Source organism: Taudactylus pleione, unplaced genomic scaffold (genome assembly GCF_031769625.1).
Source record: "Taudactylus pleione unplaced genomic scaffold, aTauple2 ptg000105l, whole genome shotgun sequence".
Lineage (NCBI taxonomy): Eukaryota > Metazoa > Chordata > Amphibia > Anura > Myobatrachidae > Taudactylus > Taudactylus pleione.
Genome location: NW_028284507.1, coordinates 12,864,454 through 12,936,542, shown reverse-complemented (window position 1 = coordinate 12,936,542; position 72,089 = coordinate 12,864,454). Strand labels below are relative to the sequence as shown.

The following is a 72,089-nucleotide window of genomic DNA, read 5'->3' as shown; positions in this document are numbered from 1 at the left end:
TGTTTATCCTTTTCCTGCAGGGTGCAATGGTTCACTTGGTGGTTGATAATATGGATATGATAAGGTACCATATTAATTAAGACATCAGTGATAAACCTGTATAAAGCATGTGCACTATATATACAGTACTAACGTTCTCCTATTTACCCAGTTGGTTGTGTTGTCCTTTACCTGTATATCTCTACTACCTACAGAGAGTTAATAGAATAATTGTTTGCTGAAGGGAACTTTTGTTCTCTTTTTGTGCTGCTTTGGTGTCTGGATCCTGGCCACCACAGAATGATATTAGGCTAGCATTTATTCTGATTACATTGCAAATTGTATTGCCCAGCTACCCGTCAAGTCATATCAGAACTAAGTGGGGACTGACAATTCAATTTCCTGTACCCTTTGCCCCCGCAGCTTGCTCAGAGAGCCAAGTGTACAAGTTATCAATCTTCACAGCCCAGTTCCTTGACATTCATCGGCCCCCAAGACACAGACATCATTGCTAAACCAGAGCATGTGGTTCAGAGGTTGCGTGCAGGTACATCGTGCATAAGAAAGGTTACAGAAGGCACCGACCAACTAGACTGTCTGGCAGTGACCTCTACAAATTTATCCTGTGTACACAGCATTTTGGAACACAGCTGACTAATTCATTCATATTGAAGAAAATGTTTTTAGGGTTAAATCTTCCTGAAAGTGGGTTGATTTGCTTTATGGTTTTAGCAGCATTAATCATATTGTAGTCATTTCATTTTAGTGGAACAAAGATGAAGAAAAAGAAGCTTTGTGAGCTGACCGTGGTCCTGATTGTTATTCACTACAAAACACATGGGAACACACAGATTGATTTTTGCTTCTGGTCTAAATCCAGAAGGACTGTATACAACGTACATCAACAAAGCACAACCAGGTTAGGAGAGATAAATAATACTCAGAGTACAGCACTATATAACTGGAAGCGAGTTGCTGTTTGTCTTTGGCACAATCAGCTTACAATTACATTATGTGATTGAAGAGAATGGTGCACACTACATTTTAAGAAAAGTGATACGCTATTTAAATGGGTCTAATCGCTGTAAATTAATTATCTAAGTTAGATAAATGTAGCACTAAAGCCTGCTTCATCTGTAAGTACGACTCAATTTTATTTTTCAGTAACATAATCTGGGGGTCATGTGCAAAAAATATCATCTCTGGTAGTGGTTGGCAGCACATATTCACATTTATGAGGCACACTTATGACCACCTGTAATGTATCCTTCTGATTAAATCACCATACCTTAATAGTGATGTTTTACAGGTCTTCTACTGTACTATCACTTCATATTTAATGTTTATGGGGAGTAGAATAAAGTTGAATGTGTTTCATTTATTTTTAAACCTTTCATTTTACTTATAAATATTGCATAGAGTAGCAAGCAAGTTGCAATACATTTGACTACCTGATGTGCCTGGTTTCACCCGAGTAGACTTTAGATATTTACTGTTTCCATTTCCTTCTCACCACTCCAGTAACACATTACTCCTCCACCTCTATAGTAATGCATTCTCTCCCTCACTGCTATAGTAAGACATAACCATCCCTCACCTGTGTACTAACACATGCCACTCCTTCACCTCTGTAGTAACACATTATCACGCACCCCTGTAGTAACTTATTCCTCTCCCTTACCTCTGGTAACACATTCCCCTCCCTTACCTCTGTAATAACACCTTCCCTGACCTCTGCAGTAACACATTACCATTGTTCACCCCTGTAGTAACACATTCCCCTCTCTTGCTCCGTAGTAACAAATTTAACATTCCCCTCCCTCATTTGTGTAGTAACACATTCCACTCCCTCACTGCTATAGTAACAAATTCCCCTTTTGTTGCTGTTGTACTGTAACATATTTTCCTCTCTCACCTGTGTAGTAACACATTGCCCTCTATCAGCTCTGTTGTAATATATTCTCTTCCCTCACTGCTTTTGTAACACATTTTCCTCCCTCACCTGTGTAGTAACACATTTTCCTTTCTCACTTCTATAGTAACACATTCCTTTCCTCACACCTAACACATTAGGTCAAAGAGCTATTGCAGTGCTGTCTGCCTCATAAGACACATCAGGAAGGATCATACGGCTAGTGGCAGCTCCACAGGTAGGGCTGCTGCACAATCCAATATTCAAATAGGGGAGCCACACCAACTGCCAGCTGTGTTTGGCAGCAGTTGGGGTGATAGTTGGTGTGACTCCTCTATTTGAATATTGAACTGTTACTGTGCTGCGGCCACGATGAGTCAGTCAGTCAGGACATTGCACAGGGGAAGGAAACATTTTAGCACTTTCACCCCTCTAGAAGTCAAATTTCAAAAAATCCCTGCTTAGTGGGTGCCTATGTCATGGAAGGAATATACTCCTTGAATTTCATGTTTCTATGTATAGGGGTTTGGGCTGGGCATTGATGAGTCAGTCAGTCAGTCAGGACATTTGTTTTTATATATACAGGTATATAGATTGAGATTGTAAAGCAGTCCCACTACTATTCCAGCTTTGGAGATGTAGGCCTTCAGCCTATTTGTGCCTTGGAAGAGAGCTCTTTCACAGGAAGGGAGAGCCTCCAAGATTGCCACATCAAATATCATTGTCCTACATTTACTATATTGCTTCTACAGTTTTGTACCAGACACCTTTGTCTTAAATACTAGGATAATAGTCTATGAGGCTCTATGGAGCCCGGAATAGAAAGGTCCTCTAGCTGCCCAGTTTATTGAAGCAACTGACCATTGCAAACTTGTACAATTACAAAAAGCCACTTGGTGTGGTTCTTCCAGCTGTCACTCAGCAGTCACCAGATCCCACTTTCTTCATTTATTTCAGTCTCTGGGTACTCTTCTTCTTCCCCCACTCAGGAAGCTATTTCCTCTGCTATCTGGGAAAGCAGAAGTACTGTAGTTTGATGAGTTGTAAACCAGGCACTTAGATATGAGACTGAAATGAATGAGGGAGCTGATGATTTCTGGGTGAAAGAACAGTGGCGAACATTAAGTGGCTCTTTGCTACAAGCAGATGGGGTCAGCTGTTTAAAGAAATTATATATAAGTGTATGGGGTGGATCAAGCAGGTGTGCGAAGTGGGTACAAGCTTGTGTGTGATGCAGCTCAGGCTAGTTTGTGATGAAGAATAGGCTGGTATGTGTACTAAAAGTACAGTCTGATAGGTGACAGGGGTTAATTCTGTAATGGGGTTGTATATAATCTAACCATATAGTTATGGGGTACAAGCTGGTACAATCATCTGTGGGGCAGAGGATGTTTAAATGTTTGGCACAGGCTGGGGTACTGTAATACCTGTCCCACATAATTTACATCGCCACATACCTGTCCCACATCATAAACACTTCCACATACCTGTCCCACATCATTTACACTTCCACATACCTGTCCCATATCCTTTATATCTCCACATACCTGTCCTACATCATTTACACCTCCACATACCTGTCCCATATCATTTACACTTCCACATGCCTGTCCCACATTATTTACACCTCCACATACCTGTACCACATCATTTACACCTCCACATACCTGTCCTACATCATTTACATCTCCACATACCTTTCCCAGATCATTTACACCTCCACATACATGTCCCACATCATTTACACCTCCACATACCTGCCCCACATCACTTACACCTCCACATACCTGTCCCACATCACTTACACCTCCACATACCTGTCCCACATCATTTAAATCTCCACATACCTGTACCAGATCATTTACACCTCCACATACCTGTCCCACATCATTTACATCTCCACATACCTGTCCCACATCATTTACATCTCCACATACCTGTCCCACATCATTTACACCTCCACATACCTGTCCTACATCATTTAAACCTCCACATACCTGTCCCACAACATTTACACCTCCACATACCTGTCACATACCTGTACCACATCATTTATACATGCACATACCTGTCCCATATCATTTACACCTCCACATACCTGTCTCCCATCATATACACCTCCACATACCTGTCCCACATCACTTACACCTTCACATACCTGTCCCACATCATTTACACCTCCACATACCTGTCCCACATTTACACCTCCACATACCTGTCCCACATCATTCACACCTCAACATACATGTCCCGCATAATTTACACCTCCACATACCTGTCCCACATCATTTACACCTCCACATACCTGACCCACATAATGTGCACCTCCACATACCTGTACCACATAATTTAAACCTCCACATACCTGTCCCACATCATTTACACCTCAACATACCTGTCACATATAATTTACATCCCCATGTACCTGTCCCACATCATTTACTTCTGTACATACCTGTCCCACATTAATGAGACCTCCATATACCTGTCCCCCATTATTTACACCTCCACAAACCTGTCCCACATCATTTACACCTCCACATACCTGTCCCACATCATTTACACCACCACATGCCTGTCCCACATCATTTACATTTCCACATACCTGTCCCACATCATTTACACTTCCACATACCTGTCCCACATCATTTACTTCTCTACGTACCTGTACTACAACATTTACACTTCCACATACCTGTCCCACATCATTTACTTCTCTACGTACCTGTACTACAACATTTAAACCATTATTGAGCTTTTTAGAGAAGTTCACCTGAAAACTGGCATGTCTTCATTGGCCAAATTATGCTTTAAAGTGTGTGATTTTTTTTTTTAGTGGAAGGGGTGTACCGGAGATTCTGCACAGTGTCCTGACATTTTACCTTATACTACAGTTTGCTGGGAAAATGCAATGCGAGCTTGAAATTGAATTGTAAATGCAATTTGCAGTGCGTATTCACTGTGAAAATGGCTCGTAGGACCCATCTCGCACATGAATTGAATTCCCCCTTTTTTCTTGCTTAATTGTAATTATAAAATTTCTGTCTCCTAACGTCTGACACTAGTTCCTAACTTTAGATACATTTATCCAGCCTGATATAAGAGGTACTCATTTACCTTATGTGGATGGGAGGAGGGTGTAGTGTCATTTATATGGGGAACAGTAATGAATTTGATATTTGTAGAGGAAAATATTTTAAAAAATATTTTTATATATTTTATGGAAGAAGAACTATTGGGAAGATTATATTTTAGTCTAAGCATCAATTTTTCAGTAGCTATGAAGAGATTCAGGATGAGGACACATGGGACCTAACTTACAGTGCAAAGCTTGCTTGATATGCACACCAAAAGGCGCAAAGAGTTGGTTGGCCAAGCACATTTTAAGGTTCCCTTGGGAAATGTCCCCGCAAACTAGAAGTGCATATAGGTGTGCAGGGAGATGGACAGATCTCATGAGGCGCACTGTGAAAAACGTGTACCATTTCAGATTAAAGTCATTTAGGAGCAAAACTGAAAAGTTTATCCTAATGAAAAAATTCTAAATATATTATGAACAATTTATTTTATTAGGATAAGCTTTACAGCTTTGCTCCTAAATTACACATTTAGCCTCATTGAGTGGCCTATTCATCAGCACTTAATTTTTATAAAAGCAGGTAAAAATGCACATTTTCACCAACAATTGTAAAATTAAATTATCGGGCCATTCATCAAGAAGGTACTACTTAGCTTCCTTTTGTGGAATGGCCCACTGTCCCCATACACTAGTATGGGGACAGGAATTCATCAAGCTCCGAAAATATTATATTTTTGGTGCTTGACTGTGGGAGCATTTGCCATCTTCAGATGGCGAATGCTCCTGCTCAGGGCTCGCAACCCGTTCCTTCCCTATGGGAAAGAGGTCCGGATTGCGAAGAGGGATTCTTTTGGATCCCCCCGCCCCGTCCAGCTCCTTCCGCCAGACATCGGGGCTCTAGTGCGCATGCGTACACCCGTCAGTGCTCCAAAAGGTCACTTCTCTCCAAGCTATGCTATTTTGATCAATAAACTCTAGCTGAATGCAGTTTTGCTTATTGCACCTCCAAAGTGTTGAAATGTGGAGTGCACTACTGCACTCCATGAATGCACCTTAGATGAAGCATTCTCATTTACGAAGATGGCCACTGCTTGGTCTTCTGCGCATGTACAGCGCCATTTTGTCACTCTGTATGAGTGCTACAGTGGGACACGGACATGTTTCACTTAGCTCCAGAGACCCTGCTAGATTATGCTGTGAATATCCTGCTTTATCATGTAAATACCGCTAGATTGCTGCCAATAGTACACACATATCAACACAAATATGGTGCACCTCAGTCACTTTGCATTTCACAAATAAGGTCCAAGGCATTTTATTAAATTGTGAACAAAAAATACTGTATTCTAAGAAGGCATTCCACTGCCAAATAGAATATGAACAGATTGGGGGTGAGTCAGAATCAGGTCCAAAAAGTCTGCGTTTCTGCATTTTATTCTGTATTTTGCCCGTGCGGCTCCCTACCTCTGGAACTCTCTCCCTCTCCCCATCAGACTCTCCAACCAAGGGGCGTATTTATAATGGGTGCAGGGTGTGCGGTACACATGGGCCCCTGGAGGAGCCCGCACCGCACACCCATAAAACTTACCTCTCTGGAGTCCCACGTCAGTTCCGGTGTCTGTGCCTGTATAAAATGGCTGTAAAATGGCCACCGCGGCCATTTTCCCATCATTTGCGCATGCGCAGTATAGGGAAGATGGCCGCCATGGCCATTTTCCAGGTGACCTGTGCAAGCGCTATAGACTCTGGGCACACTTTAGTGCCCAGAGTTTACGCATGCGCTATAGACTCTGGGCACACTCTAGTGCCCAAAGTCTATAAGTGCGGCGCTGGCCACGCACCGCTCAGTGCGCAGCCGGCCGCCGGACGGAGAGGAGGGGGCCTGTGTTTGAGACTGCACATGGGCCCCCTCCTATCTAGAAACGCCCCTGTCTCCACCTCTTTACAAATCTTCAAAGGGGCTCTCGAGACCCACTACTTCATCAAAGCCTTCCAGGTCTCATCCCAACCCGCTGCTACATGCTCCTTCCTCCCTGTCTTCCCCATCTATGCCATACCTGTTTGTCTGCCCCATTCCTTTAGAATGTAAGCTCTCACGAGCAGGGCCCTCTACCCTCTTGTGCATCTCCTTACTTATACTTTAATCTACTCCTCATTCGGGCATCTAACACCTGATTGCTTACGCCCTGTTGGTTATTTGAGTGTTATGATCGCTAATGCAACAATGTGTATATAAACCTTGTCCTTGCCCTGCGCTGTATTGTACTGTAGGTCACAGGTTTCTTGTTCACTTATTTGTCTATGTACTATGTAAGGAGCTGCGGAACACTTGTGGCACCATGTAAAGGATAATAATCTCATTGTAACTGAATTCTCTTGTGTTTGGAACATGTAGTATTTCAATGACTGTCATTTTAAGCAAGGTTTTTTTTATATTAAACTACTATATGGACAAAATTTAGGGCAGGTAAGAAGCATTTTTGTACACTTTGATATACCTCAGATACCAGAGATAACATATAACAGATTCTGTGTAATTCATATTAGCCGATGACATAATGGACGTCTCGGTGATATTATTCTTATACCCTCATTTACTCTAAAAAAAATGTAAGAAAATGTTAATGCATATAAGTACCTTGCACTATTACTAAGAAATATGGTGGAATGATAAGTGCTTTCTATTGCTTTAAGTGCTTTAAGTGATTGTTGCTTTACATTTACCAACAGAAATCTTGACCACCTGCAGCAAAGAGCAATGTAGGAAAAAAGAATTTTGATGTGTTCTATACTAATATAAGTCCAATTTTCTCCAAAACATAAGAATTATTACATTGAAGTCCAATGGAGTGCTGGTATGAGAAAAGCTGAGGTCGGTAAAACTTACTGAAAATTGAAATGATAGCCATTATGTTCTAAATATACATTGTCATACTGGCGAAAAATGTTTAAATAATTGTCAGGATACAGGATAATTTCCAAGCAGATTGATTTTGTGTACTATAGCTCCCACCATGACATGTATTCAGAATTTGGCTATAATGAAAAGTTCTGCATTTTAAACACTGGTCCATTAATAGATATTACCTGACAAAGCCCAGAATATAACTACATAATATAACTAGAGAGAGTGACAAGTGTATTAAGTGTACTGTATAACAGTCATTTTGCTGTGAAGTTGAACAGTGCTGAAAAATAGGAACATTTCTTAGTGCCAACATTATATATAACATATATATACTATATTATTTAGAAATATATGCAGTTAATTGACTGATTTAAAAAAACAAACAAATTTTTTCACATTGCCATTTATATTATATCAAATTAGATTATACCAAATTGAGTTAAATCTCTTTCATAACTATATTACTGGCATTTAGCAGTTTCTCAAAGTTAAGCCGCCCATACATGGCGCGATATGCACCTTGCGTCGCGACGGGGGATCCAACGGCCGACATATCGGGCAGTCCCCACACATGGTGCGATCGGGTGGCCGACACCCGATATGCCAGCACCCCCTCCCCCACCGCATAGCGCTGCATGGGATAGTACATCGCATCCCCAGATCAAATTAACCTGCAGTAAGATCTGGAGGTGTGATGTATGACCTCACGGGAGTGCGCTCTGTCCGATATCATGCCCATACACGGTATGATATAGCAGCGATATTGCACCAATCCGTCGGTTCGGCTGCTATATTGCACCGTGTATGGGCACCTTTAGTTTATGACTTCACTCTAAAATAATTTCCATGGACAAATTGTTGCCAAGCAGGTGTATCTATGTACAGAAGGCCTGATTCAGACCCGCTCGCAAGCGGGTCGATGGTGGGGCTCTGCGCACGCGCGGTGTGCACAATGCGCATGCGCAAGCCCTGGAACGAGTGAGAAATTCACTCGCTCCGGGGCTTGCTACAAACGAAGCGGCTGACGATGTTGATCGACAGCTCGCCCCGTTTTGTAGGCAGGGCGGGGGGGCGACTGGCCAAACGGAGGTGTTCCCCAAGGTTAGGGTTAGGGGATGCATACAGAGGTTTTTATGTGGACATTGCCATTTACCGGATCCTGAAGTGGTCCAACGCTATCACATCTCCACTCCCTATTTGCTCATCCACATTATATTACCATCTTTTTGTAGAGACTTGAATTTTATGTATTTACTGTTTTAACTTTTGCAATAAATTGTGTTGCATTAATCAGTGTGGTCACTTGATAAACTAGCGCTCCACTTCATTTTTTTCTATTATCCTGACGATCAATTACATTATTTTGTCATACATGACCTGTCGTAATTACAGTAGATATACTTTTAAATTGTAAAGTATAATTGTAGCATAGTTTTTAAATGTTAGGAAAATATGAAAGAACAGTTATTTAAAAAAAAAAGATTTGGTATATAACATAATACTGTCAATAATGCTAAGATGTATAACTTTATATGTTGACAATATTTTTTTTTCAGTTGTGTGTGTGCCTGCAGCTCTCTTTATAAGTGATCTCCGATAAATAATCTAAAATATAAATACACTATATATTTATATACTGGTTCAATAATAAAGTTACATTTATTAATAAAATCTAACACATGAATTAAATATAGAAAAATTACTTCTTGGCTGTTATAAAAGTTTGACACAATACTGATTCATATCCCAGTACAAATATGTCTTGCTAAATATAGTGTAACATCTAAAATTCACCTTTTATTAAAGGAATTATATATCTCAATGGTGCTTCTATCGGTGCTGCCCTCTATTTTATACAGATGGTGCCACTAGACCGTAATTAGAAGTCAAATAAATTGTGTAAAAATTAGGCACTTGCACCTATCAATACATGTAAAGGAATAGTTGTATGTGATTCAAACCAAAAACAAATATCTAAAAGTCACAATCATAAAATAGAATTGAAAATAAATCAAATTCAATTTAAATGACAATCAATACTTCAAAATTTACATTGATTTGTTTTCTAATCTATTGGATGATTGTGTCCTTCCGGAAATGTATATTTTGTTTCACATCACATACCACTGTTGCTATACATGTATTTTAAGATCGGTTGTTGGGAGTGCATAGTTTTCAAACTATTTAATTATCTAAATTCACAGTTATCTTGTTTTCCAATAATAATGTTAGTTATTCAGTTATGGAGTAATATTTGTCCCAAAACATGAAACCTTTATAGTAATGTTCAAAACATTCTGAGGCACTGAATCTTCAATTAGGAACTCATATGTGTCACTTTGGATATAATGAGGATCCCAGCGTCAACTAGTACTGGAAGGATGCTTGGTTGTTTCTAAGATGAAATGTAATGAGGATCCAGTGGGTTATTGCTGGTAGTACCACGTACTGTAATTTGCGAAAATATCAATAATGTTCAAAATCTTATTAGCCAGCAACAGAAACATATAACAGTGACATGTTTTATAAATGGGATAATAAAGCTGCCAATGTAACACTAATATCAAAATGTCCTAAAATAAATAACCACAGCCAGATTATTGGGAAAAATGTCCAAAGAAACAAAGCCTTACGCGTTTCTCTGAGGCGGTTTCTTCAGAGTTCATATATGATTCTTTTTTACTGGCAATACTTTTGAAGTGTCCAAATGTATTGGCTCATGCAGATGATAAGCATCTGGACATATATGGTGGTTAAGGAATGGAGGGTTTAGTTGTGTGTCACATTTATTAATATAGATTGTAAAAGTGTAGGTATGGTTCTCTTACATTTTGGTTAATAGCCAGGTTTTTTTTTTTTTTTTTTTTAACCACTTTGTCTGTTTCCAAAAGTAAAGTTTTACAGAATATTCTTACACAATATAAGAGAATAAAGGCATCTGGTGGAAATTTATACAGGCATCCTTAATGCATTCTGTTTAAGCCTAACAAAAATTGGCAGCATAACCCCATTCTGTATCTACTCTCCATCAACTAAATCCTGAACTATAACTTTTTTAAGGTTTTGACTTCAGAATCAGTAACATACACAAAGAGCTTCAGGAAAGCTATGAACTAATGTCTATGCTGGAAATTATGGGTTCAAAAATAAACCTTGAAGCTGTCTTAAAAATGCCTTTTCTGCACAAAAATTATTCAGGTAAATATGTTTGTTGTTCAAGCTGAAGATGAAGAAGTGTATTCACTAGTACTTGATGTAATCTTTTCCATTGGGTATCCAAGAGAGTGTACAATTCCTGAACCATCTTGAATTCCAAACTGATCTGACAGAATTTGCACTGAACTGGAAACTAACATTAGAAAAAATGTAACAGCCTGTGATACATTAACATCTGCCCCTATATCGGTTAATAAACTGAGACAAAATCCGACAAACCAAGACAACATCCATTTCCATGTCTATGGGCCTGATTTAGAGGTGGGCGCTAATGCGATCGCATCTACAAAAATATGCTAATCATTCTAAAGCTTGCCCGAGCATAAAGACGCCCACCATTTCACCTTCTCATATGCGTACAACAGCGCTTACCTGTGTAAATATTCGTAACATCGACACACATCAAGCAGCCATCTTGCTCCTGCTGCAGGTCTGACCAGCCGCAAACACTGCAGCTCTCCTGACTTGCAGAGGGCTCTCATGCTGCATATGTAATTGCAATGGCTAATTTATGCACGCCCATGTAATGGTGTTTAAACGGTAAAACGCACATGTGTTATTCTGACCACCCTATGTTACCTCCCCCAAACGCTGAGTCACTCACTTTGCGAATGGTTTCTCTGTGTCTTGTTTTTTTATGTGGAAGCAGGGGATAATATAATAGTTTCTTTTGGTAACCTATTATTTTAATAGACAAAATAAAAAAAATAGTTTCCCATAATCCTTATTCTGGTCACTTTTACATATTTCAGCAATCTTAGAGAATCACCCTAAAATGTTAATATTAAATTTTACTGCGTATAGTGGGCCTGATTCAGAGCCACTCGTAAGCAGCCTCTCGTTCGCTCTGAGCGATGTTCGAACAACTGCGCATGTGTATGGGTCGTAATGCGCATGCGCAAACCAGTCATTGCGGTCGGAAATCGTGCGCTCGCAAAACAGCGAGGGGCTGCTAATTTGATTGACAGAATGTACCGTTTGTGGGTGGTAACAGGGGAAGGTGCTTGAAAATGGGGGAGTGGAGATCCGAACGCAGGAGTGCCAAACGGTCAAAAGGGCGTTTAATTAGTAAAGGAGTGTCATCAACCACGTCACTTGGTTGTCTTTTAGCCTGAACTGCTCGCAGTGATTGCGGTAGGAAAAACTTACCACAACCACTCCGAGCAGTTCAGATGCCTTTCGATGTACCCGATTAATCTAATAAATACCGGAGATGACGTGTGATGCGAACGGCAAAGGGGCGTCTTCACAAAATAGCGAGTGCATTTGTCGTTCGCTCGCTCAGACATAGAGGCGTCAACAAACCGCAAAGAGCGAGCGCTCAATTTAAATAGCCGGCCCCTTTTTAAGAACAAGCATCCGCAAATAGCGTCCGGCTCTTAATCAGGCCCAGTGTTCCAGAATATGTATATTTTTCTCAAAATCTTAAAAGGTCATACGGGTTAGTGCTTCTGTGTTGTATAAATGCTGTCTTGTACAAATATCATCACATCTAAAAGCTGTTTGAAGAGATCACAGAGAAACAAAATAAACAAAATGTCTCTTGGTCCAACCTGCTGGCTGTCACTGACGGCTGAGGTCCCGTTATGAGGGTCATGCACGGGCATAATTCCCCCATATCTAAAGTGACATTTATAAAGATTATATCACATTATAAGATTATATTGAATTATGGGTTTATGAAAATATAGAAAACAAGAGATATGTAATAAAAAAACAGGAAACATTTTGTTATTACTTTCCTATCTACTCTACAACTTCTCACTGTCCTTTTATATTTGATAGGAAATTATTAGAAGGGTGTAATGGGCATTATACAGTTCTTTTTTGTATATGGAAGCCTTTAACTAGGTATCTACTGTAATTTGCAGAATCGATTTAAATGGCCTTTTCATATCTTTGCAAAAACATGACACAGAAACTGGAAAATGTACAAGGGTGGTTCAGTAAGTAAGGTAACAAGACCTCTCACATGTGTAATGTTCTCTATTTCATTCTAATTTCCCTCCAGGCCACAGCAGGTACAGTAGACCACTGCTTCCCCTCATGGCCATTAGACTGCACCTCAAATCAGTCATACTGTCCCAACTTCAGTTGTAAGATGGCGGCAGGGCCAGATTTCCCGCTATGAATCCTAGGTGCTCGTGGACGGGCCCCTTTGCCCGAAGAAATTACTTGATTACAGCACTCCCAGAGGAGCACTGCGCGAGTACCACGTGACGTCATGACGTCACGTGGTCCCGCCTCCACTCCAAGAGAGCCTCCGGGCAGACTGTATCACTGTGATACAGCTGCCTGCGCAGGCGCGCCGCAGCACTCAGGAGGGTTCCCGGCGCTGACGTCACTGCGAGATCTGTCCTCCGCCGCCAGTCTTCTGCTGCTGCTGTTGGAGCCACCAGGACCAGGTAAGTCTAAGTGGGGGGCTGTGATGGAGGGGGCTATGAGGAGGGGCTGTGATGGAGGGGGCTATGAGGAGAGGCTATGATGGAGGGGGCTATGAGGAGAGGCTGTGATGGAGGGGGCTATGAGGATCGGCTGTGATGGAGGAGGCTGTGATGGAGGGGGCTGCGATGAGGGGGCAGTGATGAGGGGGCTGTGATGATGGGGACTGAGATGTGATGGAGGGGCTGTGATGAGAGGGATATGGGGGCTGTGATAAGGGGAGTGAGGGGGGCTGTGATGACTGGGGCTGTGGTGAGGTGTGCTGTGATGAGGGGCTCCATGGGGGGGGGATTGAGATAGCTAAGATGAAGGTCCGCTGTGAAGAGGGGATATGAGGAGCTGTGATGGAGGTGACTGTAATGAGGGGGATTGAGAAGGGCTGTGATGGAGAGGATATGAGGGTAGTTTGAGGGAGTGGAGCCCCAAACTGGTATCCTGCCTAGGGCCCCATGAGGTCTAAATCCGGCTCTGGATGGTGGTGCCCTTGATAACAGCAGCTCAATATGAGCAGCGATCCGGCTGACCAAGCACGTCCACTACAAATGACAATTTGTGCCACATTAAAGGTCTGATTCAGGAGGACAGATTCATTTGAGTTAGTGATATTGCCGATAAACTGAACATCTCAGTGGGTACTGTGAATAACATCATGAGCAACTGGGATACAGGAAAAAGTGTTCATGGTGGGTACCAAAGCAACCCAAAAGAAGTTCACAAAATCAATAGAAGACAAATGTCTCTCATGCACTTGACACAGTACCATGAGTAGGGAGTGCAGTTTCTGCAAAGTATTGTTACAAGTGATGAAACGTGGCTGCACCATGTGACACCGGATACAAAGAAAGCGTCCATGACATGGAAACACGCATCGTCCCCACTTTCGAGGAAATTCAAAACAATTCCATCAGCAGGGATATAGTAAAGTGTCAGCGCTCAGAGGGCTACCTGTCAATTCTTAGCGACCATCCGAGAATATAATTATTGATGCTGGTTGCTATTTCTTTGGGTGGGTTTTATAAAGTAGTCTCGAAGTTATGTACCCAATATATACTATGGGGTAAAGTTAATGTTACACTAACAATGTTCAATGGGAAAAGTCAATCATCTAGTGGTGGGTCACGGGTCGGCAACATCTTGTGGCAGAGAAATTCATCTGTATGACACGTGTCGGTGGTAATGTTAGTCTAAAGTAGGGGTGTGCACCGGCCACTTTTCGTGTTTTGTGTTTTGGTTTTGGATCTGGATCTTTCTTCGTGTTTTGGATCTGGATTGGTTTTGCCAAAACCACCCTTCCGTGTTTTGGGTTCTGGGTTTTGTGTTTTGGATCTGTATTTTTTTTAAAAAAAGCATAAAAACAGCTAAAATCACAGAATTTGTTGGTTTCTCTGCTCCTATGCTATTATTAACCTCAATAACCTTAATTTCCACTCATTTCCAGTCTATTCTGAACACCTCACAATAGTGTTTTTATGTCCAAAAGGTTGCACCGAGGTAGCTGGATGACTATGCTAAGCGACACGAGTGGGCGGCACAAACACGTGACCCATCTAGGAGTGACACTGCAGTGGCAGACAGGATGGCAGTTAGAAAAACTAGGCCCCAAACTGTACATAATGCAAAGAAAAAAAAGAAGTGCAAGATGGAATTGTCCTTGGGCCCTCCCACCCACCCTTATGTTGTATAAACAGGACATGCACACTTTAACAAATCAATCATTTCAGCGCCAGGGTCTGCCACACAACTGTGGCTGAAATGATTGGTTCGTTTGGGCCCCCACAAAACAAGCTGGCAATTAATGTGTCCCTGCACAAACTGGCTCTACGGAGGCAAGATGTCATCCTCATCCTCCTCATCCACCGATTCCTCACCCTCTTCAGTGTGTACATCCTCATCCTCACAAAGTATTAACTCGTCCCCACTTGAATCCACCACCACAGGTCCCTCTGTACCTTCTGGAGGCTGGTCTCCCTGGAAGAGCTGATAATTCATTTTGATGAACATCATCTTCTCCACATTCTGTGGAAGCAACCTCCTACGCCTTTCGCTGACAAGGTTCCCGGCTGCACTAAACACTCTTTCGGAGTACACACTGGAGGGGGGGCAACTCAGGTAAAATAGAGCCAGCTTGTACAGGGGCCTCCAAATTGCCTCTTTTTCCTGCCAGTACAGGTATGGACTGTCTGACATGCCTACTTGGATGCTGTCACCGATGTAATCCTCCACCATTCTGTCAATGGTGACAGTATCATATGCAGTGACAGTAGACATGTCAGAAATTGTTGCCAGGTCCTTCAGTCCGGACCAGATGTCCAAACTTGGTCCTGCCTGCCCTGCATCACCGCCAGCGGGTTGCTTAGGATACCTAAGTTTTTTCCAGGCAGCCCCAGTTGCGGGAGAAAATGAAGAAGGAGCCGTTGACGTGTCACGTTCCGCTTCAGCTGACAGTGTGTTCACCAGCAGGTCTTTGCACCTCTGCAGGCTTGTGTCGGCCGGAAAGAGAGACACCACATAGGCTTTAAACCTAGGATCAAGCACGGTGGCCAAAATGTAGTGGTCTGATTTCAACAGATTGACCACCCTGGAATCCTGGCAAAGCGAATGAAGGGCTTCATCCACAAGTCCCACATGCCGAGCGGAATCGCTTCGTCTTAGCTCCTCCTTCACTTTCTCCAGCTGCTTCTGCAAAAGCCTGATGAGGGGAATGACCTGACTCAAGCTGGCTGTGTCTGAACTGACTTCACGTGTGGCAAGTTCGAAGGGCTGGAGAACCTTGCACAACACAGAAATCATTCTCCACTGCGCTTGAGTCAGGTGCATACCCCCTCCTTTGCCTATGTCATAGGTGGATGTACACAGCGTAGCCTGCCTTGTAACGAGCTGGCGTTTCTGAGATGCTGCTACTGGTGACGCTGCTGCTGTTGCTGCGTAAGGTGATACATCTACCCAGTGGGCTGTCACAGTCATATAGTCCTTAGTCTGCCCTGTTCCACTTGTCCACATGTCCGTGGTTAAGTGGACATTGTGTACAACGGCATTTTTCAGGACACTGAGGACACTTTTTCTGACGTTTCTGTACAGTCTCGGTATCGCCTGCCTAGTGAAGTGGAATCTAGACGGGATTTGGAACCGGGGACACACTACCTCCATCAATTGTCTAAATCCCACTGCACTAATGGCGGATACCGGACGCACGTCTAACACCAACATAGCAGTCAAGGCCTCAGTTATACGTTTTGCTTCAGGATGACTGCTGTCGTACTTCATCCTCCTCGCTAAGGACTGTTGGAGGGTCAATTGTTTAGTAAAAGTAGTGGTGTTCCTACTTCCTCTCTGGGATGATGAACGACTCCCAGCAGCAACAGCAGCAGCGGCAGCAGTAGGCGTAGCAATGCAGGATCCTCCAGAGGAATCTCGGATAGGAGAGTCAGTCATGCCAGTGACATGGCCTGCAGGACTACTTCCGATCCTGACTAAGGAGGAAATTGACGAGGAGGGAGTTGACGGTGTGGTTTGCAGGCGCATGGATACAACAGGACAACGGGATTTAGGTGTCCCTGGACTGCTTACGGTCTTAGCCAAAGTTTCTGAACTTGACAGTAACTTTTTATGAACGCGCTGCAGGTGCCGTATAAGGGAGGATGTTCCTAGGTGGATGACGTCCCTACCCCTACTTATTTCACCTTTACATATGGTACATATGGCAAGACAGTTGTTGTCCGGATTTGGATAGAAATATTGCCAGACCAAAGAGGTGGAATGTTTGGTCTTCTGCCCAGGCATGACCGTGATGGGCTTTTTCATCCCACGGACAACAACTGTCTCCCCCGGAGCCTGATTTAAACAAACCACATCACCATCAGAATCCTCCTCGCCAACTTCCTCCTCAGCGCCAGCTACACCAGTATCCTCATCCTGTTGTACTTCAACAGTGACATCTTCAATTTGCATATCAGCAAGTGGACTGTGGGTGCTCCTTTCAGCACTTGCAGGGGGCGTGCAAATGGTGGAAAGAGCCACCTCTTCCCGTCCAGTGCTGGGAAGGTCAGGCATCGCAACCACCACCACACTTGGACTCTCCTTGGGGATTTGTGATATCTTCTTAGAAAGCAGTTCTTCGCTGTGCTTTTGCCAGCTTAACTCTTTTGATTTTTTTAGTGGGAGGAGGGCTTCCATCGTCATGTGAAGCTGAACCACTAGTCATGAACATACTAGGGATCGACCTTAGCCGTTCCTTGCCACTCCGTGTCGTAAATGGCATATTGGCAAGTTTACGTTTCTCTTCAGCTGATTTAAATGTCTTTTTCAAGGTCATTTTCCTGAACTTTGCCATTTGGGATTGTATGTGCCCTCTACTATGACATTGGGCATCGGCCTTGGCAGACGACGTTGATGGCATGTTATCGTCTATGTCATGACTAGTGGCAGCAGCTTCAGCACTAGGAGGAAGTGGTTCTTGATCTTTCTCTATTTTATTTTTATCGGAGAAAGTTTGGTCCTCCATTTATGTTATATCGATTTGATATATACGTGCGGCTAAACACAGAAAATAATTTTTTTTTTGGTTTGGACTGGAGTGTACTTTGTGGGTTACAGCACCCTTTAACGGTCAAGCCAGCCGGCCCTTTACTTATGACACAGGCGCACGCTTGGCACTACTTTGTTGATGCACGTGCGGCTACTGCGCACACAATTCACAAACACAGAAAATAATTTTTTTTTTGGTTTGGACTGGAGTGTACTTTCGGGGGTTACAGCACCCTTAACGGTCAAGCCAGCCGGCCCTTTACTTATGACACAGGCGCACGCTTGGCACTACTTTGTTGATGCACGTGCGGCTACTGCGCACACAATTCACAAACACAGAAAATAATTTTTTTTTTGGTTTGGACTGGAGTGTACTTTCGGGGGTTACAGCACCCTTAACGGTCAAGCCAGCCGGCCCTTTACTTATGACACAGGCGCACGCTTGGCACTACTTTGTTGATGCACGTGCGGCTACTGCGCACACAATTCACAAACACAGAAAATAATTTTTTTTTGGTTTGGACTGGAGTGTACTTTCGGGGGTTACAGCACCCTTTAACGGTCAAGCCAGCCGGCCCTTTACTTATGACACAGGCGCACACTTGGCACTACTTTGTTGATGCACGTGCGGCTACTGCGCACACAATTCACAAACACAGAAAATAATTTTTTTTTTGGTTTGGACTGGAGTGTACTTTGGGGGTTACAGCACCCTTTAACGGTCAAGCCAGCCGGCCCTTTACTTATGACACAGGCGCACGCTTGGCACTACTTTGTTGATGCACGTGCGGCTACTGCGCACACAATTCACAAACACAGAAAATAATTTTTTTTTTGGTTTGGACTGGAGTGTACTTTCGGGGGTTACAGCACCCTTTAACGGTCAAGCCAGCCGGCCCTTTACTTATGACACAGGCGCACGCTTGGCACTACTTTGTTGATGCACGTGCGGCTACTGCGCACACAATTCACAAACACAGAAAATAATTTTTTTTTTGGTTTGGACTGGAGTGTACTTTGGGGGTTACAGCACCCTTTAACGGTCAAGCCAGCCGGCCCTTTACTTATGACACAGGCGCACGCTTGGCACTACTTTGTTGATGCACATGCGGCTACTGCGCACACAATTCACAAACACAGAAAATAATTTTTTTTTTGGTTTGGACTGGAGTGTACTTTGGGGGCTACAGCACCCTTTAACGGTCAAGCCAGCCGGCCCTTTACTTATGACACAGGCGCACGCTTGGCACTACTTTGTTGATGCACGTGCGGCTACTGCGCACACAATTCACAAACACAGAAAATATATTATTTTTTTAGCACTTGGGGGGAGCACCCCTGATGGACAGAGTACCCCCTGGACAACACTACAGCACCCCTTTAGGACTGGGACACTGCACAGGACACAGCCCCTATGGAGAACTGACTGCACAACACAGTCCAGCCAGCCCCTATGGACTTTGAAGTAGTGGACACAGCCCCTATTAACAACAGCAGCACAGCACAACACAGCCAGCCCCTATGGACTTTGAAGTAGTGGACAACAGCAGCACTACACTACACTACACTACACAGCCCTAACTCCCACCCTCCCTCTTCACTGTCCACAGCCGAGTGAGAAAATGGCGCCGACGCGGGTACCTTATATAGGATCCAAAACCCGCGAGACTCGGAAGGCGGGATGATGACGTTTTGCCTCGATTTCAGATCCGAGTCAGGCGGGAAAAGTCGAGCCTGACTCGGATCTGCCTCGGATCGGGGGGGCTCGGGGGGGTTCGGATTTCAGAAATCCGAACCCGCTCACCCCTAGTCTAAAGTGGTTGCAGATATATTCCTCCCCTCTCCAGCTGGTCACTGCGCCAGAAAATGCTGCCACTCCGCCTCGGAATTTACACCAAAAAACAGAATAACATACAAACCAGGGTGTCAGGTATGATGGACACTATTGTGCAGAAACGGTGGGTAAGATATGCAGACTTATCTAAATAATAATGACTGCTCTGGATTACACTCACTTTTATTCCTATTTGCGTTCCACCATTGGAACGCGGAAGTAACATAATTTATTGAGTTAGCAGGTGCATGTTAATTATAGATCAGAACTTCCGGTTATCGTTCCAGCAAGTGGAACGCGGAAGTAAAGATATTGAAAGAGGCCTCCCATGTAGGTCCCGTGTGTCTGTAAAGGAGGTTGCCGTTGGTGGGAGTATATGCTTCGTGCTTACTATGACTTCCGGTTAGCGCTCCAGTAAGTGGAACGCGGAAGTGAGGATATGGAGAGAGGCCCGTTACGTAGGCTCTGTGCGTCCGTAAAGGAGGTGTATACGCCCTTAACCAAGGAGCACTATGCGATTGGTGGAAAAGAAGATATCCGGGTAGTTAGAACCCGGCGGCGGAAGTGGATGCGTTCCAAAGGGTGGAACACATTCTGTCGTTAGTGTAAAATAAGGTTTTAGGAGCTGTTTTAGTTGGTATACATCAATCGAGGTGGATTGATGTAGATTGCGCCAAAGGGATAAGGTTGGTTAAATGGCCTTATTGGGGATATAACACGAGATTTATCATTAGGAGTGGAGACCCCGCCTCATTAGGTGAAGGAGGGGAGGGTATTTAAGGGGATCTGAGGTGGTTGTTTATGATGCCTTGATAAAGACCTGTGGGTAGAAATGCGTTGGCATATTCTACAATTCATGGAATTTTATTTATTTTAATTTTGGATGTGATGCTGAATCAGCCTTTTTTTAACAATAAATTTATATTAAATTACTTCCATCTCGGATCCTTTTTCTATGGAAAAGAAACCTCTATATGAAAGAACATCCTGCAACTAATGTGAGTATGGTACGCCTGACCATTTACTTCACGTTTGAATTTTTGTTGGGAAAGATGGTACTATAGAAGACTAAAAAGATACCCTTTAGAGATTGCCTACCCACTTACCTATGTGAGTTAGGGTACGCATTGATGCTGTCCATTGAATTACCATATATCGATAATTTAGACAAAAAAGGACTAATTAAGTATCCCTCCTTTCTTCCTTTCTCCCCCTTTTTTTCTGCATGTGCTCCTGAGACACCAAGAAGAAAGAGCATAAGGAAAAGGAAGGGGACTGGGTCCGTTTACAGATACTATTGACATTCATGGACGTATGACCATTGATTTGGGCGCCGATATCTGAGGACTCAATTTTTTAATTTCGTTGTATGTATTTGGTGTTGGGTGAACACTAGGAGTCTTCGTTTCTGAATTTGGCAGCCAATAAGTTGCGCTTAGGAACAGGCCATTCTTTTGTTTTGTAAAGATATGCAGACTTACCCAGGGTCTGACGTGTTCTTGCTGGTCCACCTGACGTCCTCCTCTGGCTTGAGTGATGCGTGTTAGAGGTGTGGGCGGGGTGGGGAGGGAGATGGGAGATGAACGGAGGACTCTCTAGTCCAGGTCTTAAAGATAGCACTAAGTATTGGATAAATGAAAGTTCCGTTTATTATCTGTCCACATGCCAGACTTGGCCTCTGTGGTAGCAGATGATGTAAAAATGCTGGTATACAGCTAAATTCAAGTGCCACAAATGGTGGCATAAACATAAAGACAATGGTACAGATCAATGGGTGGTGTTGTCAATTTGTTCCAACACGTTTCATCCCATTTATGGGACTTTTTCAAGGGTAGGTGAATGGTGGACTGCAGTGTGGGAGCTTAAATACCTGATGTCCTGTACTTCATTGTGCCCCTCCCGTTACTTCCGGTTTTCGCGCTTCGTTTGTGCACTCTGCTGTAGCCGCTAGAGCTAGCTCCGATGTCCAGTGTATTTGAGCGACTGCGCATGCTCTGTGGGCTTCACGCGGACCTTGTTTATTATTATATTCTGCCCCTATTTTCTTCAATAGTGATGGCTTAAACTTGGTCTCCGGGTGAGGGGAGTGTGAGGGATTAGTCTCTCTTATGCGGGCGGCCATTTTTGGGTAGTTATTTGCAATGGAATCTCTACTGTTTAGCCTCCCTGCGTGTTAGAGAACGCTGTCAATCAGAAACCCTGCTGAACGTTATTCAGTGCTTAATGGTGATTGCTTGCTCTTAGACACAATACTTCTATAAGTCATGCATCTATGAATGGCAATTTATTTAAAAAGTGAACATATTGGTGTATTCGTTGGTGGTCCTGTTTTCTGAGATGGCTATGGGTCATTGCTAATATGATCATATATTTTACTTGTATCACCATGTGCAGAGGAGTGCTAGGCTCCCTCTGTCGTGTGCTATGTTTTAGTACATCTCCAATGCATAATGTTCCCATCCCTATAACATACTAGCACCTTCTGTTTCTGTTCCCATGTTGTGTTGTGATGTTACTTGATGATATCTTATATCGATGGAATATACGTAGATTTTATGTAATGTTCCCCAATTTGTTAAGGGTCTATATTCAGACCCTCAGGTTGGAGGGTCTTCATTTAAAAAATCCATCGACTCTCCACTCTATCGATTCGTTTGGAGTGATCACCCCCTTTCCAATTTGGTTCCACTTTTTCTAATCCAGTGAATTTTAGTCCATCTGGTTGGCAGTTGTGCTGTGTTCTGAAGTGGTCTGAAACACTATGGCCTATAAACCCCTTCTTGATATTGTTTATATGTTCATTTATCCTCACTCTCAGTTGTCTCGTTGTTCTACCTATATACTGAAGTTGGCATGGATATTCCAACACGTATATGATGTTATGGCTATCGCATGTGATTGTGTCCCTTATTCGAAATAATTTTCCAGTTCTCAAGGCAATTATTTCCCGAGTGGGTGTTGTACTATTATATTTGAGTATCCTGCACGCCTTGCACCTCCCACAGTGATAGAACCCTGATTTAACTGTTTGACCATCTAGAGTAGATTGTGTCTGGTGTTTCTTATTGTCCCTAATGTGGTTGGTAACTAGTTTCTTCCTCAAATCTGGCGCTTTTTTAAAAACCAGGTCTGGTACGGTTGGTAATACCGTCTGTAATTGTTCATCTATATGAAGTATGGACCAGTGTCTCTTCATGATTTTTTTGAGTCTATTTGCCGATTTTGTGTATTTGGTAACAAAATATATCTTATTTGTCTCCTCCTGTATCTTTTTTTCTTTGTACTTTAAAAGGGGGCCTCGTGGGTTTGTTAGTATTTTGTCAAATGCTTTCTCAACCCTTTCCATATTGTAATTCTTTTCTTTAAAAAGTTGTTTTAGGTGGGTGCCCTGTTCTACAAAATCATCTATGTTTGAGCAGTTTCTTCTGACTCATGTAAACTGACCTAATGGTACGCTGTTAATCCAAATGGGGATGTATAGGTTGTGTTTCAATTTTGTCTATATCTTTCATCACAGCCTTTTCAAAGGTGTGTATGTAGTGTCCCTTCATAAAAGTGGGATTGAACTTCGACTGAGGTTTCAATGTCGTGTGTTTGTAATCGTCTTTTGCTTGAATATGTGAATTCCCTAATGGTTTGTCCATAAAATACTTTTTGAGACTCAGTTTCCTCGTGAAATTTTTGAGATCTAGGTAGGTTGAAAATTTGTCTAACTTGTTATCAGGTGCAAACTTCAAACCTCTGCTCAATAGAGAGTTTTGAGGTTCTGTTAACAACTTTGTACTCAAATTGAATACTCCTATTGAGTGTTGTTCTTCAGAGTGGTTAGTTCCTCTGTCTTGTTTTTTTTGAGGTTTGTTTTGTCCTCCTCTACATCCTCTTCTACCGTGTTTAATTTTCTTTTTTGTGTTTTTTGTGATGTCTGTGTTCTGTTCTTTAGGACGGGTATTAGTGTTCCTAATTCTAAAAAAGTGTCCCCCCATTTTTTGGCGGAAGAAATGTCCTCTTTTATAGCACTGATTAGTGCTTCTGATGTATCGATATTCGATAGAGGGGTAGTTGTCTGGTTAGGGGCTTCTAAAGAAGGTCATGGCGACCGTGTTTTGGGACCACAAGGGCGTGCTTTTTGTTGATTTCCTCTCCAAGGGAGTTACTGTGAATACTGGGCCTGATTCACTACCGATCCCGATCCCAACTGCGATTACGCATGCTATCGGCCGATCGTTGCATTCTGCAGATGCGTCGCAATATGCGTGCGCAAGGCGGCCATTGCTATCGGGACTGCGATTGCAGTGACTACGCAGACCCATCACAGAGTGATTGACAGAAAGTGCAGTTTGTGGGTGGTGACAGGGGGGTGGTCAGCGAAACGCAGGCTTTCCACTGCATTTAAATGCCGTTGCAGGGGGGTGCATAAATTAGCCACTGCGATGCCATTCGTAGACTGAGGACTCATAGCGTGCGATAAAGTTAGCAATTTCTGAGTAAAGTCAGAGCTTGCGCAAGTGTGCGTGGGGCTGCGATGGAACTCGATTGTACCGTTGGTTTTGCAGTCTTGCTAAACATTAGAGATGTGTGTAGGGTAAAGTGGGCATCCTTATGTTATGCTGCAGCAGCATAGTGATCGCAATGGATTACCATACTATCGCAGTGGAACTGCATGCGTAATTGCTATTGCATTCACAGTTGCGATCAGTAGTGAATCAGGCCCACTGTCCGCTATTGTGACACTTTAAGCCGGAGGGCAATTAATTGAAAACAACCTGGCCGCTGCAGCCCCACCTCTGGAGCCACCACTGATGGGGACTATGTGGAAAAATAATCTGTACCAAGGCCATACTATTGTATATGTACGAGTTGAATAAACTTATGGAATGTAAGGTCTTGTACCTTATCCTTTGGAACACCCTCATAATATGAAATGATAGATCTCCAGTTTAAGTAGCTAATCCTATCAAATAACCTTAATAGATTTAGTTACCGTAACCCAAACTGAGTAGTTGCAGATGTGCAATCAAATATACCACCTACATAGAGGTCACATTATGTGTAACTTGTTTTACATCCTCAATATTAGGCACATGTTACAAAAACCAGGCTGACCTGCACATGTACATATTTCATTTACTTTATTAATGCAGCCTATTCAGTACAGGCAAATCCATTACAGAATTCAAAGAAAGAATGTCTAATCAAAAAGTTTTCCTTACTTCAACTGAAATGTCTTAGGAGAGCACAAAAAGTTAAAAATAGGTTTCCAGGCAGCTTGTTTCCCATAAAATGGGCAAACCAACAGTCAATGACATCATTTTCTCCCGCTGATCACTTGTGGTTGGCTGGCGGCAGAGGGGAGTTTCGGGTTCTCGATGCTTTAATCATTTTGCGGCGGACAATGCTGGGGAGCAGATGCAGTGCTCTATTTTTTAATCAGGATTTTTCTTTATTGCTGATCTTCAATGTATCAAGGATGGAAAAGAGGAAATTATAATTCAATTTCCCATTGGACTATGAGGAAATGAAGAACAAACATTTTAGTATAAGTTTCATAAAGTGGTGAACAAAATGTTTGGTGTGCATTCTATTCAATTAAAATGTATTTAAAAATTGAACATGTATATTATCAACTGTTTTTTTCTCTTTTAGTAAATTGGGCAGTGGGCCTGATTCAGACCCGCTCGCAAGCAGGTCGATGGTAGGGCACTGCGCATGCACGGCGTGCGCAATGCACGTGCGCAAGCCCCGGAGCGAGTGAGAAATTCACTCGCTATGGGGCTCGCTACAAACGGGACGGCTGTCAATGTTGATCGACAGCTCGCCCCGTTTTGTAGGCGGGGAGGGGGGCTGGCTGATCAAACGGAGGCGTTCCTGAAGAAACGCCTGCCGTTTGAGGGCGGCCCTACTAACATCACTCGTGATGTCAGTAGTAAGCTTCCTGCTCTATTAGAGCAAGAAGCTCACTGGGGCTTGCGGGAACAAGACCCTACCACAAGGGTCTTGTTGCAAGCCCGATGGTCGCGACCTTTATCTGGCCGCTCACAAAAGCTGTGGGTGGTCACCCACAACTTAGAGAGCAGCCAGGAGACGGGTAAAAAAAAGAAAGCGGCCACCCTGATTCAGAGCGAGCGCTCACTTTTTGCGAGTGCCTCTGAATCAGGCCCAGTGTTCCTTGTTAGCTGTGAAGTTGCCATCCCAGTGGCATACTGTATATTACCCCAACCCTCACACCACAATGGGGCAAGAGCATCATTCATTCTGCTGAATCAACCATCATAGAAATATTCTGTATAGATGCAGCAACCCTGCCTTTTTTTTCTCTTAGTAAAAAATATATTTTATCATTTTTCTGTTTGAACCATCATAACAAAATATTATTATAAGAAAAAGAAAAATATATATAAAAAATACAAAACAAATAACAACAACTTAAATTAGCTATTGAAAAAAATACAACAATAAATAATAAAAAAAACAAGAAAGAAAGAAAAACAGGCAAAGTAAATTAAAGGCAAAAAGTGGCGCTTTTTAATAGAAAATTCCTTCTCATTTAGCTTCAGGAGCAAATCTAGAGAAATAAATAAACATGTTTGTGACACAAAGGGTGAAATGCAATTTCATATTTTTACAAGCTACAAAAAATACTGCTTACTGTACTTTTGTATGTAGCATGCAAACACTGAGCAGTTGTATTCTTACACCATGATTTACAGTTTTACTAAGATGTTTTTTCCTCCCAACTCAAAATCTGCCAATACAGTACATTTTAAATTTTCCCCTTCAAATGAAGAAATGAATTTGTCTAGCAGTAAGAAAAAAATATAATGAGCAAGTCATTAAACAGGTTTTCTTACATGAAGCCAATGCTTTTTAATGGGCAGAGGCTTTGCTTGCAAAAAGCTTACGGTTTTAACAAGTCAGGCAATCAAATAGGGGGGAAAAGGAAAGTGTTTTGTTTCATACAAAACTGTTGTGCTGCCTGAACAATAGAGCAGTCCAAACTGTATAAAAAATATGGGGTTAAACGGTTTTATGCGGCGCTCTACCAGGGTAGAGGTTACAATCTAGGGGAGTGTTCTGGATGGAAGCGTAATATGCACACTCTTTTCCAATGTCCACAGTCTCTATAGATGTTCCAAATATCTGGCCTTCAAAGGAGATAGAATATGTGCAGCAAAGTTCAGTCCCAGATCAGATAATGGTGTGTTTGGCAAAATGTTTGTTAATTCCACGAAGTTAAGCAAATGTATCATGAAATACAGGACCTGATTCAGAGTCGCTCGTAAGCGGCCGCTCATTCGCTCCGAGCGATGTTCGCACATCTGCGCATGCGTATGGGTCATAATGCGCATGCGCCAACCAGTCATTGCGGTCAGAAATTGTGCACTCACAAAATAGCGAGTGCCTGCTAATTTGAGTGACAGGATGAGGTGTTTGTGGGTGGTAACAGGGGAAGGTGCTTGAAAACGGGGAGTGGAGATCCGAACGCAGGCGTGCCAAACGGTCAAAACGGGCGTTTTAAGGGTGTGCATAATTAACAAATCAGCGTCATCGGCCACGTCACTTGGTTGTCTCTTAGCCTGAACTGTTCGCATGATTGCGGTAGGAAAATCCAACCACAAGCACTGCGAGCAGTTCAGACGCCTTTCGATGTACTCGATTAATCTAATAAATAGCGGAAATGACATATGATGCGAACGGCCAGGGGGCGTCTTTACAAAATAGCGAGCGCATGTTTCGTTCGCTCGCTCAGACATAGAGGCGTCAACAGACCGCAAAGAGCGAGCGCTCAATTTAAATAGCTGGCCCCTTTTTCTGAACGACCGTTCGCAAATAGCGTCCGGCTCTGAATCAGGCCCACAGACTCTTGATTAATGTCTTTCGTCTCAAAATATTCCACTGTAATTGCTGCTGTAACATTTAGCACATTTGCTCCATTTTCAACACTCCTCCTCTGCATGTTGACATGCCTCACACTTCAAGCACAGCATCTTAAGAAAGAATGGAAACAGTATCAAAGTCTCCTGGGCAGGGCCGGGGTGCAGGTTGTATGGCCAATTTCTGGAGCATTTCCACGCCCCCCCAATCAGTTGGTTGAGGCATTAGAGGCAAATAAAGCAGTTATTACAGTTTCAAGAATGTATACCCTGTGATGTAAGTGCTAGCTACTGCATTACATACAAAAAGTAGAACATTTTGAACATTTCAAATAAAGTTTTACAATTGTCAAAAAGTAGGTCACAAAGCAAGTGAGTGCAAACAAAAGAATGTGAATCCTATGCAAAGCAAGTAATGCAATGACAGGGATGCGTTAGCTCTCAGTATTACAGATAACCACAGAAAAGAATGCTGGTACATTCAGGAGCAACAGAGCATTTCAGCTCCAATGAGGAATCGTTCACCAAGCTAACCAAATGTTACCCTATTACTATCAAAGGAATTGGCAATCAAGTCCTTACAGCTACTAAAGTAGAGACAATTAACATTTGCTTAAAAATTGGAACAAGAACAAAAGTTCATCAGAAATTGAAGACTTTCTTTATGTGCCAGAAATGGGAACAAATTGTATTGCCATTAGTGTCCTAAAACAGAGAGGCCACGGGGTTCAGTTCGCTAAGGCAAAGTCCATTGTGAGAAACAGAAGTAGGACCATCATAGCTACAGGCACAAGATATCAGCAATTGTGCATTCATGACACATAATAATGTTGCGCAATGATAACAACTGTGTCACAGTCACTGGAAGTCAGGCAAAGAAGATTTGATTTCCATGGACATGACAGTGTTCAGAAGCTACAGAAAGGGATGTCAGTGAGGTTTAGTGTTTGTAACATGGAGAAGCTTGAAGCAAGGGAGGGTAATGAAAGTGGAGTGCACTACTCCATTTATAGGCCCTTCAGGGAGACTTTATACCCTGTACAAAGATGGCCACTGAGGTAAATACTGCACATGCACTGTGCCATCTTGTTCACTGTGTTGAGTGTCACAGTGGGAGTTGGTTGTCTCCTATTTAGCTCTACAGAGAGACCCACATTTACCTGCATATAGTAACGATGTTTCAGCAAGCCTACACCACTACCCGCTAGTAGCATACACTCACCGACTTCTGAGCTGTATGAAACACCGCTCCACTCCATTCACCAGTTTGTACAACAGTGTGTATGACTGTACCTGTTCTATCTTCAATAAACCATCAGCACGGGTTAAGTAACTGGGCTGTTCTTAGTTTGAGTCTTCCACTGGTGTGTACCTACATAACTCTACATCAACACCTGTACACACATCATTTCCAACAATGGGCGTGTTATGGGAATGTTGCTGCGTGTCGCTAAAGTGTTTGTGTCATAGAGGCCATATTCAGATGGAAAGCCTGCACTGCCATAGGGCTGGTGCAAGTTTTGATAGTGTGACCGATGATGGCATCTACAGATGCTCAAAGTGTGCTTCTCAGTCCTTCCACATTCATTACGCATGATTGTACACCACGGAAGGGCATGGTAGCGGCATTTGCATGAAGTTGTAGATGGGTGACCCTACAAAGAGGCAGCCGTGGCTGCTTCATGCATCCACCTCTGATTCAGGTCCTCACTGTGCTGTTCAAAAAATGTAAATAATCCTCAAAAAAGAGGACTAGTGAAATATGCAAAATGAAAACTCTTCTTTTTGTCTGTGCTTTTTATTGTCAGCAAAATTCTGTATGTATCTAGCACAACGGAAATAAGAGGTATTTTGGTTCATCTTTTAATCAAAACCTTTACATTCGCAACCCAGTGTCAAGGGTCCAAATACTTTGTGTTGACCTGCATTCACATCTATGCATTAAACATAACTGAAATTTAATTAAAATTGTGTACCGTCACCTCAGTATGTAGTAAAAGGCTACAAAATGACAAGAGTCTTGTTCTTTAAAGTACAAGTAAATAATCCTTTATAGGCAGGCAGGACAGTAGCAAAGACCTTATTAGGTATTACTTGGAAACATTTAGTATGTGGAACCTCAATCTTTAAAAATTTTTGCAACATTTTGTTTTGTTCTGTCAACTTTTTGGAATTTGCTGGACTTTTGCATACAATATAAGGTAAGCTCCTATTCCAATAAATACAAATATTCTTCTTATTATTATTTATCGTTTTATATTATATCATTTTGTTAGCTCTTTATAAGAAATTATACTTGCCCACTGTCCTTAGTCATCTGCAAAAGGACTTTTGGAACAACACCATTTAGTAAACATGTACCATAGCCTCCGATATGAGAAGGCACTGAATTGTAAGTAATCCACCTAATGAATAAAGCAAGGCATTAGCATATGTCGTCTATTACAAGCCGTGCCAGCAGGCATATAAGAGTTAAGCTGTGTCCTAATGACTAGAAGGGAAAAGTCTGTGTCATTTTCGCATCTGACATTTCATCAATATGAAAATGGACACTGGGCCTCAGGAGAATCACAAATCCTGCTAGACACAGCTCATCCTCCAGGCTTAATTTGTTTCATTTTATGTTCCTCAAAGCAGCCTCACCTTTTACCTTCATCCCTCTCATTTCTGTTTTCCTAATTGGCCCTTATCTTGCTGGCATAGTGCTGACCACAGGAACCTATGCAGGGATGTGCAAGGTGGCAAGATGAATTGAATGACATAGCAGAGAACATGGTGTTCACTTTGTAGTAGTAGCTCAAATATTTAACCTCTATTAATTGATAATATTGTAGTATGTAAAATGTGGAGTTCATTCAAAAGTTGCAAATGTCTACTCATGATCATCCTTGACCTGTTTTTACTACACTACCAACTCCAATGAAAAAGTCACATTGAACTTTGACTTACTAGATCTAGTAATTGGGGAGGTGGAGGTGCGTTATTGCTACTCAATTAGACATGGACGCTACATTGGGATAACCTGTGTACTGTATGTGGTCACTGGGATGCTCTGTGTACTGTATGGCAATCACTGAATACAGTACATGGTGTAAAGCATGGTGTAAATGAAGGCTGTGGGGGAGGGGTGTGCGAGTATTTCCATCTACCAGGGTGCACCGTCGCTGCCCCTTGGCCTCTGTACCTGGCTACCAGGGTGCCTGGAATGCCACCTTACGGCCAGTAGTGCTGCTGCAGTGCTGCTCGGAACACCCAAAGGACATTCCTGTCAGGCACCCTGTAGTGGGCAGAACCTCCTGGACAGCATTCTATTTTTACCTGCTGATAGCCCCTCCTCCTCACATAACATCATGTATTGGAGGCATAGGGCGGCAATGAGCCCTGATCCTGTGCCTGTGATCAATGAATGATTGATTACAGATTGAGCTCTACAACTGATTGCGTAGAAAACACTAGAATTGCGGTTATAGTAGACAATTTAATTAAATAAATTAGCGGCCATCTATTCACAATACTTACTAGTCATTTCTGTACGGCTTCAATAGGGGTTGCTGCAGGAAAGATGATTTCCATTTGATCTGTAAAAGGATAAACAACCGATGAGTTGGAGTTGTACAGCATTTGTTTTTAATATAAATGTGAGGCACTGTTATTGATAAGGCATTATTCTTATTCTCTTTAGTGCAGTTGATCACATTACACTATTTGTACACAACATAATAATATGAGATATGGTAAGAACTTACCCTTGTTATCTCTATTTCTACGAAGTCCATAGGGTTCCACAGGATACCTTGGGGTATAGGTGTGACGTCAGTCGCTGGGCACCATAGAGTTAAGCTTTTCAGCCTCCCAGGATGCACTAGGGTCCCCCTCCTATACCCCGCCCCCGAGCCAAGGCACCTCAGTTAGTTATCAAGCCATAGGCCGGAGGAGGAGAAGGAAGAGAGAGAAAAAAGATCTGGACACATACAAGAATCACATTCTCACCAGAGGGAGACGGAAAACCGGTGACCAGAGCAAAGCCCATCTGCAGCACAGGTGCGACAGGGCGGGAGTCCTGTGGAACCCTATGGACTTCGTAGAAATAGAGATAACAAGGGTAAGTTCTTACCATATCTCATATTTTCTACTTCAGGGTCCATAGGGTATCCCCAGGATACCTTGGGGATGTCCCAAAGCAGTATCCTTTAAGGGTGGGGACGCTCCTGTGCAGAAAGGAGAATCCGCCGCCCGAAGGAAGCATCCTGAGAGGCGAAGGTGTCAAACCTGTAATACCTCACGAAGGTATGGACAGAGGACCACGTAGCAGCCTTGCAGATCTGAACTGCCGAGGCACCACGTCGAGCTGCCCACGAAGGACCCACAGACCTAGTGGAATGAGCCTTCAGAGAAGGAGGGACCGGTAGGCCTTCATGAAGATAAGCTTCAGAAATAGCCATACGGATCCAGGCTGCCAAAGTTTGCTTTGAAGCAGGCCAACCCTTTTTACGGAAGACATAGAGGACAAACAAAGCGTCCGACTTCCTAAACGAAGAAGTGCGGTCAACATAAGTCCTTAAGGCCCGCACAACATCCAAAGAGGCCTCACCCACGGAAAGACCCGGTGAGTTAAAGGCCGGAACAACTATTTCCTCGTTAACATGAAACTGGGAAACAACTTTGGGAAGAAACTCGGGCCGAGTGCGGAGCACTGCCCTGTTCCCATGAAAAACCAAGAAAGGGGGTCTACAAGAAAGAGCCCCTAACTCAGAAACACGTCTGGCCGAAGCAATGGCCAGAAGGAAAACAGTCTTAGCTGTTAGCCATTTAAGATCCACTGAGCCCAGTGGTTCAAACGGCAGTCCTTGGAGAGCCCTCAGGACCACAGCCAAATCCCAAGGCGCCACAGGTGGAACAAAGGGCGGCTGAATGCGGAGAACACCCTGCATAAAGGTGCGCACATCCGGGATTGTAGCAATCCTACGGTGAAACCAGACAGATAGGGCCGAAACCTGTACCTTTAAAGAAGCAAGGCGAAGCCCATGATCTAGTCCCGCTTGCAGGAAGGCGAGAATCCGAGACAGACGAAACTCCCGCGGTGCATAACCTCTCGGTCGACACCACTGGAAGAACGTATGCCACACGCGATGGTATATCCTCGCGGAAGACGGTTTCCGAGCTCGTAACATGGTACGCACCACAGAGCTGGAAAACCCCCGGGACCTCAGCATGGCCGTCTCAACAGCCACGCCGTCAAAGACAGCCGAGTCAGGTCCGGGTGAAGGCAAGGACCCTGAGACAGAAGGTCCGGTCGTAGCGGCAACCGCAGAGGACTGTCCACGGACAGACCCTGAAGGTCTGAGAACCAGTGCCGTCTGGGCCACGCGGGAGCTATCAACAGGAGCGACCCTCCTTCCTGTTTGAATTTCCGGATTACCCGTGGAAGAAGGGAGACCGGAGGGAACAGGTATGCGAACCGGAACGTCCACCGGACGGACAGAGCATCCACCAGAGACGCCCCTTTGTCTCTTGTGCGAGACCCGTACACCGGCAACTTGTTGTTGTGCCGGGACGCCATGAGGTCGATTTCTGGAAGACCCCACCTGTCCACCAGTAGTTGAAAAACGTCCGGGTGCAGGGACCATTCCCCCGGATGAACGTCCTGGCGACTTAGAAAGTCCGCCTCCCAATTTAGCACTCCCGGGATGAAGACCGCTGATATGGCCGGAAGATTGCGCTCCGCCCAAACCAGGATCCGAGAGACCTCTACGAGAGCCGCCCGACTGCGAGTTCCTCCTTGCCTGTTTATGTAGGCCACGGTGGTAGCGTTGTCCGACTGGACCTGCACCGGGCGACCCTGGAGAAACCGCTGTGCCTGCTGGAGAGCATTGAAGACCGCACGGAGTTCCAAGATATTTATTGGAAGCTCCGCTTCTGTCGGCGTCCACCTGCCCTGGAACAAGTGTGGACCCGAAACTGCTCCCCAGCCCCGAAGACTGGCGTCCGTTGTCAACAGTACCCAATTTGGAACCCAGAACGGACGTCCCTTGTTGAGGTGGGTCGTCTGTAACCACCACGCAAGGGACAGGCGAACCTCCGGGGTGAGCACAATCGTCCGGGACTTCAGAGACTGAGGCAGCCCGTTCCACTTGGACAGGATCAGGTGCTGCAGAGGTCTGGAGTGAAACTGGGCGTATTCCACCATGTCGAACACCGACACCATGGAGCCCAGTAACCTCATCGCCGAGTGTAAGGACACCCGGCGGCTGTGCAGACAACTGCGCACCCTTGACTGTAAAGCAGAGATCTTGTCCTCCGTCACGAAGATCCTTTGCTGTCCCGAGTCCAATAAGGCTCCAAGATGCAGAATCCTCCGAGACGGGATTAGAGTGGACTTCTGCCAGTTGATTAGCCAGCCGTGCCGTTGCAGCAGTGCAATGGTCAGGTCCAAGTGGCGTAACAGGAGCTCTGGAGATCCTGCCACCAATAACAGGTCGTCCAAATACGGCAACATGCGGACTCCCTGCAGCCGCAGAGAAGCCGCCATGACCGCCATCACCTTGGTGAAAACACGTGGTGCTGTTGCCAGGCCAAAAGGTAACGCCCGAAACTGGAAGTGGTCGCTGCGGATTGCAAACCTGAGGAACTGTTGATGGCGCAAAAGAATAGGGACATGCAGGTAAGCGTCCTGTATGTCCAATGACACCATGTAGTCCCCAGGTTCCAGCGCTAGAATGATGGACCGTAGGGTCTCCATCCGAAACTTCGGGACCCGCAAAGACTTGTTGAGTGCTTTGAGGTTGAGAATCGGACGATATGACCCATTGGGTTTCTGTACCAAAAATAGATTTGAATAGAAACCCTGGCCCCTCTGGGAGAATGGAACAGGCACTATAACTCCAGCCTGGAGCATAGTGTGCAATACCCTCCGCAGCTCCGTAGCCTTGTTCCGGTCTGATGGTAGACCCGTGGTGAAAAATCGAGCCGGGGGTCTGTGCCGGAAGGAGAGGGCGTATCCGTGGGAAACCACCTCCAGAACCCAAGTGTCTGTCGTAGTGGTCGACCAACACTGGGCGAACTGTAGCAGGCGGCCTCCCACCCTGGGATCCCCCAAAGGGAGGCCCGGACCGTCAGGCCGCAGGCTTGTCATCTGGCCTGGGGGCCGGACGTCTGGTACTCCATGCCTGCTTCCGGGGCTTGACCGATTTCTTAGGGCCAGCCTGTCAAGGAAACGACTGTGGTTTGGGCCTGCCCTGGGCCCTAGATGACCGAAAGGACGATGGTCCAGAACCAGAAGGAGCAGCGGCCGACGGGAGACAAGCAGATTTGGCTGCCGCCAGCGTGGCCACAATCTTATCCAGATCCGGACCGAAGAGAACTTCTCCGGTAAACGGCAACGCTTCCAGACCTTTCTTGGAATCTGCGTCCGCCTTCCAGGATCGCAGCCACAAGGTGCGACGAGCAGCTACCGCTGCTGAAGAAATTCTAGACACCAGAGTACTAATGTCTAGAGCCGCCTCGTTGATGTAGGTGGCCGAATCACGGAGATTGCCAATCAACTCCGCCTGTTCGGCCGGACAGTCGGATTCAAAAGAAGCCTCTAATGAATCCGCCCAGCGCTCCATCGCTCTGGCAACCCAGCAAATGGCCATAGCCGGCCGTGCTGCCCCCCCTGCAAGGGAATAAGCGGACTTCAGGCAGATTTCTACCTTGCGGTCCGTAGCATCCTTAAGGGAGGACATGGATGGCATCGGCAATGTGGCACTACGGACAAGACGGGTCACGTGAGAATCCACCTGTGGAGGGGATTCCCACTTAGCAAAATAATTATCCGTGAACGGATAAGCCATCGCCAGGCGTCTCTGCGGCTGGTATCTTTTGGCAAGTTGTTTCCACGCCTCCTCTAAATGGTCCACCAACTGACCCGAAAGAGGAAAGACTGTGGCATCGCCCTTCACATCTTTGAAAAAGGCATACTTAGATTTAGCCGCTGGGGGAACTTCGTCCTCAATCACCAAGGCTGTGCGGACCGCCCGAATAAGTCCAGGAATATATACTTTGGACTTAGCATCAGCGTCCTTAGTATGGAGAGGTTCCTGATCGTAAGGATCCAGAATCTCCCCATCATCAGACGTCCCTTCGTCATCCTCATAAGGAGCGGACAGAGACGCCACCGGCCTTTTATGAGGCCGCATCACAGACTCCCCTTGCAACACATCCGACAAGTGCTGTACAGAACTCGTCAGGGAGTTAACCCACGCTGGCTCCTGAGAACCCGGGAGCGGGGAAATAGGGAGACTGTGGGGTACCACCAATTGTCGTGGGAACCCCTGCATGGGTGACGACACCACAGACTGCTGGGACAAACCCATCGGAGTAAACGCGGGCTGCGGAGCTAATTGGCCCACTAAAGCTGTTAACGCCTGAGCGAAACAAGGCCAGGGCGGCTCCTGTACCGGTGCTGTAACCGTAATAGGCCGCGCCATGGACAAACACTGCCGGCAAAGGCCCTCCGCGCTACCCTCCCCCTCCGCTAACGGTACTTTGCACGTGGTACACTGTAGCCGGAGGGGAAAATCACTTTCAGACATGATGGCACCACGTATGTGACCTCTCTCACCAATTAAGTATTAAATAGGCGAGAGACCACCCTGCAGCACCGCACCGCAAGGGCTTTAGCAGAAAGAACAGGGACAGTAATAAAGCTGACAGTTTAGAGAAGAAAAGTTACAGGCAGCGCTAGCACAGTCACATACAATGCAGAGAAATAACAATTCCTGCACTAACAGCGCTGATCACTCAACTACACAGACACAGGGCCTGGTAGGACACAGCGCTGCATACACAGACCTGAGCCACAACGGAGGAGAGGTATGCGGGGGGACCCAGACCACGATGCTTCCGTCCAGCGCTTCCAGCAGCGTTCACCATGCGTTCTGGAGAAGATGGCCGCCGAGGAGCAGAGAGGAGGCTGGCCTGGGGGAGGAGCGCTGCCACAGGACCAGTCGGCAGCATGCAGAGAGGGCTGTGTGCAGCGGGGGAGGCGCCGGCTGTGAGACAGGGAAGGCGCGCTCCCCTGGCATGCATTTAACCCCTGGGACGCCGCAGCGCTACCGCTCTGCTGCGGTCCGCTGTCCCAGGGGGTAGTGGAAAGCGCAGGTTGGTCGCCTGGCTCCACGCTGCAGCCAGTCCCCAGGGAGCCCCCTGCCTGGGGACTTAGGACCATGTGACCAGCGGGGACCCACAGCGGGACCCCGCTGCTTACCTTTGTCCCCCTTGGATCCGGCCATGGTCCGGAACATCTGGGGTCACCGCTAGCTGTGACCCCAGATGCTCACCAGCATCCCCGGATCGGTACCGGCGTTCTGGTACCGGCGGGGGTGTAGGGAAGACAGCATGGACGTCAGGACTGACTGTCCATGCTGTACATCCAGATGTGCAGCCACAGCTGCACTGAAGAAAGCTTCAGGGGCTCTTCTAGCCCCCACTCCGACAGGTGCACCCGACGCCGGCCGGGCACCAAACTAAACTGAGGTGCCTTGGCTCGGGGGCGGAGTATAGGAGGGGGACCCTAGTGCATCCTGGGAGGCTGAAAAGCTTAACTCTATGGTGCCTGAAGTAGAAAATGTATTTGACATATTGAACATGTGTAATTCCACTTCTGCATTGAATGCTAACACATGCACTTAACACGTGTGTATTCTACACTTCCATCGGACGTATGTAAACACACTAGCATGCACAGTGTAAGTACAGTACTTATATTATTAAGTTGCTTAGATTGCAAGATGCATGCTACCCTACATACTGACGCAAGTACACTTACTCTTTCTAACAGAATAAAACTATGGCAAATTTTCTTCCACGGCCTAGTTTGCTATTCTAGGCCCACAGTTAAAAAGTCTTTTGCTTCTTTAAAACAGTGTTCTAATTGTGAAGCCATCACTAAAAGTTGCAGTGGTTCTTCATCATTCCTTAAAGTACTGTAGGTGAAAAGATAATTTTTAGCCTACCTTTGAATGGATGAATTATCAGTCTGATTCATTCTTATGGTAATGCAGGAGATATCACAGATATTTTCTGCTTACCTTGCAGTCGCGATGTGGCCTGCCATCTCCATAAACTAGTATGGGTAAATACATTCATCAAACTCCAATGCTGCTAGTTCCCAACAGTGGCGTAACTAGGGTCTTTGAAGCCCAGGGCAAGATGAAAAATGGAGCACCCCCTCCCCCAACTGTTTGTGCACGCCTTCGGCAAATGCTCCCAAAAGTGGGTGTGACCAGATGCCACAAGGGGTGTGACCATTAAAAATGGGGGCGTGTCAACATGATATGTTCCCAGAGTGACTCATCACTCTAGGAACATTCCTTTCCATTCCATATACACCTTAATGCCCCCAGTAGTAGTGCTCCTTATGCAATGCCCCCAGTAGCAGTGCCCCTTATGCAGTGCCCCCTTATGCAATGCCCCCAGTAGCAGTGCCCCCTTATGCAATGCCCCCAGTAGCAGTATCCCTTATGCAATGCCCCCTGTAGCAGTCCCCCTTATGCAATGCCCATAGTAGTAGTGCCCCTTATGCAGTGCCCCCATTAGTGCCCCTTATGTGGTGCCTCCATTACTGCCCCTTATACAGTGCCTGATTGGTACTTTATCTCTCTCCACTTTATCTCTCTCCAAGGTTTGATACATCTCCTTAGTCAAAAGCATGTGAGTGTGGGTCTTTTTTATGTATATGGCTGGGAAGATGGTATTGGGGGGAAAAGGGGTAGTAGGGTGAAATTTTGCCTAGGATACCTAGAAATCTTGCACCGGTCCTGCTCTGAGCTCATCTCCTTATTCTCTCCCTCTCAACCTGCTGATCTACTTGTGACCTGCACCTCACCTCCTTAGCAAGCTCATTCCTGCCTCCAAGATTATATTATTAATTATTAATTTATTATTAATTTATATTGCTCCAGCATATTCTGTTGCACTAACAATTAAAAAAAAAACAGTAATTAAAAAAGACTGGGGAATAGTAGACAGATGTAATACCCGCTTACTTGAACACAGAATTATAGCAACTATATCAAGTATCTGCAAACTAATCTCTTGTTCTGGTTCTAGAGAGGTAAGGATTAAGCAATAATATCATATCACTGTACTTCCACAGACTGCAGTTTTATTTCAACAACTTTCATCTTTAACACAAAAAATTATATTTCGGCTTGGCAAAATTTCAATTTGCTTAGACCGTTTACACATATATAATAGAAATAATATTTACATTTTTACTTTACAGGAACACTGGATCTTGGAGGATTCCACCCGCCTGCTATAAGGTAAAAGGTAAGTTAAACAAGCATGCAATATCAACTTTATATATCAATTTTCACTTCACTTAGCAATTGGCAATTTTTCTGTTTAACTATAACCAAAACCTACTGGTCAGTTAACTATTAACTATTTACTATTAAACAAGTTCAGTGAGTCTATTCAGAGTGATCACTTGGATGGTGCACAATGTTGTTCCTGTCTGGTTTAGAGAGGGAAATGTTAAGGCATTCTCGAAATATTTGATGGGGTTGAACTTGTTACAATGGCAGCATCTGTTGATATTTTAACACTGGGATTATGTTGCAATTTTGTAGAAGTTCTAGTTAAAGCATCTATCTTTCCCTTTAGGCCTATTTCACACCTGCCGGTATTGGCTGGCCGGAAAAAAAATAGGCAGAAGTTGGCCGTTTTTCCAGGCACTCAGTGCCTTTCACATGCAGAGGCTTTGAGCCGTTATTAATGTTTTTTTTAAATTATTTTTTATTTATCCACTGGGCATGCGCAGCAACAGCAGCTCCAATACAAGCCGGCCGTTGTGTGTGTATGGAAACATTGTTTCCTATACTCCACTGCATTGCAGGGACGGCACGGCATGGCTGCCGTCCTTCTCAGTGGATATTCCTGGCTATAACACGGCGACTGTGCCGTGCCCATGCCGCGTGAAAGGACCCACCCGCTTCCATCCACCACTGAATTTCGCACCCGGCAAAAAAACGCCCGGATTTTTGCCGGCCGGTGAAAACCGCCAGGTGTGAAATAGCCCATTGTGTCTCTCCTTAGGCAAGAAACACACACTGTTGCCAATAGATGTTTAGTAATAGTCTGGTGAACTTATTCTTTAACTCTTTCTCACCTATATGAGCTGATTTTCTAAGAACTTACTATAGCTGATGAGGGATACTGAGTAGGTGAAGCGCTCTAATGCAGTTTAAGACCTTCTAGCTGATTCCCTGCAGCTTGATCTCCCTTAGTGTAGTGGTTTCAGTTCATTGCGCGGTAGGAGAGGTGGGATAACTGAATTTACATTACACTCCTCTTCCTTTCAATCTTAGTTTTAATGAAGAGGGGAGTGGTCCGGAGACTTAATTGTCAAATAACTTGTAGTGGTACTTTAGCTGTCTTTGTACTGTGTCTATCTGCGGATTGCTGAGCTGGGTCTTCAAATAGGGACTTAGGCCCTGATTCAGAGCCAGACGCTCTGACAGAGCGCTCGCTCTGAATCAGGGCCGTCCCTTTGTTTTTTTTTGAGCGGCCTCCAGGCCGCTCGCATAGCTGTGGGTGACCAACCACAGCTATAGCAAGCGGCCAAAAAGATGGTCGCGATGGTCAAGAACATCGCGACCATCGGGCTACCTTGTGGTAGGGTCTCGTTGCCGCAAACCCTGGAGTGCTTTCGGCTCTATCAGAGCCGAAAGCACTCCCACTGACATCACATGTGATGTCAGTGGGGCCGGCCCCAGATGGTAGGCGTTCCCATGGGAACGCCTCCGTCTGGGCAGCCACGCCCCTGGCACGCCCACCAAAGGGGGCGTGCTGTCACTCACCATCAACAGCACACCCCCTTTGTAGCAAGACCCATAGCGACGGCTTGCCCGTCGCTATCCAGGTCTCGCGCATGCGCACTGGGCGAACATCAACCCGCTTGCGAGCACTCAGCACTCGCAAGCAGGTCTGAATTAGGCCCTTAGTGTTTCTACTTCTACCCACAGGCTCCGTCCGTCTCCGTAGTTCCCTGTTCAGCTCCGCAGACAAGACTGCACCGGGATACAGGTAGCGCATCTCCTCTCCTGACCGATCACTGCCGAAAAAACGTTTAACTGTCCACAGGTCAGTGCCCTTTATACCCTCACTCCCTCAGCGCATGCCAGCATAACGGACTCAATTGTCCCGCACGCTGGGGCTCTTAAACCCCCGGTAATGACAAGTTCTCCCCCACCTTGAGGTCCTTTTGTACAATCCAGTGCTTGTACCTATATGTTTCTCATAGGCACGGCAAGTTGGGGCAAACCATTACTCTTCTGCGGGTGTTGCCCATAGAAGTCCATAATAATATAGCATAGCATGAAAATATATAAACAAAATATACCTTATATTTTATTATAAGTTTCTATATATCTACATATACATGTAATAATGGTTATAAACCTTCCCCAGAAACGAAGCTAACTAGTTCTGGGGTATCACATAGAGAAAGAGCTAGGAGCGCCCTGCTTGCAAGCTTTCAATCAAAAGATTTCCAAGATTTCTTCCGCACTGCTACTGACCTATGGAACTCGCTGCCATGCCTGATCCAACACTCTTCCATCTCTTTAACATAGCGTTCCATGCTACCACCTGACAGCACCCACACTGAGCGCTGTCTGCTCCTGTACTTAATGCCCCTTACATTGATCGCTACTTGCTGTTGCACCAGCACACACTCTAGTTGTCCCTCTTCCAGCTTTGCCCCCTCTTTACTAGACAGAAAACTCATGAGCAGGGACTACCCTATCTTCTGTGCTATTCATCTGCTTTCTATGTCTTTATTATTGAAATTACCTGTTAGTGATCAGATTACAATAGGTACCAGCAAAATGTGAAATGGAGGTTAGTCCACACAGTGGGTCCTTAACGAGGTTTGCAGGTTTGCGGGCTGGGATCAGTAACACCATGGATCAGAGGCCTGAATAGATTCTCTCCTCTGAGCCCTCTCCCTCCCCTCTGCCCTTTGTTCTTCTCCTCCCTGTCTCCACCCCCTCCCGTCCCTCGTAATTCCCCTTCAGGAGCCGACATTTGTGAGGTATGAGGAGCGGCTGCGCCTGCACTGAAGGAGCCCTCTCTGTACTGCATATGGCAAGCTGGCTACTATGGAGGGGCTGATGGTGGTCTGCCTCATCTCCCTGGGCTGCTTTCTGCTGAGATTAATCAATCTGGTTGTGAAACTTTCCAATGTAAGTCTGCAGCTGTGTGTCCGCTTAGTAATCAGGGGTGAGCAATAAGCGGCCCTCCAGCTGTTGTTGAACTACAAATCCCAGCATGCATTGCAACATTTTTAGCATGGCCAAATAGCAAGACTGTTGCAGGACATGTTGGGATGTGTAGTTTTACAACATCTGGGGGGGTGGCTTATTGCCCACCCCTGTAGTTCCTTCAGGGTGCCGGCAGCAAAAGGGTCCAACAGCCAGAGCCAGGACGGAGGTTGTGGGATGTTTATGTTTGTAACTAATTACAATGCTCTTCTCATTCATTGTTTTTGCCATAGGATACCCTTGGATACAAGACCACAACCCATTGCCAATGCTTTTTCTTGCACAGGGCACCAAAATGTCTAATGATGGCTCTGACAAGCAGCACTGTGACACTCAACACAGTAATGTGCAGAGGGTCGCGCATTCAAATTTGCTCTGTTTTTGACACTGGCACTACAGATTATTGTGACACCCTAAAATATATGTATAGCAATAATAATACTAAAAATGTATGAATTTATTTGCTTTATTAACACACATATTGGACCTCATTCAGAGGCGGTCGCTCAGGAGCGATCGGTAGCACCCAAAGTGATCGAGAATATGCAAAACGAGCGCTCAGTCGCAACGCACATCGTAAGCGCGGAAATACCCACAACAATGAAAGCATACCTCCTATCTCTACGGCCTAATTCAGAGTCGGTAGCAGGCGGCAACCTACATCAGCACGATTAACACCTGTTACAGTGTTAATTGCCTACAAGCATCAGTTGAGGCAGAAACCAACACCTGCACTCGCAATGCTAAAGGTAAACCCTGGGCTACCTTTAGCACTACGAGCAGTAGCATCGTTATTGCAACAAGATGACGTGTGTGATGACTCGCTCAGTAATATATGCATGCCCTTAAAACGCCCTTTTTAAGGTCAACCACGCCTGCGTCCGCACCACCACACCCCCGATCACAAGCACCTTCCCCTGTAACCACCCACAAAAGGCACAAAATGTCAATCTCAGCTACGACCTCGTAGTGACTAACGAGCAAGAGGATTGTGGTCGAAAAGACAGGCTTGCGCACGCGCACTGCCATGTATACGCATGCGCAGTTGAAAAAACCATCACTCGCTACGACCAATCGCTCCGTGCGACCGCCTCTGAATGAGGTCCATAGTGCTGTGCAAAAGTTTTAGGCAGGTGTGGAAAAATGCTGCAAAGTGAGAATGCTTTCAAAAATAGAAAAAATAGTTTATTTTTTATCAAAATGCAAAGTGAATGAACAGAAGAGAAATCTAATTCAAATCAATATTTGGTGTAACCACCCTTTGCCTTCAAAACAGCATCAATTCTTCAATTATCCTAGATACACTTGCACACAGTTTTTGAAGGAACTCGGCAGAGAGATTGTTCCAAACATCTTGGAGAACTAACCACAGATCTTCAGTGGATGTAGGCTTGCGCAAGTCCTTCTGTCTCTTCATGTAATCCCAGACAGATTTGATGATGTTGAGATCAGGGCTCTGTGGGGGCCATATCGTCACTTCCAGGACTCCTTGTTCTTCTTTACACTGAAGATAGTTTTTAATGACATTGGCTGTATGTTTGGGGTCATTGTCCTGCTACAGAATAAATTTGGAGTTACTCAGATGTCTCCCTGATAGTATTGCATGATGGATAAGTACCTGCCTGTATTTCTCGGCATTGAGGACACCATTTATCCCAAAATCCCCAACTCCATTTGCTGAAATACAGCCCCAAACTTGCAAGGAACCTCCACCATGCTTCACTGTTGCCTGCAGACACTCATTATTGTACCGCTCTCCAGTCCTTCAGTGAACATACTGCCTTCTGTTACAGCCGAATATTTAAAATTTTGACTCATCAGTACAGAGCACCATAAGATATGGCTTTTTGTCTTTCCATGAAGACCACTTCTGGCCAGACTTCTATGAACAGTAGATGGGTGTAGCTGGGTCCCACTGGTTTCAGCCAGTTCTGAGCTGATGGCACTACTGGACATCTTCCGTTTCCGAAGGGAAGTAAGCATGTGTCTTTCATTTGATTCACTAGGTTTCCTTGGCCGACCACTGCGTCTACGGTCCTTAACCTTGCCCTTTTCTTTGTGCTTCCTCAAAAGAGCTTGAACAGCACACCCTGAAACCCCAGTCTGCTTTGAAATCTTTGCCTGGGCGAGAACTTGCTGATGCAGTATAACTACCTTGTGTCTTGTTGATGTGCTCAGTCTTGCCATGGTGTATGACCAGTGGCGAAAGTAGGGTATTTGGAGCCCAGGGCAAGTTGAAGAATGGTTCCTGTATGCCTTCGGCACAAACCAAAATGGGCGTGGTCACATATTGAAGGGGCATGGCTACTGAAAATTGGGCGTGCCAACATGACACGCCACCCATTTCCCATTACTCTGAGAACATTCCTTTCCATTCCATATGAACCTTACCTGTACGGTGGTTTCTCACAATGTGGAACCTCTGAAGAAATGTATCTTCCCTGGGAAGATGGCGTCTTCAGTCGGTATTCACTATTAATGTAGGTCACATCATCCGGAAGATGCCTGTTTGTGTAGAAATATTAAGAAGGTCAACAACATCGGTTCAATCAGACTTCTTCTCCTGTGTAACTTCCTTCCCCTTGCATCTCTTAGCCACACAATCTTCCCCAGTGTTGTCTCTCAGCACATCATTACCTCCCCCCTGCATCATCTCTCAACCACACCATGGCCTCCCTCCTCTCGTCATCTCTCAGCACATCATTGCCTCCTCCCTGCGTCATTGCTCAGCACACCATCGCCTCCCCCCTCTGTTGTCTCTCAGCCACACCATCCTGTTCCCCCTGCATTATCTGTAAGAAAACCATCAACATCCCCCCTGCGTCGTCTCTCAGCCACACCATCGCCTCCCTCCACGTCGTCTCTCAGCCACACCAACGCCTCACCCTGTGTCATCTCTCAGCCACACCATGGCCTCCCCCCTGTGTCGTCTCTCAGCCACACCATCACAAATACACACACACTGACACAGATACACACACTGACTCAGATACACACACTGCCACAAATACACACACTGCCACAGACACACACTGATATAGATACACACACACTGACATACATGTACTCACACAGACACAAACACTGACACACACACTTCTTTCACACAACATGAGGACTGAGCTAGCACACCTGGGATACCATAAAGAATACAGGGGGTAGGCCCGTAATAGTCCTGTATTGCTGTCAGAGCTGTGCATATATACAGCATATATATATATATATATATATATATATATATATATATGTATATATATGTACACACTATATATATATATATATATATATATATATATATATATATGTGTATATATATGTACACACTATATATATATATATATATATATACACACACACATACACACTATATATATATATATATATATATATATATATGTGTATATATATGTACACACTATATATATATATATATATATATATACATACATACACACACATACACACTATATATATATCTATATATCTATATATATATATATATATATATACACATATATAGTCAGGTGCATAAATATTGGGACATTGACAGAATTTTCATATTTTGGCCTTTATTCACCACCACAATGGCTTTGAAATAAAACAAACAAGATGTGCTTTAACTGCAGACTTTCAGATTTAAATTGAGGGTAATTACATCCAAATCAGGTGAACGGTGTAGGAATTACAACGGTTTCTATATGTGCCTCCCACTATTTTGGGGGGCCAAAAGTAATGGGACTATCAACTAAAAAGCTATTTCATGGACATTTGTGGGCTATTCCCTCGTTATTTCATTATCAATTAAGCAGGTAGCAGGTCTGGAGTTGATTCTAGGTGTGACATTTGCATTTGGAATCAGTTGCTGTCGACTCAATATGAGATCCAAAGAGCTGTCACTATCAGTGAAGCAAGCCATCATTAGGCTGAAAAATCAAAACAAACCCATCAAAGAGATAGCAAAAACATTAGGTGTGGCCAAATCAACTGTTTGGAACAAAAGAATGCACTGGAGAGCTCAGAAACATCAAAAGACCCGGAAGACCATGGAAAACAACTGTGGTGGATGACAGAAGAATTATTTCCCTGGTGAAGAAAAACCCCTTCACAACAGTTGGCCAAATCAAGAACACTCTCCAGGAGGTATCTGTATATGTGTCAAAGTCAACAATCAAGAGAAGACTTCACAAGAGTGACTATAGAGGGTTCACCACAAGATGTAACCCATTGGTGAGCCTCAAAAACAGGAAGACCAGATTAGAGTTTGCCAAACAGCATTTAAAAAGGCCATTACAGTTCTGGAACAACATCCTATGGACAGATGAGACAAAGATCAACTTGTACCAGAGTGATGGGAAGAGAAGAGTATGGAGAAGGAAAGAAGCTGCTCATGATCCAAAACATACCACCTCATCAGTGAAGCATGGTGATGGTAGTGTCATGGTGTGGGCATGTATGGCTGCCAATGGAACTGGTTCCCTTGTATTTATTGATGATGTGACTGCTGACAAAAGCAGCAGAATGAATTCTGAAGTTTTTCGGGCAATATTATATGCTCATATTCAGTCAAATGCTTCAGAACTCATTGGACGGTGCTTCACAGTGCAGCTGGACAATGACCCGAGCATACTGCAAAAGCAACCAAAGAGTTTTTTAAGGCTAAAAAGTGGAATGTTATGCAATGGCCAAGTCAATCCCCTGACCTGAATCCGATTGAGCATGCATTTCACTTGATGAAGACAAAACTGAAGGGAAAATGCCCCGAGAACAAGCAGGAACTGAAGACATTTGCAGTAGAGGCCTGGCAGAGCATCACCAGGGATGAAACCCAGCATCTGGTGATGTCTATGCGTTCCAGACTTCAGGCTGTAATTGCCTGCAAAGGATTTGCAACAAAGTATTAAAAAGTGAAAGTTTGATTTAGGATTGTTTAATTATTCCCATTACTTTTGGCCCCTTAAAAAGTGGGAGGCACATATAGAAACCATCGTAATTCCTACACTGTTCACCTGATTTGGATGTAATTTCCCTCAAATTAAATCTGAAAGTCTGCAGTTAAAGCACATCTTGTTTGTTTCATTTCAAAGCCATTGTGGTGGTGAATAGAGGCCAAAATATGAAAATTATGTCAATGTCCCAATATTTATGCACCTGACTGTATGTATATATATATATATATTTATATCTGACAGGCACTCTGCTACATACATACACTTCCCTCTCTGTACACAGTCAACATGGCCCTCAGGGTTGCTGATACTTGGCCACAGCTCTTGCTCACATGCAGCCTAACCTAGCGCCTGCCAAAATAGCTCTGCTAATTGGACAGGAGTCTTGCAGTGAGAGCTGCCATTGGTCAATACACGCCATCACTCAAAATTAAGCTCCCACCCCTTACTTCCCCGCAAAGCTGCTATGAGCTGACACATAATCTCCGGCTCTATTCAGAATGAGGGGCGAGGGCAGACCTGAGAACCCCAGCCTAACACCCGTCCCCTAGTCATAACACATTGGGCCAGGCCCACGGATAGGAGCTGCCGGAGTGAGGAGAGGGGGAGTTATGTAAAGCAACAGCTATATATGTATATACTTGCCCCCTGTGCCTCCCCTACCTTATCCTAATTTGGCTCTGCCTGACCTCTTTTATTGCATTGCTGCAGCTACTGTGTCAGAGTTGAGACAGCCACATTCCACTATCAGCTCTGCGCTATCCTTCCTGATCACGTGAAAGAGCAGTCCCGCTCTAGGTGATAACCTACTAACTGTGGCAGTCAGAAAGCGACTCTCCCCAGGAGACTTCAGTGGAGGGAGGACATTGTCTGGGTGCAATGGTGGCAGGGGGGAAGGGTGGTGCGGGTAAGATGCCCTGGCCAGTGGTGCCCCCCCTCTGCTGGCCTTGCCACGGCACCCAGGGCACATGCCCCACTCAACTCCCCCTAGTTACGCCACTGTGTATGACCTGTGACATGAAACAGTCTTCCACAACCTCACATTTGTAGCAGCGTTTGACTGTTCCTCACTCAGTTTAAAGCCTCCTGCACAGCTGTTTCTGTTTCAGTTAATGACTGTGTTTCAACCTACATATGAAAATTATGATCATTATTACCTGTTTGGTATGAGTGGTTAATCATACACCTGACTATAATCCTACAAAATCCCTGACTTTGTGCAAGTGTATAGAAGAATTGATGCTGTTTTGAAGGCAAAGGGTGGTCACACCAAATATTGATTTGATTTACACTTTTCTTCTGTTCATTCACTTTGCATTTCATTAATTGATAAAAAAAATAAACTATTAACACTTCTATTTCTGAAAGCATTCTTACTTTGAAGCATTTTTTCCACACCTGCTAAAATTTTTTGCATAGTATTGTACATTGAAAGCTAGTATCACTGATCCCTGCAATAAAAGGGTTAAAACTTTGTATTCTACGTCCTACAGTACATACTCTTCTCCCCAGAAAGTTGTATTAATGTTTGTTTGCCTTTGACAGTTAACAAAGTCGTTGCTAAGGTGGTTGTACTTGTATTAGGCGATCATGGATTACACCTCTATTTCAGTGACTGTAGAGTAAACAGCTGTTCTTTGATAGATATGAAAAAGGGACTAACTTGGTCCCAGAGGGACATGTACAACAACCTGTAAAATGGTGCTTAGCTCTTGTTGGTTTTATCAAATGAATTGAACTACATGTTCCTAGAAAAATAAATCATCTTAAGGCCCATGCTTTCTAAATGCTTTGTAATACTTTATAAGCATAAAGGTTATCAGTACCTGACCTCTGTGCCCCTATAACATTTGTTAGAACTGAAAAGGGCCTGATTGGTTTAACTCTTTCTTGCCTGTTGAAGTTAACAACACATTAACAGCTGTAATAGAATGTCCGCACACAATCCCAGGATCCTCTAGCCTAGCACCATAGTCAGTGCAATCTCTGACATGCTGCTAGTGTATGGAATTAAGAAATCCCATCTGGTATATTGAGCCTCCAGTCATATATCAGAGGTTACTACAGCCAGACGTGCACACATTAATTGTCTACATTTCCATCCCCAGATTGTCTTGCTAAGATATCACCACACAGTCATCCGCAAGGATGGGTCAATGACATATCGGCTCTGGAAACAATCCCTTCATGCATCCATCTTTTCTGCCTCTCCCACCCACATGTCCCAAAGATTTTTCAATGAATAAAGTGGAAATGAAGATGGCTGTAATCAGCATCTTGTTATCCGTAGAGGCTGTTCCAGTTTGTTCCTGTCCAGTGTAATTTTGCTTTACTGCCTGCGCTGGAGAATTTTGGCCGGGAAATCACTTTGTATAATTGTAGAGCGAGAAATCCCATTAGCTGCTCATGGCACCGGGCTTGGTATTTATAATGGTATTTATAAACCATGATATTCATTACTGTCATTATGCTTCTTAAAGAATTGCTTTAATATATTTTCCACAGGTCATTTATTCCTTCATCTTACTGTCAGTCTGTGTGGTTGGTATCTCCTTACTGTGTATCAGAAACAGTCTGACTGCTTTTGTGCAACAGTTACCATTCATACTGTATTTGTCCATTTTTTCATGGAAGCTACATTTGAATAGATTTGATTAACTGACATATAATGTAATTGTCCAATCGATATGATAATGTCATTGGGCCTGATTCATTACTGATCGCAACTGCGATTACGCACGCAGACGGCCGATTGTTGCATCCTGCGCATGCGGATGGATCACAGTGCGCGAAGATCTCACTGTGATTGGACTGCGATTGCAGTGACTACGCAGACCCATTGCTGAGTGATTGACAGGAAGTGACCATTTGGGGGTGGCGATGGGGGGTGGTCGGCGAAACGCAGGCGCGCCAGTGCGTTTGAATGCCATTGCCATTTTCAGTTTGGGCTTTCACTGCGTGCGATGAGGTTACCAATTTCTGAGTAAGGTCTGACCTTGTGCAAGTGTGCATGAGGCTCCGATGGTACTCGATGTTGCTTGAGGATTTTGCAGACTTGCAAAGTATTACGGCTGTTGAGTATAGGGAAGTGGGCGTCCTTATGTTAGGCTGCAATGGCATTGCATTTGCAAACATTAGCATATTTTCACAGTGTGACTGCATGCGTAATCATAGCTGCAATCGCAATAGCGATCCGTAGTGAATCAGGCCCATTGTGATAGGTAGAGATGTGATAAAGTACAGTGTTTCATAAAGAGTAATTTGCAAAACCAGTAGTGAATATATCAATTCTTTTATGCACCTTGCACCTACTGTTTGGAACTGTACATGGTTTAGCAAGAAAAATAAGAAATACTAAGTATAGCACAGGACTAGGAAGTTCATGAGTGTATAAACAGGCATGATGATGCTCCTCAGGGCCGTAACTAGGGTAGTGCGACCAGTGCCATGGCACAGGGCACCACAGGGCAGGGGGCGCTGTTTGGGCCTGTCAATTTTCCTAATTATTAGCATTCTCTCTTGAAGCTTCCTCTTCTTTTGTCCCCAGCATCTCCTGGTCTCTACTATCTCTTCCCTGGACCTTCCCCATGAAGCCATGGTCCTTTATCAGATGCACTATCTTATGTCCCTATTAAAAAAATGGGGGGGGGCACCAATGTTCTCTCTGGTACAGGGCACCAAAAAGTCTAGTTACAGCTCTGATGCTCCTTACACAATGCGAGGGCCACACATTGCAAAAAGATGCACTATTCAGGAAATTTGAGTAATTTAATATGTGAAAGTCCTGTGCTCATTAATGATTCTGAGTGTTGTTTTCACCAGTGCTGAGCAACAATTAGGCTGTGTAGGCTGCGTCTAGGACGCAGAACTTGGGCAGCAGGGGGGTGACATGCAGTTGCCAGCCAGGGTATAAATCCGCGACGCTGATCACTGATGTCGGGCCTCAGTAGCCAGTCTACGCTCTATGCAGCAGCGCTGACTGTGCTGCTGCATTCACAACACAGAGCCAGAAGGTAAGTAATCAGGGAGGGTTGGAGTAGGCTCCGTGTGGTGGGGGAGGGAGGGTAGGCTCCATGTGGCTTGGTGGGGGCCCCCACAACTTAGTTGCCCCAGGGCCCCCACAAGCCTTAATCCGGCCCTGCAGATGGTGGTGGTGATGTGACCATGAAACATTGCTAAAACCTTTCTGTACATACAGCGGAAGCCTGAAGAGCTGAATGCAGTTACCTTTAGACTCACCATTACAGACCCCAGAAGCCAAAGTCTCCTTTACATCCACAAACATAATTAGATCACTAGGTGCCAAGATCAAACATGTCAGCTGTATAACCTTCTATACCTATACATATGCAGTATGAATGGCGACTTCCTAAGCATGCATACTCACTGTGCTCTGTGTTTTGTAGCCTTAAGGTGCACACACACGGTGCGATAAACCAGCTGATCCGACGGATTGGTACGATTTGGCTGCTCTATCGTACCGTGTATGAGCATGATATCGGTCAGAGGCCCTGATTCAGAGCCGGACGCTCTGACAGAGCGCTCGCTCTGAATCAGGGCCGGGCTATTTTTTTTTTTAGAACAGCCTCCTGGCCACTCGCATAGCTGCGGGTAGCAATCCCCCCGACCCGCCCACCAAAGGGGGCGTGCTGTCACTCAACATCGACAGTACGCCCCCCTTGGTACGAGACCCGAAGCGACGGATTGCACGTCGCTATCCGGGTCTCGCGCATGCGCACGACGGAGCCGGCTCCGTCGTGCACATGCGCTCTGGGCCACCATCGACCCGGTTGCGAGCGCTTAGTGCTTGCGACCGGTTCTGAATCAGGCCCTGAGCGCGCACCCGTGGGGTCGTACATCATAGCCCCAGAACTTACTGCAGGTTCAGTCGATCTGTGGATGCAATGTGCGATCCCATGCAGCACTATGCGGGTGGGGGAGGGGAGCCGGCACATCAGGCGGTCGGCCACCCAATCGCCCGATATGTTGGACGTCGTATCCCCCATCACGTCACACGGTGCATATATCGCACCATGTTTGGCCACCTTTACAGGGGACATTACAAGCGTTTTAACCTATCGAGTACAGTAGCCTTAATCAGGCCTGGTTTTCCCAATAAAAATAAGTGTGCACCTGATGTTTACTTACGACTTGCATAATCAACAGAAGCGATAGGTTTATTATCACTGTGATATTTACAGTACATTATGTGGCTGTAAGTGCTGCTTAGAAAATACGTTGTAACAATGCATATGATTGAGCTAGTACACATTTGCAAATGTAACTTTCATCATGTAAATACACACATTATAAACATTCCACCTAAAAAGCGCAAGTGACTCATCAAGTATAATGTGTTTGCTGTAAAAAATTTGATAATTATAAAACATTCACTGCAGTGATGTACATATGCTATATAAGCTTTGTATAATATACCCATGTGACTCATCCAGCAAATCAATGTCTTACAATAATAATTCAACTGAATTTCTGCTCATATGTTAATTTTGTGTTGAATCAATTCAGATAAATTGGCTGAGTGAAGTTGCAGTTGAATTAATTGTGAAATCAGAACAATTCCGTTTGCAATTTGAATATGTATATAAAACATTAACTATACATTACTGAAGTTTAATATCTATATTAAACCCATTTCATTTTATACAGGAAAGTGCTTTTATAGGCACACATAAATAAATGTAATTAAAATACTAGACAAAAGACAGTATTGATTCCCTCAGGGTACGTAGACACGAACACTTGCTGTGAGCTTAGGTTATGATTAGTCTGAGTTATGCTCAATGGCTGTTAAAATTAAAATAGAGATAAACTATATATTGAATGTGATGTTAGTAACAGAAAATGCTGACATTTTCCTGAATGTTTGATGACTGTGACCTCTGCTTGGTGCGTTCATGGTCCTTAAAGTGCTAGAGAAGTGCTGATTTGTACTGACAATGAGGCCGATGCACACAGTTGGTTTCAAATTGGATGTAAGTTACTCTTAAAAAAATAATAATAGCTTATTTGTACACATATGCAAAGCTTGAGATGAATTCTGATCAGATATATACATCCAGACCCTTAACAGGGAGGCAGTGCGTCCTGTGCTGCTGCCAACCCTGCCCCTGAGCGGATAACATCATTTAGTTGCACCGATGGGGGTAGGTGGGTGGAATCAGAGCCGCATTTACATTTCATGGGGCCCCAGGCAAGTTACTGGTGTGGGGCCCCTCTACCCGTCCCTGCAAGAAAAAAAAATAAATAGAAATTCTTCAAAAACTAAAAATATTATGCAAGGAATAAATAATTTTTGAAAGGATTTTAATCTGCTGAAAGAACAGGTACTGTTGCGATACAAGTAACCCCATAATACCTGTGCTGTTCATATGGGGAAGTTTCACTGGCGAAAACTGGCATATATAGCTGTCGTTAGGATTTTTGCCAGCGACTGCACCGTTATAGAGAAGAAAATAATTTAAAACAGAATATTGTGCCATGCATCACTGCACCAGCCCCCAACTCCACATCAGCACCGGTGTCTCCACCCAACCACACCGTAGCTTGCTTCAGTGGGGGGAATCACTCCCACAGTGCAGCATGAGCTGGAGCCAGCACGCTGCAGCTGTCCAATCAATGTGCTGACAGCCTGCCGGGGTCCTCCATTTTACAGCCCTATCGGCGGGCTACCTGGGACCCACCGGGCGCTAAGTGTCCGCTTGTGTTGCCTAGCAGTAAATCCACTACTGGGTGGAACCACCATGATGAGGAAAGTACTGCACTACCTGGAGAGTCCTGAGGATGCTCAGATCGGCTGTACAGGCTGCAGGGTGCTGCCCAGAATGTTCAAAGTATACAAAGCAATACTGATTGGAACGGCACCAGCCAGATACAGGGGCCATGGGGCAGTGACGATGCCGCCTCAGGGCTCTGCCCCTTGTGCAACAGCACTGCTCACACACCCTTCAGGGGCGTATCTATAATGGGTGCAGGGTGTGCAGTCCCTGAGTCAAGGGGGGGCCCGCACACCCTGCACCCATATTATCTAATACTTACCTCTCCGAGGTCCCGCGTCGGGTGTCTCAGCCCTGCACAAAACACAGGAAAATGGCAGATGAGGCCATTATTCCAGCATCTGCGCATGCACCGGGAAAATGGCGGGCGCGCTTGCGCATGTGCAGTAAACTCTGGGCACTCTCTAGTTCCCAGAAACTACTGATGCTTTGGTCGGTGGTCAGACGAGTCAGTCTGCTGCCAGCAGTGGCGTAACTAGGGTATTTGGACTAGGGCAAGTTAAAAAATTGAGCCTCCCCAGTAGTAGGTGCGCAATGAAACAGTGGGCATGGTCACATGCCACAAGGGGCATGGTCACTGGAAAATGGAGGCGTGGCAACATGACACACCACCTTTCTCGTCACTCTGGGCACCTTAATGCCCCAAGTAGTAGTGCCCCTCTTGCAATGCCCCAAGTAGTAGTGCCCCTTATGCAATGTCCCCAGTAGCAGTGCCCCTTATGCATTGCCCCCTGTAGTAGTGCCCCTCTACAGTGCCCCCAGTAATGCACCCTTATACAGTGCCCCCAGTAATACACCCTTATACAGTTCCCTTTATGCAGTGCCCACAGTAGTGCCCTTTATACAGTGCCACTAGTAGTGGTCCCCCTATGCACTGTCCCCAGTAGTGGTCCTCCTATGCAGTGTTCCCAGTAGTGCCCTTTATACAGTGCTCCCAGTAGTGGTCCCCCTATGCAGTGCTCCCAGTAGTGCCCCTTATATAGTGCCCCCCAGTAATGATCCCCCTTATGAAGCGCTCCCCGTAGTGCTCCTTATACAGTGCCCCCAGTAGTTCCCCTTCTACAATGCCCCCTGTAGTGGCCCCCTTATGCAGTGCTCCCAGTAGTGCCCCTTGTACAGTGCCCCCAGTAGTTCCCCTTATACAGTGCCCACTGTAGTGGCCCCCTTATGCAGTGCTCCCAGTAGTGCCCCTTATAAAGTGCCCCCAGTAGTGGTCCCCCCTATGCAGTGCTCCTTATACAGTGCCCCAGTAGTAGTCTCCCCTATGCAGTGACCCCAGTAGTGGTCCCCCCCTATGCAGTGCCCCTTATATAGTGTTCCCAGTAGCAGTCCTCCCTATGCAGTGCCCCAAGTAGTGCCCCCTTGCCCCCAGTAGTGCCTCTTATATAGTGCCCCCAGTCTCCCCAATGCAGTGCCCCAGTAGTGCCCCTTATATAGTGCTCCCAGTAGTAGTCCCCCCTATGCAGTTCCCCCAGTAGTGCCCCTTACATAGTGCCCCCAGCAATAGTCCTCCTATGCAGTGCCACTTATACAGTGCCCCAGTAATAGTCCCCTTATGCAGTGCCCCCAGTAGAGGTCCCCCCTATGCAGTGCTCCCAGCAGTGCCCCTTATACCGTGCCCCTAGTAGTTCCCCTTATGCAGTGACCCCAGCAGTGGTCCCCCTTATGCAGTGCCCCTTATACAGTGCCCCAGTAGTAGTCCCCCCTATGCAGTGACCCCAGTAGTGGTCCCCCTATACAGTGCCCTTTATATAGTGCCCCCAGTAGTAGTCCTCCCTATGCAGTGCCCCAAGTAGTGCCCCTTTTCCCCCAGTAGTGCCCCTTATACAGTGCCCCCGGTCCCCCCTATGCAGTGCCCCAGTAGTGCCCCTTACATAGTGCCCCCAGTAGTAGTTCCCCCCTATGCAGTGCTCCCAGTAGTGCCCCATATATTGTGCTCCCAGTAGTTCCCCCTATGTAGTGCCCCCCAGTAGTGGTCCCCCCTATGCAGTGCCTCTAGTAGTGCCCCTTATAACATGCCACCAGTAGTAGTCCCCCCTATGCAGTGCCCCAAGTAGTGGCCCCCCCATGCAGTGCCCTTTATATAGTGCCCCCGGTAGTAGTGCCCCCTATGCAGTGCCCCCAGTAATAGTCCCCTCTATGCAGTGTCTATGCAGTGCCGCAAGTAGTGGTCCCCCCTATGCAGTGCCCCAAGTAGTGCCCCCAGTAGTAGTCCTCCCCCCCAGCAGTGCCAGACAAAGACACACATTAAAAAAAAAAAAAAACTTACCTGAATCCCCGCTCCTGCGCCCGCCACCGCCCGCTCCTCTGTCATGAGTGAGTGCAGCAGCCAGTGAGTGTTTGTCTGACTCTCATTGGCTGCCAAAAACACACTGCCGCCGGGTAGTATGAGAGTACTAGCCGGCGGGGGTATTTGTTACTGTGCAGTGTGGACAGCGGACGGCGGCACAAACACACACACCCCCGTGCAGCCCATCCGATGGCGCCCAGGGCACGAGCCCTGCTCTACCCCCCCTAGATACATCACTGGCTGCCGGCCACCAGAGAGAGAGGATGGGGCCATGGACAGGGAATGAACATGGGCCCCCTCCTCTCTTTATACGCCCCTGACACCTTAGTTATGGTGTTGTACAGTATATGTCTGATTTACCCCAAGTGCTAATTACCTGGGCCCAGGCTTGTTGGAGGGGCCCGAATACAATGCCGCCCCTCTTCCCTCTTACCTGTCAGCAGTCCAGCACAAGCTGCTGTATGCTATTCTGCAGTAGGAGACCAGGGAGACTGCTGCCACTGAGCAGCAGCAACAGTCTCCTCTCCTCTGCCTGTGGGGGAAAGCGATCATGCTGATTGCAAGATTTGTGCTGGGCTGAGAGACTCACAACAACCCCCTCCTCAGCACTCAACGCCACTTTGCGGAGCTGCAAATAGGGTTTTTTATTTTTATTTTCCTATGATGCGTGACCACGCCTTATGTGATTAGGACATGCCCCCAATAGTAATGGGGCCAGGGCCGTCTCTCTATGGCCCTGTCTACAAAAGCCCCTTAAGTACAGCAGTAAAAACTTCTCTTTCCTGTACGCAAAAAATGTATTTTGCTTAAACACGCTCACAAAATCAGGAGCAATGAGGAAAGCACCAGTCACTGTCAGCGATTTGTTAGTGCTGGCTGTTATCATTGTCATGCACTATTTGCTCCCCTATCCCTAACCACCCACAAAAAATACGACTATATCAGGTATATGTTGGGGGACCCATGCAAACAGGAAGGCCAACATTTCTGGTAATGAAGTATGGAGAGGTCTTGAAACAGCTCCTAGCTCAGGCCATAGTGCCCTATACTGGAGGATTCCATGTCTCACAGAGGGGAATCCCCCTTTTTCAGTGATGGATCTGGCTATTTTGCAGACATGCAAATTTTCACTGATACAGACTTCAAGTTCCACTTTTGCTTCACCATTCCACCCTGATTTTTTTATGTGTATTTCAGGGACTTTAAAGCACATAAATAGAGATGTGTGGCAATGAAAGTCAATTTAGACTGTTTAGTGTGGTTTGGCAAATAAAAGAGAACATGTGGGTCTCTGGCATGAAGACAAATGTGTGGTGAGGCTCCAGCCACATGGGAACATACCGTATACAGCATTAAAGTTTTAAACATTTTTGTTTAAATTAACATTTTAGGCAAAAATGTATTAATACACTGATTCAAACCTACAAAGCGGTTGGAAGAGTTTGGGTTCTGAGGTTGGATAACTCCATTTTGGAAAATATTTTTCTGGAAAAATTATATTTCCATTGTGTTTCCACACAGATATCTCCTCGTACATCTTTGCTACAGTAGCGCCATACAGCCCCTCTCTGCGCGCCAGGTCCCGTGAAACTCTGCTAGATGGTTGTCTTTTTTTGCACCTTGTTTTGTCGAAAATGCATCTAAGTCACAATGTGATGCAACGAGGACTGTGCTGATTAATTTGATATTTGACACAACTTAGATGCATTTTAAGCAACAACAAAAAACCACCTGACGCTAGCAGAGTTGCACAGGGCCTGAAGGCTTACTCACGCCAGGTACTGTATATCACCCAGCGTGGCGTAATAATGCTAGATGTATGAGGACACATATGTAATTCTTTTTCTTATTAATTCTTTTCCTCCCTGTTCTTCCTCTTTGCCGGAAAATCATTTTTTTCTTGGGGAACTCCAGATAAAACACTGAGGGCCTGATTCAGAACCGGACGCTCTTTCAGAGCGCTCGCTCTGAATCAGTGCCCGCCTATTGTATTTTTAGAGTGGCCTCCTGGCTGCTCACATAGCTGTGGGTGACCACAGAGCCGCCTCCAAGCGCTCACAAGCGGGTCGATGTTGGCCCAGTCCGCATGCGCACGATGGAGCCGCCTCCCTCGTGCGCATGCGCACTGGGCCAACATCGACCTGCTTGTGAGAGCTCAGCGCTCGCGAGCGGGTCTGAATCAGGCCCTGAATGCGTATATTTAAAAGACATTGTTAATTCTTACTCTTGGGTCATACCTTCTATACAGGTAGAATCATAGATTTGCAGGTAGAGTCAAATAATCTTGAGACCTCTGTCATTTTTCTTATAATTCCTGTTATGTCTCAGATTTATTGTCATGATCTATATTTTCACAGACAAATTTTTTGCTTTTTTCCCATCAATTAAGTTATTTTCTAACTCCACTGCATTCTCTCTCTGCATAGATATATTTACATTTATATTTGTCTTATTACATTATTTTGTTTTGAGAGTTAATATTATCTTAAAGATGTACAGTATGTCAGAAAAGGAAGAGTTCATTATTAATTGTTCCTATAGCTGGATTGACCAGTTTGGGTATAAATATCCACCAACCTACAATGGTTTACATCATCTATACCACTTCTAAAGAAACTGCCAGTGCGGTAGAAGAATGCATCAAGTGATTGAATGGGAACAGTTTGATTATTTTTAGTCTTGATCTACGGTTTCTATGTATTGGTGATTTATCTACTACCTCTCTCATATCGCAACTGATGAAACGATTCCTCTCTAGCCCGCTAGATATTATAACAAACAGTGGTGAGAACAAACAGCTTTGCTGTCTTTTCATTGGCGTTTTGCTACTTCAACAATGCTTGAATTGTGTTTTCAATGCACAGCTGAATCGGAGAGACAGCATTTAGCTAATCCATCTGCTCAACTACTTTTATAATTTTTGACGTGTTTAATCCATGTTGAATCGGAGACATGTTTCATGTGTACTATAAAAATTTTGTAACAATGACCAAATATCACTGTTTATTTTAAATGTTTGAAAGAGTTCTGTAGACTGAGTGGTAGAGCTAATAGAGATCAAATACGGAAGAACAATTTTGGCAACTGGATCCTCTGGAATATACAGGGTGACCATAATTAAACACCCCCTATTCAGAGCTGTCTGTAACTATATCTAACAACTAGAATTTCATCCACAAGTTTTATCATTCAAAACGAGTGATAAAACCCGTTGTGTATGATAAATGGTGATCCAGCCAATCAGCTCCCAATTGTCATCTGTTTGAAAAATGACAGTAGGGAGCTCAGTGGTTAGAGCACAGTTTATCATGCGCAATAAGTTTTATCACTCTTTGTGAATGATAAAACTTGTTGATAAATGAGCCCCAAATTTTGTAGGGAGACTAATTAGTACATGGGAAGCAGAATTCTGCCCAAAAAAAAAATGTAGTGTAAAAAGCCACCAATAGAGACAATATGACACTGTACAATGTGAGAACAGCATGAAAATGCACAGACACATTAATAACACTAAATGTAATGAACGATTACCTTTATTGTGTTACACTAATGATAACACAGCAATAAAACATTTGTCTGTTTTCACATTGTACAGCACCATATTCTCCCTATCGCAGACTTTTTGCTCAAGAAAATGTTTTCATGGAATCCTGTTTCCCATGTCCTAATTAGTCTTCCTACACACCTATACCACACCTATACCATCACCAACAGTTCTTCCGGTTCCCAAATCATTTGTGATATAACTATCTATATATGTCTATGCACCTTCGATCTTGTTTTATCGAAAGGAAACTGAAGATCAGGTTTTATGGGCTTCCTAATATTCTTCAGATGTAATGGTAAAATATCGGAAAAAATGTGTTTGTACGACCGTTCTGTCCAATACTTCTGCTGCTGCTCCTGCACTCACGACCTCTTCAGCAGGTGGTTTCAAGAGATGAGATCACAGATCGAATGGTAGATTAGAATAGTGTGTACGCATGAATCTGTATCATACTTGCTTACTGTCCTGGAAAGGCCAGGAAAATAGGCCGGCAGCCTACCCTCGTACTCCCCGCATCCCCCACCCACACACACTACCCCGCACTGGGGGGAAGGCGATAACGCGATTCAGTATTATTCATCATGGCCCCGTCCCCTGCTTCACAATGCCGGTAATTTCTGTAATGTGTAGCTGGGCTGGAGCCACGATGACGAGATCATGTGGTCCATGGTTGTCGACATTCTGGCTGCCCCTTCCGGGAAGGAGCAGCCAGCCAGATCGGCATATCAGGGGGCATGGCCAGTGCAAGGGGGCGGGGCTGGACAGCTTACTGTAATTTGTGGGTGGGGTAGGGGGCGGTGCCACACAATCGCATAATTTTTGGCCCCGCCCCCGCTACACAATGCCAATGCTGCGCGAGTTTCTCAGGTTATCGCAGTGCGGATCGGAGGGATCGGCTGCCGCCGGGATGCTTATGTGCCTTTACGGGGATTTTTGGGAGGCTCCCAGTCAAATTGAGAGCGTAGGCAAGTATGACGTGGTCACACCCTCCCCTGCTATGCTCCTAATGCCAGCTTATGTCTCTGGCTATGCCCTCCCCATGACATGCCAGGCCTCCCCCGCTATGCCGACCAGGCTCCTGGAGGGGGAAGCCAGAATGTCGGCAAGTATGATCTGTATGCTCATCTGGACTTTCAATTATAAATGTAATTGTAAGAAGGAGGGGGCTGCCAGAATGTCGGCAAGTGTGCCCTTAATTCACAAACTGAAAATTAATATTTCCACTCTAATTTAGCAAAATTCCCTTGACAGGACATAGGCTCCATTAAGATACCCTTGGGGCCAAGCCTTCCGGAGGTTGGTAAATCTCACAATGTAGCCACCCCGTAGAAACCTAAAGGGACAGCAGCATATCTTCAATATCTGCTGCTGTTCCTCCCTAGATACTTTCTGGGGATTTTTCAACTTTGTGGATATCACCCGAAAATGTTTTTTTAGGGGAATATCCAGCAAATGTACTTTGATAAATATGCTTCTTAATATTTTATACTTAGTAGATAAAGAGAATATGTACACTCATGTATTTTCTACTGTGCACGTGAGTGTATAGGGAAGATGATAGCCTTATATTGAAATTAACACCATATAAACATTTACTGCATTATTAATACTTTTATAGCAAAACATTATTATTATAAGTACTAGAGGTTAATAAATCTTCATTTGATTATTAATAATGGTTTTGGCTTTATATGAAGTTTGTTGGGTTGCTTTACTCCATACCTTACTTCTTTTAGAGAGTTCTTGATCAATAACAAAGATTACAAATAATACAAAGAGCTTAATATAGAAAAACACTAAAACTTTGTGCTTTACAATGTTTATTACAAGAGTTAGTGCACATATTTTAGCCGCACACTACTGTCAACTTCCCAATGAGAAAAAAGATAAAGCACTGTCACCTAAAGATATGCAAATCCTCCTTCACCAGACAGGACAACCCTGATTGAGTGCTTCTTCATGACTATCCAGCCAACAGAATGAATAAATATGGCTAAAACCCTAGAATGGACATTTTACAGAGAAGTCTTCTTCCAAACGAAAAAATCTTCACCACTGAAACTCCAGACAACCTCTGGTACCAATCTGACCCATCGTACCCCTCAACAATTACCTGCCCAGTCCAAAAATCAACAGGCACCCTTTCCTTGTTGCTCAGTGGCCACAACACCTGCACCAATCTATTGTACCTCTACTGCCAGTCTAATCTATTTCAAAAGAAAGAACTACCTAACAGTGACGCGAGAGTACATAAAATGCACAGAGCTCCCGTCACCCTCACCAAAACCCATAATCCAAGAAAAAAATCCAACCTGAGCTGAATCCTTCTTCACAGACCACTACCCAGATTAACTCACTTGAAGAGATTAATGATGCTACCACCAGTAAACAATATACCACTGCTCTGGCTGCAGAAGTCGCTGGAACTACCACAGAGGCTGGATCTATGGGATGGATCACACATTTCGTTAGGACAGCAGCCCCATGAAAGAGGACTCATGTATCTTCAACATTAGGAAAGGCTTCCCACGTCTTACAATAACATGTTTAGATATGACTGAGAATCTTCCTGAACAGTCATCCTGCACCCATAGGCGAAACTAGACATTTGGTAATGGGTGGTCCAAGTTCCAACCCATTACAAGAACTTATGTTACCTCGGAAGCTTGGCACTGTGTTTTGTGATCATTATTTAGGCAGCAAAGATTTCTATTGTTATTCATATTGGTGTTCATGCAGACATGGGGTAGGGCAGGGAGCTGAGGTGCAAGCAGAGTCTTCATGTGCACGCCGAAGGCGCGCACGCTCCCAGAAAGGGGGCGTGGCTGACTGGGAGGGGGCATGTCCTTATGACACTTCCCCAATTAGTCACTCTTGAGGACAGAGAAACTCAGGTGAAGTTACGAGGAGGGTGAGGCTAGGGATACTGAGGTGAAGTTACTGGGATGGTGAGTGTAGAGACACTGGGAGGGAGTTACAAGGTGGGTGAGGGTCAGGCCCGGTGACAGGGGGGTGCAAAGGGGACACTTGTACCGGGCCCCAAGGTTCCGAGGGGCCCCGGACCCTCAAGAATTTCGGGAGCCCAGTTCACGTGTCCCCCTTGCCTTTGCCACCTGCTGTTTAAGCTGGGGCTAGAGTCGCTAGAATAGATTCTTCCTCCCAAGTCCCGGCAGTGACAGGCAGGCCGAGACGGCACAGCGTGTGTGACGTCATGACGCTGCGTCGCTGAATCAGAGAGGAGCCGCCAGGTCTGCCGTCTTCCAGGGAAGACTGAGGAACTCATGCAGCGCAGCAGGTAAGTGTTGGTCAGTGCCAGGCTGGGAGCTCAAGAGTCATGGGGTGAGTGGTGGGGAGCTGCAGATAAAGGGAGTGGCAGACACAGGGGCTTGGAAAGAGATGTGTAACAGACAGGGGCTGGGGAAGAGGGGGAGAGTGTGACAGACACAGAAGCTGGGGAAGAGGGGGAGAGTGTGACAGACATGGGCTAAGGAAGAGGGGGAGAGTGTGACAGACATGGGCTGGGGAAGAGGGGGAGAGTGTGACAGACATGGGCTAAGGAAGAGGGGGAGAGTGTGACAGACACAGAGGCTGGGGAAGAGGGGGAGAGTGTGACAGACATGGACTGGGGAAGAGGGGGAGAGTGTGACAGACACAGAGGCTGGGGAAGAGGGGGAGAGTGTGACAGACACGGGCTGGGGAAGAGGGGGAGAGTGTGACAGACACAGGGGCTGGGGAAGAGGGGGAGAGTGTGACAGACACAGGGGCCGGGGAAGAGTGTGACAGACACAGGGGCTGGGGAAGAGGGGGAGAGTGTGACAGACACAGGGGCTGGGGAAGAGGGGGAGAGTGTGACAGACACAGGGGCTGGGGAAGAGGGGGAGAGTGTGACAGACACAGGGGCTGGGGAAGAGGGGGAGAGTGTGACAGACAGGGGCTGGGGAAGAGGGGGGAGTGTGACAGACACAGAGGCTGGGAAAGAGGGGTGTGTGACAGACAATGGTGCTGGGAAAGAGGGGTGTGTGACAGACACGGGCTGGGGAAGAGAGGGGAGTGTGACAGACACAGGGGCTGGGGAAGAGAGGGAGGTGTGACAGACAGAGAATCTGGGGAAGAGGGGGAGGTGTGATAGACAGAGAATCTGGGGAAGAGGGGGAGGTGTGACGGCAAGGAGAGGGGATAAGGGCCTCAAAAATATGAGTGTACCGGGCCCCAAAATTTATGCTGCCAGCCCTGGAGAGCGTAGGGACATTGAGGAGGAGTTACAAGGAAGATGAGGATAGGGACATAGTGGGGGAGTTACAGGGACACTGATGTCAAGTTACAGGGAGGGTGAGTGTAGAGACACTGAATGGGAGTTACAAGGAGGGTGAGGATAGGGACACTGTGGGGGAACCTACAGGGAGGGTAAAGGCAGAGGCACTGAGGTGAAGTTACAGGGAGTGTGAGGGCAGAGGCACTGAGGTGCAGTTACAGGGAGGAGAGTGAGGGCATGGACACTTAGTGGGAGTTACAGGGAGGGTACTCAACCCATATATACATATAAACATACACACTAGTCCACGGTTCTGCCGGCACTCATTCCAACATAACAACTCGCTCCTGTGTCCAAATAACCATATACACCACTCCATAAAAAATGGCACTAGAGAGCATTATTTAAATGTAGCAAAAAGTTGTATTGACAAGGACATCAATGTTTCTGAGCTGCCACCCCGTCATCAGGACCAAACAGATAATACAAATGAACAACATAACACTCACATATGTAGTATACCAACATCAAACACCTCCCATCACCGCTCCAACGCTGGTGTCCTGCTTCCGGAAGAGTCATCAACAAGCAGACTTCTGGTCACTCACCCGGCCGTAACCAGAACAACCGCAAGCTTGCGTTCCATCTTAACAACCCGGGCAGGTTCCAGATTGCTCCCCCAACTCCACCCAAACAGGAAATCCCAGCTCAAAAAATACTATCTGTTTGGTCCTGATGACAGGGCGACAGCTCCGAAACGTTGATGTCCTTGTCAATACAACTTTTTGCTACATTTAAATAATCCTCTCTAGTGCAGTTTTGTGTGGAGTGGTAATATATATATATATATATATATAATGAGGAAGGGTTTTCCCTTTGGGACCTTACCTGCTCTGACGACCTTGGCGGACACAGAAGGGTACTCTCTGCGCCAGCCCTTCCCCACAGGGGTCAGCACCACTCCTCAGCTTGCCAAGCGCTGGATCCTCACTTGTCTCTTGCTCGGTAGTAGCTTGACTTCAAAGACTACTTGACTCCCGACGGGTTTAACTTGAACAGCAAAGAAGCCGTTATAAGCACGCTCTCTCTCTCTCTACACACACACCTACTCATACACATGTAAAAATGCATGTTATGATTGTATTAGTATGTTAGTATAATGTAAACCAGTCCCCATTTTTATTCTTTATAAGATATTTTGAGGTTTATATACAGCCTTTATACTAACATTACTATTGCCATCATAACATATATTATTTTTACATTATGCTTCCATTTTGTTTTTCCGTGTCTTGTCCTTTCATATATCTGTATGTATGTCTCCCCCTATATGTTCTGTATTGTGCCTACCTTCTCTGTATCCCACTGTGCTCCACATCCCGCATTGTACTTCCCTTTCCCTATCCCGCACTGTGTTCCCCCTTCCCTCATCTCACCCACACTGTGCCCCCCTCTTACCACCCACACTATGCCCCCCTCTTCCCTCATCTGACCCACACTGTGCCCCCCTCTTCCCTCATCTCACCCCCACTGTGCTCCCCTCTTCCCACCCACACTGTGCTCCCTTCTTCCCTCATCTCACCCACACTGTGCCCCCTTCTTCCCTCATCTCACCCACACTGTGCCCCCCTCTTCCCTCATCTCACCCACACTGTGCCCCCCTCTTCCCTCATCTCACCCACACTGTGCCTCCCTCTTCCCACCCACACTATGCCCCCTCATCTCACCCACACTGTGCCCCCCTCTTCCCAATCACACTATGCCCCTCTCATCTCACCCACACTGTGCCCCCCTTCCCTCATCTCACCCACACGGTGCCCCCCTTCCCTCATCTCACCTACACGGTGCCCTCCTTGCCTCATCTCACCCACACTGTGCCCCCTCTTCCCTCATCTCACCCACACTGTGCCTCCTCTTCCCTCATCTCACCCACACTGTGCCCCCTTCCCTCATCTCACCCACACTGTGCCCCCCTTCCCTCATCTCACCCACAGTGCCCTCCTTGCCTCATCTCACCCACACCGTGCCCCCCTTCCCTCACCTCACCCACACCGTGCCCCCCTTCCCTCATCTCAGCCACACCGTGCCCTCCTTGCCTCATCTCACCCACACTGTGCCCCCCCTTCCCTCATCTCACCCACACGGTGCCCTCCTTGCCTCATCTCACCCACTGTGCTCCCCTTCCCTCATCTCACCCACACTGTGCTCCCCTTCCCTCATCTCACCCACACAGTGCCCCCTTTCCCTCATCTCACCAACAATGTGCCCTCCTTGTCTCATCTCACCCACACTTGTCTCCCCTCATCCACATTCTGCCCCCCTTTCCCTCATCTTAACTTCACTCTGCCCCCCCTTCCCTCATCTTGCCTACACTCTACCCCTCCTTCCCTCATCTCACCCACACTGTGCCCCCCCCCCCCCCTCCCTTCCCCCTCACTTAACCTATAACAACGCTGGGCAGAGAGGGAACTTCTTAGTCCTGCTCTTCTGAGCCTGGCTGCTGCAGCAGCTATCAGGCAGCCGGGCCCCGCCCCCACTCCGCCCCCACTCCAATGCTGCTCTGCTCAGCTTCTCCAGGACACCGACACACAGCGCTGCTGATGCTGGCCTCTACTCTCTTGGCCGGGTCCAGGCAGCCTCTGGGGGTAGTGGTGGGCGGCTGCAAGAACCCCGCGAGTGTCCGGACACTGGTCTAGGTAGGCAGAGCGGGACTGCGCCCTTCAAGTATCCAGCCCGGGAAACCCCCATTAATGGCGGTCCCGAGTGGCTGCCATTCCGCTCCTCATATAAATATGATCGCGCACGGTCCGACGTCATGACGTCACCGTGCGCTTGTGCATCAACAGGATCAGATGACTGATCCTATTGGTGGTGAATGCCGTTGCAGGGGAGGCGGAGCTGGAGAAGGTCATCTCGGTTAGGCGCGGAGGTAACGCGTACCTGACCGGGCGCTCATTATTTATGAATAAAAAATAAACATGTCGAATCGGCGGCGGAGGCTAATGGGTGGTCCGGTGCACCCCCGGACCACCCCTTAGTTTCGCCTATGCCTGCACCACGTTACCACATCTACTCCTGTAGGCAAATAGGTGTTCTTCCAATAAATTCAAAATTGACACAACACCCTGGATCTTCTGATCTAGAAACACATGATTAACAAACGCCATCCACACTTATTAAAGGCTTTCCTTCACGTTGTCATATTCTGTAAAAGATGAAAGAACAGACACTACCTTCCAATATATAATATATAGAGAATTTAAGTAGTTAAAATGTCTCTATGCCTACTTCTAAGCTCTGAGGCTGCAGGCACACATTAAATTCTTCTATGAGCAAGCTCTGGTACCTATATCAAAGCTAATGAACTGCTATTGATATGCATTAAAAATGACTCATCACTTGTCCCTTTTGAGAGTTGCTAATTGAAAAATTAGGAAGTGTAAGAAATTAAACTGATTTTATAGCTACTTTATTTGCAAAAGTTGTGTACTGCCCTATTTCTGATTTTATAGAACAAAAAGTTGCTTTCTATAAATAAATCATATTTCATACAGTTACTGTTTTTGTAAATTCAGGTATTATCCTTTTTCCTATTACTACTCAACAATAAGACAAATGTCACAATTAGTATTTTTCACTGCCTTATTTGGCACATCGAAAAATACAGACCCTCTGCTATCTCAGTTGTACTGAAGGGGTATTTTTCTACTCAACCCTTTTGAAACATTGACCACGTGATGGGTACGGGATGTCGGCCTTTGGAATCCCAGCAGCGGTCAGAATCCCAATGATGGCTTCCCAACAGGGTTAGAATACCGACACTTGTTGATCAGTATTCTAACCCTCCCCCTGTCCCTACCCTAACCATCCCTCCCCAGTGCCTGACCCTAATCTCCCCCCCTAGTGCCTAAACCTAACCTACCCCTCCCCACACCCCAAACCTAACCCACCCCCCATAGGGCCATATTTACTACTTTTTGCCTACATCGCGTATTTTAGCAGCGGAAACTTATCGTGCGCGTGCCCACTATTTGCCCTATTCAATTCCAAAAGACGTGAAAACGGTGACACGCGAAGTCAGAACAGGTGGAAAGTGGTGTCAGAATCGGGGAAATCAGTTTGTACCCCCAAAAAAGAAGCCGAAACATTGGGGATCAATGTAGTAGTACTTAAGTAATTGTACCAATTGCCTCTAATTAGCGTCTTTGCACAAGTGGTGAAGATTGGCATAAAGCAGTTTTTTGTGAAAATAAGTCCTAGCAAACTTGGGGTACCTGACAATGGGTGCAGGCATCTTTTAATGTGACGAAAGTGAAGTATTAATAAAAGTGAAATTACACCCGCATCTCAGCTTTTTGCTTCTAATTTAATATGGCCCTTAGTGCCTAACCCTAACGCTAATCATCCCCCCAACCCCTCTACTTACCTTCGGGATGCCGGTGCTGGGATTCTGACAAGTATTGGTTATTGCGCCGGTAGTCTGAGTGCCGGAGTCCCTGCCGTCAGGATATTAACCGCATCCTCCACTACACAGACAGCCCTACAAACATTTACTGCATGCAACTCACTGGTAGACTCTACTGCACTTACCAATTTACCATTCATGACAAGAGATGTACTAAGGCTTGGAGAGTGATAAAGTACCAACCAGTCAGCTCCTGTCATTTTTCAATGACAGTTAGGAGCTGATTGGTAGCTCCTTTATCACTTTCCACTTTATCACTCTCCAAGGCTCAGAACATCTTCCCCTATGATGAGCTGGAAGTACGATCCGCTGATGGCAGGGAATTATGGGCTGACGCTAGAACATCAGGTTTGCTCAGCTCAATTTGTGAGGCTCAGTTTGAGCAAAGGAGGACATTTTAATTTATGTTTCATTTAACACACAATAATCTGCCTGAAATTTACTCATGGGATATCTTCTTATTGCATGGAATGTGGAGCAAGGGGTCCCTAATTAATGTTTCATGGGAGTATAGCGTTAAAATGCTGCAGAAGCATATTTAGATTGTTAGCCGAAGTCATTGGGACACATATTGCAATATGCCTACAGTTAACATTATTAAATATTGATATGGGTATGTTACAGAGATAAAGGAAAACACATATATATTTATAGCAGCAAAACTAGCCTTAGCAAAAGCTTGCATCCCACTGTTATATCTAGTGGTGAGAAGAACATATGCAGAATCTCAAACCAAGGAAAGTCTCAGAAATAAAATAACACTGTAAAGCTGCATACAAACACAACGATTTTGTTACCAACGATTTTATGAACGATTTTCTGTCAGATTATCTGTCAGATTTTTAAAGTGTAATGAACGATTTTTTTGACTACAAACGATCTTTGCATATTCCCCTAATGAAAATCGTTGAGTTGACAAGTCTGATTGAACTACAAACTACAAACGTGAACGCGCATGAACGATTATCGTTCATCGTTTGACTCAGAAAGTGAACGATTTTTTCAAACGATTATCGTTAAACGATATCGTTTAACGATAATCTTTCAAAAAATCGTGTCTGTATGCAGCTTCAGAAATAGATTTGTTGGAACATTCATAAAAGAGAAAATAGAAGCACCGCGGTCTGCGTTACACGCAGCATGAAAGCAAACTGTGTTTCTAAAGGTGATGGTAATTACCTGTTTTAGGGCTTTATTTCGCAATGTGAAAGTGAAAATTTTCACAGGATTCAAAGAACACGCTCTTACCGGAGACAGGCTCTGATAATAACCCGTCCAAGTTGAGAGCTGAAATCAGAGAAATAGTTTGCTCTAATCACTCTACTTCCTGGTGCGGGTCCTCCATGCATACTATTCATGTGTGACTGCCGGCCAGCGCATGCCTCAGTGAGGGTCGACACAGAGTGATCTGAAAGGATCTGCATTATAAGAGCATTATTGCCAGGGGCGCCGAGAGGGGGGGCAGGCACTTATTAACCGGGCCCGGATTGTCGGAGGGGCCCGGCTCTGACACCGCCCCTCCCTTTTACCTGTTAGCAGCCCAGCATACAGCAGCAGTCTTCTCTGCCTGTGGGGGGGAGCAATCACACTGATCGTGCCCCCCCCGGATTTGCGCCAGGCTGGAGGGCTTACGGCACCCCCTCCCCACCGCGCAAAATGTTTTTGGGGGGGGTTTCAAAGGGGGTGTGGCCACGCCACCCACGATTAGACCATGCCCCTTTTTCAGGGTCAGCTCTCTATGCCCCCACTGATTGCAGTATGCAGGATGCTCTACCACCACAGCTGGTTATGGCGGCGACATTTTTAAAGGAATCCAAAGGCGCTGCTGAAAAATCTCTGATTTCACCACGAGCTGCCTTTAATATATTTTGGTGTAGCGTTAAAAATTATTTTTCCTGCTAAAACACTAAAAGGGAGGGGGGGGTATCACCACTGGATTAATTTGCCCTTTGTGCCATTATTAGTAGCATCTGCAGCTTGCCCATAAATAGGAACCGCACCTATTACAAAAACAATATACAAGATAATAAAGGCTGGGAAGAGCACTGCAACAGCTAAATCCCCAGGAGAATAATACCCCTTTTCCACCAAAATCCAGTCTGACCGGAGTTGGAATAGGGTTCCTATCCGGATCAGACCCGGAATTTTGCCAGTGCCGGCTCGGGATATTCCCGAGTCAGCGCCGCTCACACCGCAGTCGGGTCTGCATAGACCTGGCTTTTCCGGCATGAAAGTGGACGCTTGGAGATGACGTCATCTCCAAGCGCCACTGAAGCCGGACCACTCGGCAAGCTTGCGGCGCACTGCAGGTCATCAAGACCCGGAGTGCGCCGTACACACAGCAGGGTTTCACGGGCTAAGCCCGTGTTAAACCCTGCTATTTACCTGGGTTGGATTGCCGTGTCACTCGACCCAGCGATCTATCCCTCTCCCCTTTTACACCAAGAAGCTGCCCGGGTTAACCCTGCCATAACCCGGGTTTTAGCTCTGGTGTAAAAGGGGTATAAGTATCTTGTTTATACAATTGAATTCAATAAAACAGTGTGTGACATAAAACTGACTGCAGTCATCACATTCCAAACAGACAAAATTAATGTATGCATAAAATTATCTTCAATTAAATTGGAGTTTAAAAAATGCTATAAAATAAATTCAAATAGAAATGCAAAGAGGCAAAAGCAGGTTAATCTAGTTAGGGCTCCTAATTGCCATTGCTGGGAGTCTACGCTCTGTATCCATCACCTCTTCTTACTAAAGTAGCATTCCCTCAGATGTCATCGCAAGCAAGCTCTTTGAGCCTCTGTCCACCTTGCTTCTAAGCAAGTGAAAATATTTCACAGGCTGCAGAAATGTCCTCCTAATTAGTGTTTGGAGTGGAACTCAGAGCATTAGTGTCAGCCAGCAGACTCCCATCTACATCATTGTATGTACTTAGTGCAGGGGCACGGAGCAATAATAAGTAGTGTTCGAGATGGAATTGCTTCTCAAAACACCTCTGTTCTGGAAATTGTCCAAGCTGATTGCTATTAGCTGATCAAGGGAATGTTGGTTTTTGTTTGGGGGGGGTTTGTTTCTTTTTTTTTGTGCCTTTTTATATTTCTTTATCACAGCATTGATGCGTGAATGTTTATGAGCCACAACTGTTCTGAATGCCAATTAACATTTCTCAACATAAAGACAGGGGAAGTGAGTATGGCAGAAAATGACCTGCCAAGCTGCAACGTTATGGGTGTGCAAAAGCTTCAGTCTGATATAATTATATCCATCTAGTTTTCATCAAGCCTTCCGTTCAATAAACTGCTCAGAAGAACGCTGATGCAGTGCTAATGAGGTTGGACTGGCATCCTGCGATGGTGCATTAACTGTTATAAGCAGCGAGAGCTGCCAGGGAGCTTCAGCAAAGAGGCAATAACACCTCTCCTAACACTCACTAAATATAATGATTACCACAGCACCGCAGGTTACGTGACAGGCGCGCTGAGAAACATGTCCTAAGGAACGAACTATGTATCCTGTGCTGCTGCGTCACTATATAGAAGACTGCACATTATTGAGATTAATAATGCATCCAAAATAACTGAAGTTAACATAATTTAAGTACATCTATCATGCTGTCTGTTGTTCCTCTACAGTAGGTGGTGATGAGGAAGGAGGTGTCTTTTTTTAACGAAATAGCAGAGAGAAGTTGGCAGACATGCACTGTGTATAGGTGGAATCACAC

At 45.4% G+C, this 72,089-nt stretch overlaps 1 long non-coding RNA gene across 1 annotated transcript; it reads right to left on the bottom strand.

Moving 5' to 3' along the window:
* Window positions 1-25,104: 25,104 nt before the first annotated feature.
* Window positions 25,105-66,642, bottom strand: LOC148525582 (uncharacterized). Its single transcript, XR_015878273.1, has 5 exons — window positions 66,346-66,642; window positions 64,792-64,953; window positions 39,017-39,064; window positions 31,285-31,343; window positions 25,105-25,399 (listed from the first exon to the last, which is right to left on the bottom strand). It is a non-coding gene; the product is annotated as an uncharacterized LOC148525582 (long non-coding RNA).
* Window positions 66,643-72,089: the final 5,447 nt, after the last annotated feature.